Genomic DNA, 69,496 nt, shown 5'->3' with positions numbered 1-69,496 from the left:
TAATATGTCATTAACGAGGACTAAAGTACAGTGTTTTTCAAGTTACTTTTAGGTATCAACACTAGTAAAAGAGAAAGATGCAAACTGACCATACCCCCCGAATGCTTCCCATTGGCTAATCAGCAGGATGTGCAAATTAACTGCCAACCAAGATGGCGGCCGGCAGCCAGGCAGCTGAAGCAAACAGGAGGCTTGCTTGCTCCAGTGACGGAGGAAGCCAACGTTCCTGGCCTGCGGCAGCCCAGCTCTAAGCTCCGGATGCAACAATGTTGCAATTATAGAAGCTAAACAAAGCCCAGATAACCTGCTTTCAGCAGCTGAGGCCTCAAGCTGGAGCTGGCCTCAGAGCTAAAGCCAGCTCTCAGCTCCAGTGACAGCCATAGAAGGTAAATAAATCCCAGAATAAAAAAGAAAAAAAGGAGAGGTTGGGAGCTTCAGTCACCTGCCAGCCTGAAAACGGCCCTCAGCCCCTCATCCAGACTGGCCAGGCACCCCAGTGGGGACACCCACCCTAAAGGGGGTGCGGGCAGCTTAAAAGGAGCCCTGCTCTGTGCGTGACAGGGGGCAGCGCCCCAACCCCCTGATCGGCCCTGCTCTGTGTGTGACGGGGTAGCGCCACAATCTCCCCATCGACCCTGCCTTGAGTGTGACAGGGGGCGTCGCCCCAACCCCCCAATCAGCCCTACCCTGAGTGTGACTGGGGGTGGCATCGCAACCTCCCTATCCACCCTGCTCTGTGCATGACAGGGGGGGCGCCCCAACTCCCCAATCAGCTCTGCTCTGAGCCCGACCAGGGGCTGCACCTAGGGATTGGGCCTGCCCTCTGCCACCTGGGAGCGGGCCTAAGCCAGCAGGTCGTTATCTCCCAAGGGGTCCCAGACTGTGAGAGGGCACAAGTGGGGCTGAGGGACACCCCCCTCCCCACCAGTGCACAAATTTTTGTGCACCAGGCCTCTAGTATAATTATAATTGTAAAAGATTATAATATATATTATAATTACATTGTGTGATATATATACACACACACACACATATATATATCTATACACACACACTAGAATACTACTCAGCCATAAAAAAAGATATGAAAAAGTATTTTGTGTTTATGGATTGGAAGAATTAACACATTTGCAACAACATGGATGGATCTTCAGTGTATTATGCTAAATGAAATAAATCAGAAAAGGACAAAAAACATATTTCACTTATGAAATATAAAATAAAAATATAAAACAAAAGATGAATGAACAAAACAAACAAAAAAAACAATCTCATAAATACACACAAGTTGGTGGTTACCAAAGAGGAAAGTAGGGGGCAGTGAGGGCAAAAAGGGTGTCAAATATACGGTGACAAATAAACGCTAGACTTCTGGTGGTGAGCATACTATAGTGTATACAGACATCGAGTTGTACACCTGAAAGTTATGTTATTAACCAATGTTACCTCAATAATTTTAAAAATGCATTAAGCCACTAAGTTTGTGTAATCTGTTATGGCAGCAATAGAAAACTAATACAATGGCTAAAATTAGGACTACTACATATAACAAAGAAGACAACGATTGTATGAAGTCTCCAAGGAGTCACAGACAATCTTTTTCTACAACAGCTTTCTCTGTAACCATTACCTGACATGCAGAATATTAATTTAATAATTGAACAGAGACAAAAACAGCTTTCAAATTAACCAGAGAGTTTAATTTGATTTTGTGAACAAAAGCTTATAAAGCAATTAGATATGCTGCTTTTCTCTTATGAGTTTGTACAGTGCACATAGTAACAGGGTGAACCTGTAACTATGAAATGCTGTGTAATTCAAGAAGACATCTTTACCACGTGGTTACTGGAAGACAAATCCTTCCCACTGGTCACTAAATACTCACAAAAGTTTCATAACAAAACTGAAATTTGAATCTATAGTTATTAAAATACAAAAGCACTGCGAGGCTGGTCTCTTTTTTTTTCCTCCCCGAAACAAATTACAAAAAGTGATCTCAATTTGAACAGCTGAAAATTTTTTTAATAGCTATGTAATCAAGTGCTTCAAAAATTGAATATATCAGCCTATGAAGTGTTTTTTTTTTTTTCTTTTTCAAAGATGAGCTAAGAAAGAATGAGTGCAGTGTGTTCTTGGGAAAAAAGTTAATAATTAATATCCAATCTTACATTTTCTTATGATTGTCAAGGACATAGCCTAATGGCTGTCAACTTTAAGTTTTATTTTTTGCACTCGAAATTCACTATAGAATAGTTAAGTATACATGATAAAGAATTCAAGCATTCATCCTAAAATATTATTAAATTTACTATGCTTAGAATTTACAGTTCTATTACAATTTTACATTAAATACTCAAAACATTATACAACCATAAATTTGTGAACAGTCTTGAGAAAGCTATATTTCGGTACATTTAAGGCAGCTTCAGCCAACATTTTAAGAAGTTCTGAATATTTGTTGCAACAAAAGACAAATTTGATAATTGAATATTCACTGTTTTCAATAAATTTTAAAAGTCACTTAAAATAAGAATATCATAATTTGTGAAACTGTGGTCTTAAAACATTTTTACTACTATATTCTTACCACATAAGACTTACCTAAAATCAAGATACTCATTCTATCAGTATCAAAGATATCTATAAAAAAAAGGGGGAGGATTTACATTAAATACGAGCATGATAAACCCTGTATTTAAACAAGGGCCTTCAAACAGTTTCTCATACACATCTGTGAGGTAGGTTATTATCCACATTTTATAGATGAGAAAATGAAATGAGGTTATGTGACTTGCTGCTGACACAGCAGCCAGACTAAGATTCCAAATTAGATTATGTTCTTTGCTCTGCATTCTTTCCTTTACAAACTTTTTAAAGGGATGAAATATAAATATTGCTATTCATTGCACTCATTTTAAAAACAAGAGAAGACAGCCAAACTTCTATCAAGGTGACTTAAAAAGTGAAGCAACACAAAAGGAATAGAAGAATAATCTAGTGACCAACTTGTGATGACAACAGGGTGAGGTCTGGCCAAAGGAACCTGAAAACAAACAGGCACACAGCAATGTGACCATTCAAGGAGGCAGATATAAGGAACAGTGAACGGAATTAGAACAAAAGAAAATACAGTTTAAACAAGTTTTTGACTAATTTTTATTCTTTCTATAACAAGGCACAATTAAGGTGTTTTTATTTTTTAGATCAGTGGGTCTGTTTCTTTTTCATTTTAGGAAATGTTATTTTGTCTAGAAAAAATGGCCTTTCTTCATAATGAAGCTAACTTAAAAAGGGATTTTTAGCTGTGAAAAATACATGCATAAATTAGCAGCAAAAATTATGCAATTCTCCTTGGCTATTCCTATTTCTCTTTGAAATTTTAAATCAACACAAAGTAGCAAAACTTGAATAAACAAATAAAAAAACTGTATGAACTTTGTCAAAATTCTATGAATGCTCACAGAAGTTTTCATGCTAGGGTATTCTACAAATACTGTGCTTTCTTTTTCCTGTAAAGAGAGCTCTGCTCTAGAATTTTCTTAATTGCACTTTAAATGTAACTGAAATTTACCTACCCTGCTTGTCCCAATAATCACGAGCTACATCCATAAAATCTCAACTGCTTTAGATATAAATAGTTACCAAAAGTCACATATAGCATTGCGGCTGCAAACTGGCATTGCTATGTGAGGCTGGCAGTAAACATTAACACTGGCTCACAAAATTAATACAGGCCCACAGTCTGAGAACTTCTAGACCAGCCTGATTCTTATCAGGTTGTGGCTGAAAAGGTTTAACTAAAACTCAATCCAGACTGCACTGTGGGTCCTGCTCTCTCCTTTCTATTACTCTTCAGTGCCATGAAATGCATCATATTTACATGTGGAAAAGGATGCCAGCAACTGGTTTAAATAAATTTATATAATTTTTAAAGCTCATCAAACAAAAATTACATTTCAAAGTTGTTTCATAAGGTTTTGGAGAATATCAAGCTGGTAATAATTAGGTATTCATGAATAGAAATATACTCTATGAAAAGTGTTTTATCATCTAATATGCATACAAAATGAAAAATTATCCTTCTGTAAATGAAATTTAGGTATGCCTAAATCAGATAATAGTTTAAAAACTATAATTTAGGATAGGGGCTGGAGCTAATTTTACTTTTTAAAAAGATTGTACGATAAGAACCATGCAAATTAAAGGGAGAAGCATATCCTAAAAAAGTTCCTTCAGTATATTTTAATCACCCCCAATAACTCAGACTTACTTGTAAAAATCTATATGCTCATCTAAATACTTTAGATAATTACTCTAGTTAGTGCAATCAACTGGTTCAAATAATTAAACTAAGAAACAGTTAAGACTATGTCACTCTAAGACTTGAAAGCAAAACACCTGTGTTTATTTTTATTACTCAACTACTCCGATGTTTCAGTGACTGTTCTCTCCACCCTCCCCGGCTTCCACCCTTCCTCCCCACGCCAGGAAGGGGGCATATAAAGGGCAGTGATCATTGCTGATACTTGTACGGCATGGATCTTTATGAAGAGCTTTCTGAGCCTGCTTCCTCACCTGGAAAGTGGGCACCTGGCAAGGTTACAGAAAATGTTAACTAAGTTAATAGATATGGATCTAAAAAACACTATAAAATGTATGGAGCACTTCCATCACCTCAAATCAGCCATGGTTTGCTTCTGTCAAGTGCACATGACATTTTAACATGTTTGGTTTTCTGCCATTTGTATTCCAGAGGATAACTGCATTTGGAAAAAAAATTCCAATATATAACATCAAAAGGCTTCACCAAACATATACAGAACATTTTCACTAGTATAAAAACTCTAAATATATAAAATGTGGACACTAACGCAAATCATATGAGAAGACAGAACTTTAAAGCTCAAAGATACCTCAGGTTATCTTTTGTTATCTTTAGGTTACAAAAATGAATTACAACATAGGATGTGTCTTACCAATAGATTGCACATATCCCTCATCCAGAATTTCTAACAAAATAGAATCTCTGAGAACTATTATTAAAATAAATTATATTCCTTATTTAAAAGGCCACAAAGTAATAGGATAACAGTAAAACCACAAGTAAAGAAACACCAGATTGAAAAGGTAGGGGTCTTCGAAAAAAACAAAAATAGCCAAAACTGTGAACATGTCTAGCATTTAGATATTGAGATTTCACAACCATTGATAGGATTTCAATTATTAACCAGTGAACAGACAAGAGGCAGTGTCTGTGGTAGACACGTTCCAAGCTTTTATATTTTACAAACAGAAGGTGTGGTTCTTACATTAACTCAGTATGCTGCACAATAATAGAGGTTACAGATAATTCCACAGTCAAAAAATCTGTAACAGTTGTCTATGATTATTTCCTCACTTATGTCTCATCAAATACTAAAAATCAATTTCTATTCCCTGAGTACCAACTGGCAAGGGAATAAGAGAAAGCAGCAACATACAGACAGTTCCCTGACATAGAAATGTGATCATTTCTGATTTAATTTAGGCTCCTGGATTCTCTATATAATAGCTAGTATCAAGGAATGCAAATGCTAGAGTTTACAAAACTGTCTCTTAAAAATTTTTTGACTGAGCCCTGGCTGGTAACTCAGTTGTTTAGGGTGTCATCCTGATACACCAAAATTGTCGGTTCGACCCCAGGTGAGGGCACATACAAAAAGTCATAAGTGGAATAAATCAATGTTTCTCTCTCTAAAAACAATTTTTAAAAAAATGTTAAACTGTAGATTGCCTCCCTCCCTCCCTATAAATTCAATTTGAGATGTTCTTTATTCCTACATTAAAGGATAATGGGAATTACATCTAAATATTTAGAAAATGTTCACTCACTATATCCATATTTTGAATGGAAGAATCAATAATACTGGCTCATTATCCATAGAGCCATAGCATTCGTCCCTAGTCTTAGTGCTTTTTTTTACAAGTAATCTGGTTCAAGATTTTTCAGTTACCCATTCAGCACACACAAAAAAGAATACGTTGCTCCCAAATAATACCACGACCTGATTAAGAAAATTAAGGTGCTATAAAAATCAAGGTGCTATTTAGTGCAGCTCAAGGTGACTATGCCCACAGGTTAAAATGAAATTATTCTGATTTTGAACCAGATTCTCTCCAACAATGAATAAAGAAAAAGGGATCTTTATTCTTAACTAAGAGGAGACAATAATTTTCCTAAAATAGTATTTTCCAAATTTGCTTTATCCATGGGTTAGTAAGTTGAAAAATCATGGCTACATTAATTCAGGCAAAGAGGGTAAACAAAGTTAAAGGGTTGCCTTTTTTCCACAGGGCATTAAAGCCTTTAACACTCTCATCTACTGTCATCTTCAAGCAGGAGAGTAGCAGGTAACATTTTCCAAACTTGTTCGAATTGAATCGTTCTGCAGAGCATCTCGCAGGATACTATTTGGGAAATGCTATTCCAGAATCCTATGGAGTCCATTCCTATGACATAGCTAAGCCTTTATCTATAACCTAACAATAGAAGCTCTCTGCTAGAATTTTAACTGGAAACAATTGTTCCTACCACAGATCTGCCTACCACAAACCACATCCACAATTAACCAGTATATAAGACTGAAATGTGGGGATTTAGTACTGATTGTTTCCTTCTCTGTTCATTAGCAACAGAAAGCCTCCTTTGACAATGTTCTAGCCCAGTGGTTCTCAACCTTCCTAATGTTGCAACCCTTTAATACAGTTCCTCATGTTGTGGTGACCCCCAACCATAAAATTATTTTCGTCGCTACTTCATAACTGTAATTTTGCTACTGTTATGAATCGTAATGTAAATATCTGATATTCAGGATGTATTTTCATTGTTACAAATTGAACATAATTAAAGCACAGTGATTAATCACAAAAACACTGTAATCATATATGTGTTTTCTGATGGTCTTAAGCAACCCCTGTGAAAGGGTCGTTCGACCCCCAAAGGGGTCACGACCCACAGGTTGAGAACCACTGTTCTAGCCCGTTATCCTGGACTAAGCCTCATGGAATCTTCTCTCCACAAAACAATTTTAGATTCACAGAATAGCTGTGCTTTAAAAACTTAAACATACAAAACCAAACTGTGACCCTTGGTTCTCCTAAATTCAACAGGTAACTACCAAATTATAGATATTCATGAATACTGGCAAGAATGAGAAAATATTAAATTTTTTTTAACTCTCAAAACATATGATAATCATCCATATAAAGTAGTTTTGATATGAGTAAGTTTCTCATATATGATTTATTAAGACTAACAAAACTAAAATACCACTAAGTTCCTTCCTGTTGTTTCTCCACCTACAAAATTATTAGGGATTTTGTCACTGAGGATAAGGAGTCAGATTAGTTCCTTATTTCTAAGGTCATCCCATTGATAGTTAGGCACAGGTTATGAGGTGGCCTTGCTTTTCCAAAAAGTGGTATTTACACACTTGGAGAGGCCAAAATTATGCCCTATCTACAATGCACATCGGACTAACACAATAGGAATACTGCTTATCCCTATAAAAATAATCAAAAAAAGCACCCTTTTGTGCCACTAGGTGGCAACCTTTCAAGGGCTTACACTTAAAACTTCTTGACTGCAACCCCACCCTCTTTCCCAGCAAGGGTTCCTTTTATTTTGATATTAAGTCAGACTTAAAAAGTTACTTAACAAGATTTTTTAAAAGTTCTACAAAACAATATGATGTAACACTGCACACTTCTGACTCAAAACTGTTTCAAGGTAGACATGCTTGTCTTCCACTGACACGGAAGAAATTTGGTCTAACATTCTCATTTGCTTCTGGTAGGAAGCATTACTTTTGGCAAAGAGACACCTGTCAAGGCTTAGTCACTTTTTGTTTTCAAGAGCTTAATCTTGTCTAGGGTAAATCAGGTGAATGAGATTGTTAATCACAATATGCTGTAGAAAACGAATAAATACAAATTAGGTAAATTATACATAATTTTAAAATTAAATACTTTTACTAAAGCAAAATATAATTAATAAGCTATTATCTATCCTGCTGTATATAAGTGTGTGTGTTTTTTTAAGATTAAAAAAAAAAATAAAAACACAACCTGGACAAAACAAACAAACAAACAAAAACCTGTTTGGGTTTCCTTTAAAAAGCATTGGTGTGTGAATACATACATGTATATATGTAAACAACACATATATTTATACAAGAGATTTTTTTTTTAATGTTTAAGGCTTCCCTGCCCTAAAAAGTTCAACAGTGAGGGTCACAGCCTATCAAGCTCTGGAATTACATAAAAGCCCTTAAGGCCAGAACAGTGTTTTCAAATTGGATGTAAAAGGCTAAACCAATCAGCCACTAAGGATCATACAATAAACAAAGACAATGGTGACCAGGAAAAGTGAGGAAGAGGGTGGCTGCAATGATAAACTTCCCCTGAAGAATTAACATGTGGGATGTAAAACACACACACCCTACCACCACACATAATAAGAGATCAAAGATAAAAGTTCTCTTTTAAGGAACTGATTTTCCTTTGTTTCATGTAACTGTCAGTTTTATCATGCTTAGTAAAGTACAAAAATAAATAAAGCCAAAAAGAATTTGAGAAGGGTAGGTTTTAAAGGCCTGTTTTAAATGATATAAGTTTATGACAAAAGTTGTTGCAATTCCAGATGTTCTAATATGGAGTAGAACCTTGAAGGTTCTTAAAATAAGTATATTATTCATGGAAATCCCATATAATAAAAGCGTAGTATGCAAATTGTCCCCTTGGCCGGGAGGTCATGTGGGAGTTTGACCAGCGGGCGGGGCCGGCCAGGGGAAGAGAGGGAGGCCCCAGCCCGCAGCCACTAGGGACCCTAGCAGTGCACAAAATTCATGCACTGGGCCTCTAGTCTCAAGATAAAACCTCTAGTTGGTTAAGGTTGTTGTTAAACCAGGAAATCATGGTTACTGTTTCAGGACCACAGCCTTTCTGTTAAATACTAGGCAAAAATTCCTAGAACTTAGCTTCTGAAATTTTAATATTTCAACATTTAAATAGTATTTTACTAATGGTGGTTTTATTTTTCAATCATGTGCAAAAAGAATGGTGCAGCCCTGGCTGGTGTGCTCAGTAGTCAGAGCGTCAGTCAACCTGCGCAACAGAGAGTTGGGAACTTGATTCCGGATCAAGGGCAGGTACTTGGGTTCCCAGATTGTTCCCCACCTCTGGTCAGAGCATGTGCAGGAGGCAATCAATCGATGTGTCTCCCTCACATCTATGTTTCTCTCTTTCCCCTTCTCACTTGCACTCTCTCTAAGGCAGTGATGGCGAACCTTTTGAGCTCGGCGTGTCCTAACTTAACTCTGGTGCCGTGTCACATATAGAAATCTTTTGATATTTGCAACCATAGTAAAACAAAGATTTATATTTTTGATATTTATTTTATATATTCAAATGCCATTTAACAAAGAAAAATCAACCAAAAAAATGAGTTCGTGTGTCACCTCTGACACGCGTGTCATAGCTTCGCCATCACTGCTCTAAGGGATCAATGGAAAAAATATCCTCACTCCTTGGATGAGGATTAAAAAAAAGAAAAGAATTGGGAGCATAAACATAGCTTAAAGTTTGCTGAAATTTTTAGGTAGTAACTGGATTTACCTACACCAAAGAGTAAAGCAAGGAGGTGCTGCCAAACCACCCTCTGACTGAGATTGTTCACCAGTGAAGGTGTATTAATCATCTGTAATGAATTCACAATTTTAATTAACGATCTTCATCAGTGTTCATCTACTAATGATACTGCCTATATGAATTTATCATAGTACAATTACAGATTTCTACAGATAAATAAAATGTCAGACTTTTGTTTTCATAATTTCAATGGCATTGAGTGTCCCCTGGCAATATTCATGTCTGTCAATCAGCATTTTAGAGTATGTGTACACATAAGTAAAATAATAATTTAAAGAATACATGTGATTTCACAGTGCAACAACAGAAAGATATAAACTAGGGGAAAATCATCAACGAGCTAAAGTAGTGATCAGACTGGCACACATTTCAAAAAAATCCATGGTGTGGCTGCCCAGGCGAGGTGTAACTGAGGACAGTGTGCTTCCAGTCAAGGAGCCAGTGAGGGAGCCCGACAGTGAATAGCTCTCAGCAGTCACAGAATCAAAACTTGATCTGGGTCTATGTAAGCCAGCAGTAGAAGAGGAACGCTGAGGTGTCGAAGAACCAGACCTCTGCTCCATCACTTCATCTGAAATGGACCAAAGCAGAGCAATTTATCAGAAAGGTATATTTGCCCCAGCCCTTCTTATGAAGATGCTATCATCAGAGAATTAAGTAAGTAAACACATCTGGGCAAAGGCGACTAAATAATAAATGTTATATTTCAGTGTTTTAGGAGCAGGTGACCTCTTCCCTCCCCAACAAACATAACAGACATGACTAATTAATCACAACACTTCCATACAGTCAAAATGTGACCCCCTACATCCTTCTCAGCAAGGATTCGGCATTAACCTTGAAATCAAACTATATACTTGCATGTGAATAAAGCACATCCTGAAGGATTTTCTTGTGGTGTATCAACAAAAAATCACTAAGATAAAAGTAACCATTACATAGTGGTTCTGTGAACCTTTGGTACACAATGAAACTCCTTGGGGTGGGGGGTGAGGAAGATCTTTTTAAAAATGAAGATTATACACCATGACCAAGTAGGATTTATTCCAGGGGTGCAAGGCAGGTATAATATTCGCAAATCAATAAATGTGATACATCACATAAACAAACTGAAAGACAAAAATCACATGATCATAATCAATAGATGCAGAAAAAGCTATTGACAAAATGTAACACCATTTCTGATTTAAAAAAAAAAAAACTCTCATCAAAGTGGGAATAGAGGGATCATAACTCAATAAAGGCCATATATGACAAACCTACAGACAACATCATACTTTATGGGCAAAAACTAAACCCATTTCCCCTAAGAACAGGAACAAGATAGGGATGCCCACTTTCACCACTCTTATTCAACATAGTACTGGAAGTGCTAGCCACAGCGATCAGACAAGAAGAAAACATAAAAGGCATCCAAATTGGAAAGGATGACATGATATTGTACAAAGAAAACCCTAGAGACTCCACCAAAAAACTACTAGGTTTAAAAAAGGAATTCAACAATATAGCAGGATACAAAATTAACACCAGAAATCAATGGCACTTTTATACACCAATAATGAATTCTCAGAAAGAGAATCAAAACAAACAATCCATTTACCATAGCAACAAAAATTAAAATGCTTAGGAATAAACTTAACTAAGGAGGTAAAAAAAAAACTTATACTCGGAAAACTACAGGACGTTAAAAAAAGAGATGGAGGAAGATACAAACAAGTGGAAGAACATACCATGTTCATGGATTGGCAGAATCAACATTAAAAAAAATGTACTATCCAAAGCAATCTACAGATTCAATGTAATCCCTAGTAAATTACCAATGGCATATTTCACAGATCTAAAACAAATACTCCAAAAATTTATATGGAACCAAAAAAGACCCTGAATAGACACAAAAATCTTAAGAAGAACAAAGTTGGAGGGATCACAATACTCAGTATCAAGTTAAATTACAAAGCCACTGTATTCAAAACATCCTGGTACTGGTACAAGAACAGACATATAGATCAATGGAACAAAACAGAGACCCCAAAAATCCACCCAAGCCACTGCACTCAATTAATTTCTGACAAAGGAGGCACGAGCATACAATGGAGTCAAGACAGTCTCTTCAATAAATGGTGCTGGGAAAATTGGACAGATACATGCAAAAAAAAATGAAACTAGATCACCAACTTACACCATACACAAGAATAAACTCAAAATGGATAAAAGACTTAAATATAAGACGTGAAACCATAAAAATCCTAGAAGAAACCATAGGCAGCAAAATCTCAGATATCTCTCATAGCAATATGTTTGCAGATACATCTCCTAGAACCTAGGGCAAAGGAAACTAAGGAGAAAGTAAACAAATGGGACTACATCAAAATAAACAGCTTCTGCACAGCAAAAGAAACCATCAACAAAATGAAAAGGGAGAACATATTTGACATACATTTAATAAAGTGTTAATATCCAAAATATACAAGGAACTCATACAACTTAACAAAAGGAAGACAAACAATCCAATTAAAAAATTGGCAAAAAGGTAGTAGCATAATTTACAATAGCTATTGCAATTTACAAAAATAGACCCTAAGACAGAAGTATCGAACAGACTCAAACCTCAGAAGGAAGGCAGGGGAGGGGGCGGGTAGGAAGAGATCAACCAATGAATCATATCCATATATGCATAATCCACAGACACAGACAATAGGGTGGTGAAGGCCTGGGATGGGGGGTGAGGGCAGAGTGGGAGAGGTCAACGGGGGAAAAGGAGGACATAGGTAATACTTTCAACAATAAAGATTAAAAAAATACTATATTGTTTTCTCAAAGCAGTCATCAATATTATATTTTAAAGTACAGTGCTTCCTAATTTGAAAGACCAAAAATATCCAGTGTTTTATTTCCCATTATTTCATTAGTTTCAATGATGGTAGCATACACACACACACACAAAGGGCAAAGAACCTAAATAGACCTTTCTCCAATGGGAACATAAGGATGGCCAAGAGACATATGAAAAAACACAAACCTCGGTGGACCAAATGTGCCCATTGTCTATTAAAACGACAATGACATATCTCCTCACACCTGTCAGAATGGCTATCATCAACAAATAAACAAATGACAAGTGCTGGCAAAGATGTGGAGAAGAGGGAATGCTAGTACACTGCTGGTATGAATACAGGCTGGTGCAGTCATTATGGAAAAGAGTATGGGGTTTCCTCAAAAAATTAAATATGGAATTGCCATTTGACCCAGTGATCCCACTTCTAGGAATATATCCTAAGAAACTGAAACACCAATCAGAAAGAATGTATGCACCCCCATGTTCATAGCAGCACAATATACAATAACTAAGATTGGGAAATAGCACAAGTGCCCATCAGTAGATAAGTGGATAAAAAAGCTGTAGTACATTTAAACCATGGAATACTATGCAGCAGTAAAAAAGAAGGATCTCTTACCCATTGAGACAATGTGGAGGGACCTTGAGAGTATTATGCTAAGCAAACTAAGCCAGTCACAGAAAGACAGTATCACATAATCTCACTCTTATGTGGAATCTAATGAACAAAATAAACTGTTGAACAAAATAGATCTAGAGACGTAGAAGCATGAAACACACTGTCAAATCTCAGAGGGAGGGTGGGGGGTGGTGGAGGGTTGGGAAGTGATCAACCAAAGAACTTGAATGCATATATGTATAACCCATGGACACGGACAATAGGGTGGTGAAAGCCTGGGATAGAGGGTGGAGGGTGGGCTATAAGGGGTCAATGGGATAAAAAAGGAGACATATGTAATGCTTTCAACAATAAAGATTTTTAAAAATCTTTTTAAAAATGCAGATTCCCACCCTAGTCAGTTTGGCTCAGTGGATAGAGTGTCGGCCCTCAGACTAAAGGATCCTGGGTTCGATTCCAGTCAAGTGTACCTGGGTTGCAGGCTCAATCCCCAGCCCCAGTCAGGGTGTGTGCAGGAAGCAACCAATTGATGTGTCTCTCTCACATGGATGGTTCTCTCTGTCTTTTCCCCTCCCTTCCACTCTCTCTAAAAAATAAAATAAGGAAAAATATCCTTGGGTAAGGATTAACAACAACAACAAAACAGATTCCTAGTCTCCCGTCTCCAGAGATTCTGGATTAGTAGGTCTGGGGGCAGTTCCCAAGAATCTGCATTTTAATAAGAATTCTGGGTAATTTTTATAAAGGTGGTCTAGGGATATATAAACACTGCTATAGATGATGGTATTTCAAAAACAAAATTTAAAAGCTCTGTTTAAATCAACTTCCTGTATCTAAACTCTCCTGTTCCATTCAGTTCCTGACCGTTGGTTTATTCTGTTGTTATTCTACTTTGGCCTATGAATGAAATAAGCACATTTGGTCCACCCAGGCACACAGTGAATATCTGGACAGGACCTCCTTCCCTGGCTCCTTTGGCTCCTGGATGGCCATGGGCACCGAAATCTAACCTAAATCCCAAGAGAGGCCTATTTGGTCATTTTGGCCAATCAGGGTGAGAGAAGCTGATGAAGGGCAAGTTTAGATATTGTAATACTAACAGTAACAAATTATGAATGAGGGAATGAGATAAAGAACCTGACAACATCAGCTAATTTTAGTTAAAAATTGCTTCCCTGGTTTTTGCTCCACAACCAACACGTCAAATGACTTTTTTATGGCAAGGAAGTACTTCTTTTGGAGAGGTGCTGGGTTAGAGATATTCCATGTGTCTTTGATCTTCTTCATTTCACTTACATTTTTAGCTAAATCTAGATTACTTAAAAACCAGTATAAAAGACCTACCCACCATGCCTCTGAGATGATTTTAACATCTTGTCAACTAGTGCCAAGTTTTATCTTCTCAGAACTCATGCCTGCATAGCTTCCTTACCATCAATGCTTTTAAAGTCCAAAAGATAACTTCTATTGTCAACCAGGTAAAGCTGTAAGCTCATTTTCACATAATTGCCAGTCACTGGGTTTTTTCTCCTGACACGAAGGTGGTATGCGTTCACTACCTAAAACAAGAAATCTTTGTGAAGGAAAAATGTTAAAATTAACAAACTATAAAACATGTCCTTATTCTTATTGCAAAGAATATAAAAAAGAATCACTGATAGAAGTGGGATAGAGAAGAAATTCCCGGATGATCCCTTTTTATATTACATGGTAATTCAGTATTTTTAATCCTCACTAACAATACTGTTTACAGCAATTAAAATTAAAAGAAACTCAGAGATTATAGAGTCTAGCCTTCATTCTATATATGCCTCACTTTAAAATGAAAATTTTGGCTGCCCAGCCTCAACTTGAATACTTTTACCTATAAATATGGAATAGAAGAAATAAAGGGAAACTAATGTGTTACAGGTTTGTATCAGGCATTGTTAACAGGTATTGTCACAAAATTTAAATATCACAAAAAATCCTGTGAAAAAGAAATATATTATCTGCCTCTGAAAATAAGAATACTGCAGCTCAGATAAAGAAGATTCAGGGTTTGCAAAAACATCTCTCAAATTAGTTACAAAAATTTTTTGGTAAGGAATTTTAAAGATATTAACATCTCTTTTTTAACTGACTAATGACTACTTCAGAAAAGAGAGGTCTGAGTTTTAAATGGATTTAAGGAAATATTTTATCTATGCCTTTCACATACAAAGAATGAAATGAAAATGACTGATATATTCAAACATGTCAAGTGAATATTTACATGGTATGTTTGAATGTTTTTCTTCTACCTTTAAAAATACATTCACAGTCCTCAAAAAAGGAACAAGCGTTAAAGGAATACCTGGAATAAAAAAAAAAATGCTTTTATTCCCAACAAATAAATAGAATTGAAATGAATTTGAGCACTTACATTTTTAAAAAGTAAAATGTGGGCTGAGAGTAAAAATATATTTTGTAATTAAGGATTGAAAGCACCAGCCAAGGAAGAGAGGTTTTCTCAACTTAGAGAAAAATATTTGTTCACTGAATAAATATATCCTGATGTATACTATGTATTGACCACTAGCTGCTACTGATACTGGCAAAGACAAAACCTGCCTAAAAGGGGAGAGAGAAATGTAAAAACATAGCATCTTTGAAGACATATGACTTTTTACTGCTATAATGCAGTGGTTCTCAACCTTCTGGCCCTTTAAATACAGTTCCTCATGTTGTGACCCAACCATAAAATTATTTTTGTTGCTACTTCATAACTGTAATGTTGCTACTGTTATGAATCGTAATGTAAATATCGGATATGCAGGATGGTCTTAGGCGACCCCTGTGAAAGGGTAGTTCGACCGCCAAAGGGGTCGCGACCCACAGGTTGAGAACCGCTGCATATAATGAATGCTGAAACAGGTGGACTATTTTCTCAGGTGATTTCAAGTTGATTACTTTTTGTTTCTTTGCCAAGAATACTATTTTGTAATTCAAAAATATGTAGGTCCTCAACATCAACATACCTCTTCCTTACAGAGAGTTGTCTTGTTTTGAATGCACATGGTATATTATTGCAAAGAATGGCAGTTATAGTCAGAAGTATCAAGACCACTAAATTTCTATCTAAATAAGAAACAAATCTTTAATTGACCTCAGTACTCAACTCAGCAGTTGAGAGCAGTTTACTATACAAAAAAAAATGGCTTCTACAAATGATCTTAATATACAATTTCCTACCTTCCATTCAAAATCCAGCTGCTTCATAGCTCGGTAAACTTCAGCCATAATGTCATATGGTTTGCTTTGACTTCGGATTCCAAGATGCCATTTGGCTTTCTTTACAGCCAAAGATTTGGGCTTAGTTGTATTCAGTGCATCCAATGGACATCTTGCTTTAGGGCTGTCTGCTATAAGAGGTGGCATCCTTTCTGGATGAGGTTTCAGGCCTGGAGGAATATGCATGGCACTATCATCCATAAAGGAACCTGTTGGGGGACTAGACGCGAGGTAGAACTCACTGGCTTGGTTCATTATTCTCCGATTGTCAATAATAAGATGATAGGCCACTGCAAGCTGGTCTTGAGGGTCACCACTATATAGACTGTTCATTACTTCTGATTCCGTACACTCAAATTTTTCACACACTTCTTTCACAGCCTCATCATCAATGACGTTAGCATCATAGGAGGGGTCTTCAGGAAATAAGTAACTGGGCAAATCTTGTTTAAACCATTCATGCTCTCTAGGAAAAACACCACAATACACTATTGTAAGAACATGCTTTGGCAAGTCCCAAATAATTTAGACATGGGCAACACAATATAACAGAATCAGAAATACCTAGTTACTTACTAGCTATGTAACCCTGGGTGAGTTAAATAACCTTACCCTTGAGAAAACTATGGTTATTCAGACTTGGTATTTGGCTGACATTTTCTCAAAAATAAACAAAATGAACCTGTCACTGTGAAGGAGACAACTGGAAGTATTTGATGTCAATGATAAAATCCAACCTCTCAAGCAAAATTTTAGAATTTTGAGTTTGTATCTGTGTGCACGAGTTTGAAAACTTCCCAATACTTCAAGACTTTTCTGATAACTTTGTAGTGATGATGATAATGATAATCTATATAATAAAAGCCTAAACGACCATTACGGCAGAATGACCAGTCGCTATGATGCGCACTGACCACGAGGGGGCCGATGCTCAACACAGGAGCTGCCCCCTGGTGGTCAGTGTGTCCCCACAGGGGGAGCACCACTCAGCCAGAAGCTGGGCTTACGGCTGGCGAGCCTCTCCCACCTCCGCAGCAGCACTAAGGAGCAGCGAGCTGAGCGATAAGGAACAGCAAGCAGGAGGCAGTAAAGAGCGTGCGGTCCTGGACTGCAGAGGGATGTCCACCAAGTGGTCCTGGACTGAGAAAGGGTGCAGACTGGGATGAGGGACAAACCCCCCCCCCCCAGGTGCACGAATTTCATGCACCAAGCCTCTAGTTTTTATAATATTATATAATGAAATGTCACCATTTGGAAAATCCCTTTAACTCAATAACCCAATATTTTCCAAATGTACAGTGCCCCATATTACAGAACTAGAGGCCCAATGAGTGAAATTCATGCAAGAGTAGACCTTAGCAGCCCCAGCTGCCTCGGCCCTCACAGCCCTGGCAGCTGCCTTGGCCCTCATAGCCCCGGCTTCGTCCGGAAGGTCATCCAGAAGGGCGTGTGGAAGGGCATCCGGATGATCATTCCACTGTTCGGCCATTCAGTCGATTTGCATATTACGCTTTTATTATTATAGACTAGAGGCCCGGTGCACGAAATTCATGCATGGGAAGGGAGGTCCCCTCAGCCCAGCCTGCACCCTCTCCAATCTGGGACCCCTTAGGGGAGGTCCAACTGCCAGTTTAGGCCTGATCCCGGGGATCGGACCTAAACCAGCAGTCGGATATCCCTCTCACAATCCTGGACTGCTGGCTCCTAATCGCTCACCTGTCTGCCTGCCTGGTCACCCCTAACCGCCCCCCCCCTTGCTGGCCTGAACACCCCTCACTGCCTCTACATACTGGCCTGATTGCCCCCAATTTGCCCCCCTCTGCCAGCATGGTCGCCTCTAACTGCTCACCACCTGTTGGCTTGGTCGCCCCCAACTGCCCCCCCCCCCCGCCAGCCTGGTCGCCCCTCACAGCCCCCCCGCCAGCCTGGCCGCTCCACCAGCCTACTTGTTCAGTCATTTGGTCATCCCTCACTAACCCCCCTACTGGCCTGGTCGCCCCACGCAGCCTGCTGTTCAGTCGTTTGGTCATCACTCACTAACCCCCCTGCCGGTCTGGTCGCCCCACACAGCCTGCTTGTTCAGTCATTTGGTCGTCCCTCATTAACACCCCTGCCAGCCTGGTCATAGGCAGCCATCTTGTGAGGGTGTGAGGGCTAATTTGCATATTACCTCTTTATTATATAGGATTATACATGGACACAAATACATTCAAAATAAAACAGTGGATTTCAATATAATTAAGTGCAACAGTTAATTGATATGTTTTCTAACTTGATAATGCAACCAACATGTTAAGCTTTGGTTTCATATCAAAGAAAAATACCTACAATTATCTGAAAGCTATTAAAATGTTCCTCTTTTCCAACCCCTTGTAGGACTGAGGTCAGACATAGTCAGTAGACTTAGACTAATACAACATACTGCAACAGAGTGAATGAAGAAGTAGATATGAGAACCTAGCTGCTGTCTTTGATTAAGTCAAACACTGAGGGTATTTGAAAAATGTAAAATAATGCCACTCCTGTCACCATTTGGGGGGAGGAGGAGATATGGTTATTTTTCATAAAAGATGTTATTAGGTTAACATGTATAGGTCCATTATTATTTAGGTAAATTAAATAATTTTTAAATTTCTCATTTTTCATTTCTAATATGTTAAACATTGACAGACATGCCTGCATTAAAAAAAAACACCAACTCTTTGGAGACTTCAACTTTAAGAGTGTAAAGGGGTGCCCAGCAGGCATGGCTCAGTGGTTGAGCATTGACCTATGAACCAGGAGGTCACAGTTCGATTCCCAGTCAGGGCACATGCCTAGTTTGTGGGCTCAATCCCCAGTGGGGGATGTGCAGGAAGCAGCTGATCAATGATCCTTTCTCATCATTGATGTGTCTATCTCTCTCTCTCCCTCTCCCTTCCTTCCTGAAATCAATAAAAATATATAAAATGTGAGCTTTAAAAAATAAAAAAAGAGTGTAGAGTTACTAAACCCAAAAGTTCAAGAACCAATCTCCTAAATCTTATTTTCTCATACTCCGGGTCTTTGCACATGAGGTCTTATATCCCATTCCCTTTCATCTAGCATGTACTATTCCTTCAAGATTGTGTAAGCATTACTACATGAGGGAATGGAGCAATCCCAAAGCTTAACCTCAGATCAATATATATTTGACTGGATACCTTCTATTAACTGATTAATTCATTTATGAGTATTTACTAAGGACATTGTATGGCAAAAAGATACCTTCCTCCACCTCATAGAGATTATATTCTAGCTGGGTAAGATTAAACAAATACAATAATCTATATATATAAAGGCTAAGTGTCCGTCCTTCCCTCCAACCAGTAGCTATGATGAGCAATGACCACCAGGGCACAGACACTCAACGCAGGAGCTGCCATGACGTGCACTGGCCATTTAAAAATAAATGGACCTGGCACTGACAAACCAACACTCGGCTTCCCCCAAGTGGGACACAGGCCCCACCACCACCCCAGACTGACACTCCATCAAATCACAGTCAACGCTGCCAAGACCCCATGGTGCAAAATGCGGCCCACAGCCCAGCCCAGCTTGGAAACGGTCGCTGAGGGTGCCATGTAACACGTAACAATGCCCAGCTTCCTCTCCCTAGGGACTAGCCTCCTTGGAGTTTCTTCAGCCCAGGAACTCGACTTGCTCTATAGCCAGGTGCAAACATTTTACAGTTCAACCAAATGTTTGTGAAGCCTTTTCCCAAAGGCTTCATTTCATTTGATCCTCACAAAAGTCCTGCAGTAGGTAGATAGGAGACTCGGTAGAATCCTATTTTCTTTTCATTAGCAAGACAATGGAGATTTAGAAAGTTTAGAAACTTGACCTGACTGAAAAGAAGTAATGGTGGACCTTGAAAATGACTTCAGGTTTTCTCACTGTGCAGAATATAGTTAAATATTTTACCCTTTTTTTCCCCTGTGTGATCTACAATAATAATCTGCTTCATGTTGATATTTACTGCTGTGTTGCTGACAATTACCTGAAAGAGAAGTTGGGGTGCTTCACTGGGTTGGAAAAAGTTTAGCTAAATCAGAAAGCAGGTCTAATTAAGCAAGTTTATTCATATATATTAAAGGCTAACTTGACTCAGGCATGCGCAATACATATAAAGCTCTCGCTGGTGACAATTGCATGCGTGTATTTTGATCTGTCATTTTTTTATCGTGAATTTGGTTGACACTTCAATTATAGAGAAAAGGCAAACAGTGATATTAAAATATTTCTTCTAATTAATTTCCTTTCAATGTGCACAAATCCATGCACTGGGACACTAATAAATACATGGTTACAAATATACAAACATGAAAATCCTGTGATAGAGATTCTGAGTGAAAAAACACAAGGTAAAATGAGGGAATATATTTCAGAACAGGAGGCAGGTGATTAGGGAAGCCACTCTGAGGAATATATAGACATAAATCAGAATGATTAGAAGTCACCTAAGCAAAGAGCAGAGGAATAGGTACTCCCAGCAAAAGAAACAGCATGCAAAGACTCTGAGACAAGAAGAGTTTTGCCATGTCCAAGGAACTAAACTAACACCACCATCATGAAAGCATGAGTTATGGGTTGGAGTTGTAAAAGATATCAGAAAGTTATGACAGCTGCAGGATATAAAAAAGGTTTGGGGATTTGAACCTATGGTTAATGAAAATCACTCCAAGCTTTTGCAGAGATGGGTGACAGGATATAATTTGCATTCTGTACATATTACTCTGCTTGTGACATAGAAATTGAATTGAAAAGTTAAAAAAATGGTGATGGTTGTGGTGATAAGAAATAGTGATGTGCCAGGCCCTGAGGGTACAAAGATGTGACCTCTACAGCATCTAGATTCTACTGTAACACTCATACTTTTCTATAGTTGTTGATTTCTTCTTACTCTTCCCGCTAAACTGGGAACTCCTTGAAAAAGGGACCATGTCTTAATTAACTACTAGAGGCCGGGCGCATGAATTCGTGCGCGGGTACGGTCCCTAGGCCTGCCCTGTGATCAGGGCCATCTTCCCCGGCTGCCTGCAGCCGGCCCCGCCCCCTGCCACCACCCACCCCTGGTTCCCTGTTCATCATTAGGAGCCTGCCGGCTGGGAGAGGGACCAAGAAATGGTCAGTGCGCCTCATAGTGACTGGCCATCTGAGGCTTGCCCGCGCCTCGGGCCGGCCCTGGTCAGCTGGGGGGCTGAGGGGACTGGGGGACTCCAGTGGCAGGTGTGCAGAGTGGCCAGGCCCGCTTGGGGGAGGGCCCAGCCTTGCCGCGTACCTGCCACCCTGGTGGGGCTGAGGGGACTGGGCACTACCATCTTGTGGTTGTGGGTGCCACCATCTTTGAGGGCGTGACAGTCAATTAACATATTCCCTCCTTATTGGCTGTGGGAGCCATCTATGAGGGCGGGGCAGTCAATTAGCATTACCCTTTTATTATATACGATACTCCAGTACCCAATACAGAGTAAATGGTCAATAAATGCAGAATAAATAAATGATGAATAGACACTTGAAGTGTGAAGACAAAAATGAATTCATTGTGTTTATTGTTATATCATGATAGTAATAAACATCTAATAAGTGCTTAGTAATAAAAATGATAGCTTTTTTTTTAGAAAGAAATAATAGAAGATAAGAAATTATATTACATATCTAAATTGGGTAACAGTTTTATGGTCTGTAAAATAAGATTAATAATAGCTACCTATTAAGGGTCAATGTAATAAAACATGTCAAGCATTAAGCAAAATATCTGGTATGTAATAACTATTCAACAATTAGTAATTATTTGCCTGTTGAACTTTATTTTATTGAATCAAGAATTTCCAAACAGGCCCTGGCTAGGTAGCTCAGTTAGTTGTAGCGTTCTCCCGATATGTCAAGGTTGTGGGTTCCATCCCCGGTCAGGGCACATACATACAAGAATCAAAAAATGGCCCTGGCTGGTTAGAGTGTCATCTCACTCAATTGGTTAGAGTGTCATCTGTACACCAAAAGGTGGCAGGTTTGACTTCTGGTCGGGTGGGTACATGCCAGGTTGTGGGTTCGATCCCTGGTCAGGGTACATGCATGTGGGGGTGCAACAGATCGATGTTTCTTTCTCACATTGGTTTCTCTCTTTCTTCTCTCTTTCTTTTCTTTCTCTATCATCTCTCTCTCTCTCTCTCTCTCTCTCTCTCTCTCTCTCTCTCTCTCTCTGTCTCTCTCCATCTTTCCCCCTTCCTCTTTCTAAAATCAATAATTTTTAATAAAGGCAAATTTTCAATGTGCTTATTTGTACTTAAAAAAAATCAACCAATAAATGCATAAATAAGTGGAACATATCAATGTTCTCTCTCTCTCTCTCTTTCTCTCCTTCTCTCTCCCTTAAAAAAAAATTCCTGAACATTAAAAAACTGAATTTGAGTAAATAAGAAAATGATGAAAACAACTAATTCAAGTTGTTATATTATTTTAAGTACAGAAATGAATGCCACTATTTTATACCACCTCCATCCAAGTAGATTTTTACTCACATTTTTCTCCTAAAGCCTCTATTTTAAAATAACAGAATCAATACTTTATTCTTCTAAATGTGCTGATACAAACAGATACAAATATATATATATAATTTTCTTTCTAAGGAAAAACCAATTATTTGAACTATATATTCTAAAGAATTATGAACCCAAAAGGGTTTTTCCCCGCTAAGTTTATTTCCATATCTAAATCTGGTCTAATTTACAGTTTTTCATGTTTATGCATGAGGCCTGGAACACTGAGTAAAGGCTGGGAAAGAAAACAATACAGGAATACAAAAGAATCAGTCCTTGCTTTCAAGGAAACAACCACCTGAGCCATCATTTAAATGTTCCAAGAGTCATGGGTCTCTAAACAGTCGTTCCGGCTCATGAAGAGGAAAAAGATTCTGGAAAGATGTCAAAAGAACGTGTTGAGAAATACCTGAAAAAATGTTAGGTGAGAACAAAACACCTCTAAGACACGTGGAATGATAGGTAAAAGTAGGAGGCAATGAGTCATCCTGGCTGGTGTGCACTATTTACCAGTCAAGGTCCCATTTGCAGTAACACCAGCAACCGCACTTTCCAAAGCTTCTCACACAAGAAATCCTTCATAGCAAGCCACTAGCAGCTATTTTTTTAATTCAAAATCTTAGCAAAACTTTTATTCTTTATTTCATCAACCACATGCAAAATACGTGTCTCACCCTGTTTTTCTATTAGAAGTGTATTCAAATACTTTCTTAGCATATATTATATCCCAGGCATTCTATATACAAAGATGAGGAAGACACTCTCTCTACCCTTATTTAGTTACAATTAAGAGAAAGATACACTGAAAAAAAGCTCCATACAAAATGAGAAAGAAATAATAAAAGTATGAACAAAATGAGGAAAGCACAGAAGTGGAAGCAACTCACATTGCCTAGATCAGAAGTGGTTTCAAGGGAGGTCATATGTGAGCAACATTTTAAAGGATGAACAAAACTCTATCAGGTCAAAAAAGGCAGAAAAGGCATCAGAGGCAGAAGGGGTCATATAAACAAAGACATGAAAGCATAAAATATACTTGAGGAACAAGGAGACATTCAATGTGGCTGAAGCACTGGTACAAGGGGCGTAGTAGTGAGTGTAGGAAATGAGACTTTAGAACAGTGGTTCTCAACCTTCTAGCCCTTTAAATACAGTTCCTCATGTTGTGACCCAGCCATAAAATTATTTTTGTTGCTACTTCATAACTGTAATGTTGCTACTGTTATGAATCATAATGTAAATATCTGATATGCAGGAAGGTCTTAGGCGACCCCTGTGAAAGGGTCATTCGACCCGCCAAAGGGGTCGCGACCCACAGGTTGAAAACCGCTGCTTTAGAAGAAGTGAGGAGAGCCTTACTATGAAGGGCCTAGTATGCTTTGCTACCTAAGCTAAAAAGTTTGGGAAACAATCTGAAATATTTAAAAGATGAGTGCCATGATCAGATTTGTGTATTAAGAGAAGTAAAATTTATATAAACTGTTATAGAGCTCAGGATAAAGAAGGCATTCAATTAGTGGTACTACTGTTCTCAATACTAGAATATGTACATAACAATAACAAAAATAGATTCACCTTATGTCTTTGATAGTTGCTCGTTTCAGGGGATCAACCTGCAGCATATGCATCAGGAGAGTGGCGACAGAGCGATTGAGGTATTCTGGGATATAAAAAACACCCCCTCGGATCTTCTTAAATAACGTAGGCACGTGCTCATCATCAAATGGGAGAGTGCCACAGAGAAGAGCATACAGAATAACACCACAGCTCCAGATGTCAACCTCAGGACCTGCATACAATCTAAGAAAAGAGATGACAGCACAAACCTGAAGTACAAGTGTTGCTTTCTCACCTACAGGTACCCTGCCTCTATAGCCCTACACATAGTATGGACTCCGTAAATATTGCTTTCAAGGTCTTTACTGAAGTCCATGGCCACTCTTCAACACTCAACACCAATGAAAAATAATTAATTGGTCTAACCAATTACTATTCAAGTTTCCCAAAAGAAAATAGTATTTTATTTTTTTGGCACAAACTCACTTCACTGAACTTATTAATTGACTCATTAAAAAGTACAAAACTTTCTATGGTTGATTTTTTAATAGAAACAACAAAGCAGATGACCATAAACTTGGTGGGAAAAACCCACAATACTATATAATGTATAAGCTAAATCTTTTTACCATGAATCTATTACAAGAAAGAAAATGTGTATGTAACAGAATTTCATTCCTGGCACACCTATTTTAAAGAATATGTGAAACAGTAAAGTGCCTAACTAGTTCTGCGGCAATGTCTCTGACACGATTTGTCCTGCATCACATTATCTTGAGTACCCAATGACTCTCTTTCTAACCGCTTGCTAGCATATGGGACTAGATTAGCGTTGCTCCAGAAAAACTATGCCTAGAAGGTTTTTTCTCTCACCTGTATACAGTATTAAAATTCCCCTGATAGCACATTACCAAACTCAAACCTGGGTCTGAGGTAACAAAGTACATCTCTACAATTCCAATTTTAAAAAGGATATAATCTGCCCTAGCTAGTTTGGCTCAGTGAATAGAGTGTCGGCCTGCGGAACAAAGGGACCCGGGTTCAATTCTGGTCAAGGGCACGTACCTTAGTTGGCTCCTCCCCGGCCCAGGCCCTAGTTGAGGCACATGCAGGAGGCAACCAATCCGATGTGTTTCTCTCGCACTGATATTTCTCTGTCCTTTTCCTCTCTCTTCCACTCTCTCTAAAAAAATCAATGGGAAAATATCCTTGGGTGAGGATTTTTAAAAAAAAGGATATAATCCGTTTCAATAAAAATTACTATTCATCATTAATATTGTTGGCTGTAGTGCCCAAATTCCTATACCTACTATCTTTGTAATATACCTTTTCTAGTTTTTCTCTCATACAATTCTGTTAACTCTTACATCAGACATTGGTCTCTGTAGAAGACTTAAGTTTACAACTGCAATCTATATAAACATTTTAAAATGTACCAATGAGAAAATTATGTAATTACAAAATCTTCACTTGTGCACTTGAATTCATAAGATGACATACTTCCCACCCAAAACCTCATTCTTCCAAAAATAAAATATAAAATACTCTATATACTTTAAAAAAGGATATGTAAAATATCATTAAAGGATCATATCTAATAAGTAAATAATGACACTAGCTTAAATTTAGCAAATGCTTACTCTATTTGCACTTTTCTAAAATGAAAAAATAAATCAACATTTATTTCAGTCATTTTTAATGGAAAACCTCCTTAAATATAATCATAACAAAATTAAATGTTTAAAATATTGCTTAATATAACTATTTTGTCTTCAACAATGAAAAAATTAAAGGGACAATTTGTTTCTACTGTGTTAAAAATCTAATCTTGTCAAGTGAATGTATAATTAAGCGTTATCAGAATAAACAAAAGATTATAAAAAGCTTACTCTTTGCTGATATATCATTACCTGCCTGAGATTACTTCAGGTGCTGCATAATTTGGAGATCCACAACTAGTTCGCAGAAATTCACCATCTGACATCATATTAGATAATCCTGAAAGTAAGAGTAATGTTTACCTGGTGCTAGATATTTCTAAAAGTAGAGAAAGGTGCATGAGGAAAATGTCAAGTCTTTAATGTTCATACATCATATTTTTCAAGTTATTATAAAAAGGAGTGGAAAGCATTTGTTAGACTAGAAGGAGACCGTTTCAGAGTGCTATTACACTATGACAAAAAAAGCTAAAACATATCACACGTGTGATTGGAATGAAATTCCTTTTGTAAATACTGATTCACTTCACAAATATGAGGTTATTCTAAAACTATATGAACTTTTCCAAACATAAAACTACCATAATATTGTTTACCCACGTCTACAGTTGAAAGAATAAAATAGAGACTATACTTTCAAAAGCCTTTTTAAAAAAATCTCTAGGTAGAAATCAGACAGGCTCCAGTTTAATAAAGATTATGTTCCAAAAATTTTTAATCTGGAAAGCTTTAAATTAAAAATAGAAAATATAATCAATTGAACCAAACATCTAGTTGAACTATAGTACTAAATGAATTCTGTGATTTAGAGAAGGAAGGGAAATAGTGAGACAAGTTTCCTGGTTTTTAGATTAAAGACAAGCTACTAACAAAATTTTTAAAACAAGCAGTGCTGACCTCTGGCACACTGCCATCTCTCTTTCTATAATCTCTTACTTCCTAATCCTTTTCCCAAAACATCCTGCACTTTAGCTTTTCCTTGCTCCTGACAAAAACTCCTCTTGTTTTGTCAAGTGGGAGATGTTACCGAGGCCCACGGGCACCGACCCCTTGATTCACAGGACTATAAAGCTCCAGAACTGCATGCAAACCTCCATGTGCCTCCGGGTAAGTGCATTCATCAAAGTGTCCCTATTTTCAAAGGAGCTGTGATTCCCCCCTACACACACACATACACACACATACACACACACGTACACATACACACACATACATACACACACATACACACATATACACACACATACACACACATACACACACATACACACACACACATAAAAATACTTCAGGTTCCTTAGGAAGAAATGCAGATTGAATGGGTTTATCTTGATCCTACCCCTCTAACATCTCTAAAAGTAGCTGCTGCACACAGACACCAGGGGGGTAGAGGGGGAGGGAATGGGGGGATAAGGACACATAGGTAATACCTTAATCAATAAAGAAAAAAAAATTTTAATAAAATAAATGATTAAAAAATTTAAAAGTATCTGCTGCATTTTTTACATTTATTTATTTATTTTTAGTTATTGAATTTATTGGGGTGACACTGGTTAATAAAATTATATAGGTTTTAGGTATACAATTCTATAAGTCATCGGTATATTGTATTGTGTGTTCACCACTCCAAGTCAAATAGCCTTCTTTCACTATTTCTCCCCACTTTACACTCTTCTGCCTCCCCCACTCCTCTTTCCTTCTGGTAATCACCATATTGTTGTCTGTGTCTATGAGAATGTGGGTTTTTTTCTGCATTTTTTAAAAGCATCTATAATAATAAAAGTGTAATATGCTAATTAGACCAGGCAGCCAAACGACCTTTCAGACATCATTCCAGACCGTCTCTGGACAAAGCCACAGAGGCAGGGGCAGAGGCAGAGGTGGTTAGGGGGCAATCAGGCAGGCAGGAGAGCAGTTAGGGGCAATCAGGCAGGCAGGCAGAGTGGTTAGGGGCAATCAGGCAGGCAGGAAAGCAGTTAGGGTGATCTGGCAGGCAGGTGAGTGGTTAGGGGTGGTCAGGCAGGCAGGCAGGCAAAGTGGTTAGGGGCGATAAGGCAGGCAGAGTGATTAGGGGCAATCAAGCAGGCAGGCAGGCAAGCAGTTAAGGGCAATCAGGCAGACAGGCAGAGTGGTTAGGGGCAATCAGGCAGGAGGTGAGTGGTTAGGGGTGATCAGGCAGGCAGGCAGGCAGGTGAGTGGTTAGGGGTGATCAGGCAGGCAGGCGAGCAGTTAAGGGGGATCAGGCAGGCAGGCGAGCGGTTAGGGGTGATCAGGCAGGCAGGCAGGCAAGCGGTTAGGAGCCAGCGGTCCCACATCCCCCAAGGGGTCCCAGATTGCGAGAGGGTGCAGGTCAGGTTAAGCCCCTGCCCCCTTGCACGAGTTTCGTGCACCGGGCCTCTAGTGTTTAAATAAACAGACCAAGCAAGCTACTGTGGAGGCTGTACAACTAATCCCTTTTCACAGCACAGGGCTTTACAACGTTGAAATTGAAAGCTCCTATTTCTTTAAGAATTGTTACCAACATTTCTGAACAACCCTGGAGTCACATACCAAAATCAGCTATCTTGGCATTCATGTGTGCATCCAACAGCACATTCTCTGGTTTCAGGTCTCGGTGCACAACCATATGCCTATGACAGTAATCCACCGCAGACAGGATCTGCTGAAAGAGCCGTCTGGCTTCCATCTCTTCAACCTATCAATGTTAAAGAAGCTGCACTAAAAATATTCGGGACATCTACATAGCAAGAGTTTCAGTTTCATACTCAGCCTAAATATAACTGAGGTAAGCTCATTAGGTTCTGCTAGAATATTCAACAAATCAGACAAAGAAACCAAAAACTTGCATTTATGCTCAACATGTCAATCAACAGGTTTTTCTTTGCTGCTAGGCAATAATATTTCATTTTCAAGTAATACTACTAAATGTGCACAAGTTCTGGGGAGTCAGCAAGTAAAACAATCTAAAACCGAACTTATGTGAAAGTGCTAAGGAAGAAAATTACTGACGCTTCAACATGACGTATGGAAGAGATTTTTCATTTTGAAAAGCATAGGCATCGTGTTGGCAATTAAATGGTACTTATTTCCTAAAACCAGTATTTCAAAAGGTGTACTTTTTAAGAAAGAAGATTATTTCTAATAGTCTCTATGTTTAGTTGAGCATTATTACAGAAGCAACCCAACTTTAAAAAATATCTTTGTGGTTTCCTATTTCCCACTATTTCCCTCTTTTCTAACTTAGGAATTTATTGTACTGCATAGTGTTACTCACCCGTCCATGTTTACAGATGTAGTCAAATAATTCACCACCAGACACATATTCCATTACCATAAAAAAATCTGTTGGAGTGCTGATGACCTGGTATCTTTTTGTAAATAAAAAAAAAAGTTAAATAAAAATATACTTTAACCAAAATCAACCTGTACATCTATTCTTGCTACAATTTTATATTCCAATGTTTTATAATATTTTAAGATGGCAACAGGTTTATAATGTTATCAAAATAATCAGAGAACTATAAACATAGAGCTTAACAAAATTCAACTAACTTTCAAGGCTTATGGACTTACCTCCAGTCCTCCCTTTCATGTTTACAAAATCTTTAAAATCCTTCAATCTGCAACAGCTGAGTTAAGCATTAATTTTTCCACTTAAACAAAAACGTGTTTACAGTCTATGGAGATCAGGTATCATAAGTAAAAAGTATTCTTGGAAAGGTTAAATGACACCACAGGAATAAAATCAACAAAATCCAGAAAATGGACAAGTGACCCTTTATTCAACATTAAAAGAGAAAGGGAAAGTTATAGATTAAAAATAACTCAAGAGACATATTGACCAATTACACTGTATACACTTCTTTTCATTCTGATTCAAACAAACCAACTTTAAAAGTCATTTATGAAACCATCAATAAAGTCTGAACACTAGCTGGATGGCTGATTTGTAGTTATTATAATAAACTGTATTTAAGTTATAAAAGTAAAAAAAGGCTTTATTTCCCAGAATAAAGAATTTGAAGGTTAAGAACATAATATTTGGGATTTGCTCAAAATAATTTAGGGTGGGAGAAGTGGGGAGAAGCAGATAAAACACTACACTGACAACTGTTGAAGCTGAATAAGAGATACATGAGGCTTTGACACTTTACGTTGTATACATTTAAAATTTTCCATAATAAAAATTTAAATAGCCGAGACCGGTTTGGCTCAGTGGATGGAGCGTCGGCCTGCGGACTGAGGGGTCCCGGGTTCGATTCCGGTCAGGGGCATGTGCCTGGGTTGAGGGCACGTCCCCAGTGGGGGATGTGCAGGAGGCGGCTGATCGATGTTTCTCTCCCATCGATGTTTCTGGCTCTCTATCTCTCTCTCCCTTCCTCTCTGTAAAAAAATCAATAAAATATATTAAAAAAAAAAAAAATTTAAATAGATGTAAGTATTTATGCATGAAATTTTATTATTTATTTATTTATTTATTGGCACTCATAGCTGAGCACATTTAAAAAGATAATAAAAACCTTAGCTCTATTTGACAAAATAAGATTTTTCCTGAAAACTACAACTCCCCCCCACCCCACGCACAATTTTACAAAAGTGAAAACAAGTAAAATATAACTGACGTTTTAACTGACGGTTACATTTAACACCAATAAAGAAATAACTGTTCTGCTTTTTAAAGAGGTTTGCTTTGTTTGTGAAGGATTATCTACAATCTGGTTAATCGTGAGCAACATCTAATTTACACTGAGTTACTATTTAAGGCCACTAAGTATAGATGTACAGTTTTTGCAAGGCTTAAAGGCACCCAGTGGAAAGCACAAGTAGGAGCTGAAAAGAGGCCCAGATGCCACCCTTTAAGCAGGATACCTTGACACGGGATATGGCAGAAGCAGGGGAACCTTCTGGTAATTAGTCCACCCAGATGGAGCACCTTTTATCAAAGTGGTTCTGGTTACTATTCCCTGTTAAGAGGAAGGGGCAATGGCCAGGAAGTTGATGATCTAACTGCATACTACACATTTTAAGAGAGGACACTCGGAAAAAGTAAAATATTAAAGCTATAGTATTAAAAATTACAGGTTTTCACAATAAATCTTTCATCTTTGGGATAAGAAATTACAAAGTACCCCACTTCATATAAAATAAACTAGTATGACTGTGCAATGATGTTGAGACTATTTCAAATGAGCTATGAAAAGGAAATTTTACCGAGAATTCTCAAAGCCATCCTATACCAGTAAAAGCCAACTTATGAGAGGCATCCTAGCAAGCACCAAACTCTAACTGAATAAAACAAATACAGCAGGAGCACCTGCTATGTCACTTTGCTGTAGGCTAATCTGATTTATTAACAGAATTCTCAATCACTGTTCTGCTCTGTACATCTTTGGGGCATAAAAGAAAAGAAGGCATACAACTCTAATAAATTTAACTGCTAATTCTTCCAAGTATATCACAAGATCTTTATTAGCTACTTTTGGATTTTACTACTTCATGAAACTTCTAACTCTACAGCAGCCACTATCCACACCAAAGGCCAATCTAGAGTAACAGAAACCACAGCTATCATTACTGAGCACTTACTGTGTGTGCCAGACTAATGGCCACACTTAATGTTTACTGAGTACCTACCATAGGTTGAATAAAATAAAGACTAAAAGAAGCAGACAGGCAAAAGCATCTCTACTAAATTAGAAAGTATTGATCTTTCGACCAGTTAAAATAAAGTTTCTCTAAGAACTATGGAGGAAAGAAAAACACGGACAAAAATTAATCCAACAAATTCTAGTTCACGGAAAAGTTTGAAGTTTCCTTTCAATCCTGTTTACTCCTCTGAATTTTCTCCAAGTGATTATTCCCCCCACCCCCAAATTGAGTTAATGGAGAAAGCATGGAATAAATATCCTTCATTCTTGGTATTTAGTTTTCAAACTTTCTTCCCAATTCTAGAGGCCCATTCTGTAACAAGGAAACTATTCTTGGCAGCTAGTTCAAAACTCCACAAAACAAACAAAACCAACAGGATCAGGTCTCTCTCCTTGTTTACATCACTAACATTATTAGAGGTTAAGTTAATAACTTGTTCTGTAGCAAGAATACATGAGAGTGCTTTTTTCTTTTTTAATTCAGATCCATAATTAAGAGGCGGTGTAGCTGAATGGATTAATAAGCTCAAGGCAGGAAGCCAGAAGCTTTAAACTTCAAATTCACCTCTGCCAACCCTGATAACATTCTATAACTCCTGCAACAAAACAAAATACCAAACAATTAAATAACTCTAAACCAGAATGAGACAGTCAAACCAATATTAAACACTTACAAATCATTACAGAAACTGAGGTAAGAAAACACTGGTAAATATGACAGCAAAAATAAATCCTAAGGACCACTGCAACTGCTTACTGACAAAATCTGATTTTATCAGCACAGAAACTAGGACTCATACCCTAAAGAGGGCAAAATTTCCTGGGGGTCTTTCAGGGTTGTTGGCATTCTAAGTCACATGGTCAAGAAACAAGACAAATACAGAGATTGCTTTCCCTTCTCCACCCTCACTCTGGCATGTGATACTTTTGGTCTGGCTTCCTAGCTCTTTCCTGTAATAGAAAGTAGCTACTCAGCAAGGAAGAACGAAGAGCTATCAGTAACTAGAATAAAGTCATTATTAACATGGAGTCAAAAGTACATATGAACTATTTCAGTTAGGTGAAAACTACTCAGAATCATGAAAGAGAACTGGAATCAGCTCATAGGTTGCCAACTCCTGCTTTGGGCCAGTGCACATTAAACACTAGGCATTATACCATTTAGTCCTCAAATAACACCATGAGGCATCCCATTTTTAAATTAAGGAAACAAACAGTGGGAGAGGTGAGTCACTGGGCTCACAGGTTGTATTTTAACTCTTAGGATAATCTTTAAAATCCTGTATATACATATTCTGGATCACCTAGAATATAGGTCCCGGAGGATAACCTTATAATCAAGTACTGCCATGCAATTTCAGGGGCCTCATTTCTTGTTTATATTTATGATCGAGTGAACTCCAAGTGAAGATCAAATGACACTGAAGTGGTTGGGAACTTAGTCAACACAAGTTACCCAATGGCACACCAAACCCAAGAAAAGCCTTCTCTGAACAGTCAGCAGCATGCTCATGCTGTTGAGATGCACTGAATGGCCCCCATCATTGAATATAGCTCGTGATAATAAAGACTAAATGCATGTTCCAAATCCCAGCAATAAAAGGGTCAGCCACTGATTTAGGATTTCACGAATGTTACTGGTTAGTTTCCTATTGTTTCCATACTTCAAACTTAGTGGCTGAAAATAACAAAAATGGATTTTCTTATAATTTTGTAGGTTAGAAGCCTGACATATGTCTCACTGGACTAAAATCAAGGTGTCAGGAGAGCTGCATGCATTGCCTTCTGAAGGCTCTAGGGAGAAATCCATTACTTTGTATTTTCCAACTTTTAGAGATCGCCTGCATTCCTTATCTCATGGCCCCTTTCCTCTATCTTCAAAGCCAAAAACAGCCAGTGAGTCCTTCTCACAGCTTATTCCTCTGACCTTATTTCCATCCTAAAATCTCTCTCACTCTTTTGATGCCCTCTCCTACTTTTTTTTAAAATATATTTTTATTGATTTCAGAGAGGAAGGGAGAGGGAGGGAGGGAGGGAGGGAGGGAGGGAGGGATGGAGGGGGGGAAGAGAGAGAGAGAGAGAGAGAGAGAGAGAGAGAGAGAGAGAGAGAGAGAGAGAGAGAGAGAGAGAGAAACATCAATGAGAGAGAATCACTGACCGGCTGCCTCCTGCACACTTCACATTGGGGATCGAGCCCACAACCTGGGCATGTGTCCTGACCAGGAATCAAACTGTGACCTCCTGGTTCATAGGTTAGCTCTCAGTCACTGAGCCACACTGGCCAGGCTCCCTCTTCTACTTTTAAGAACCACTGTGATTACATTGGGCCCATCTAGATAAGCCAGGAAAATCTCCCTATTTTAAGGTCAGCTGACTGGCAACCTTTTATCTATGGACAAGTTGCTGATACTCTTTAGATGTGCAATATCCTTATCTATAAAATGAAGATAGTAATACCTTCCTTATAGGCTTAACTTGAAGATGAAGTGAAATTATATACATAAAATGCTCAATATAAATTATTCTTACTCAATAAGTGTAATACTTATTTTATAAAACTCTAACCAAGCTTTGAGATGAAAAACAAAGACAATTTTCAGTGTTTAACATATCACATTTTCTCAGTAAATATGAAACTACAACTTCAGGTGATTTAAAGGAATATTTAATGTCTAAATTTTTTATGGGTCTAGTTGATTTTCAATTATTTATATTTCAACTTAATTAATTAGCTTATTTATTCATCTCTAATATATGATTATCTTTTAAGTTTGTAACGTGTCTTATCCCCCCAAAATTCACGTGCTTCTCTGAAGAGCTTACTATCAGTAATTAAAATAATATTGTTGTTTTGCAAATAATACACTATGGTAGATAACCTTTAACAGTTACTTTCTACCTTTTCCAAAAAGAAAATACCCAGATACATTCATGAAAATTAACTAGTAAAAATTACAAAATGAATCTAGGAATATCAAAGTCCTAAAAGAATTTCAAAATGAATACTAGAAATGAGTCAGCTTCCAAGGCTACACTCAAACCTTGAAAACAGTACCAATTTTGAAACAATAACTTCTAATTCTAAACCAAAAGTATGCAAAAAAAACAAAGCAAAAAATTAATGGAGCTTAAATAAATACTTGCTCAATATAAATATGAAAAGAAGTGTTTTATGAAAGATTAAAGACAACTATTTATAAATTCATAAATAGTATCTCAAGACAGTTTCTCTTTTGTTTTACTGGGTACAAAAATACTTACAGTTTAAAAAGTACTTACAGTTTGATAATATGAGGATGACGAAAGAGTTTTAGATTTTGAATTTCCCGCTTTATTTTTCCAACAACATCTAAACTGCGAATCTTCTGTCTATTTAGGATTTTAACTGCCACTTTATGACCTGTCAACTGATGTTCTCCAACTACAAATGAAGAAAAAAAACTGCTGATCATACAGTCAAACTTCCACTGCAACCCCAAGTTTTACTCATATATACCACTTTTACATCATGTATGGCATAGAACGGATGTTCTCCCTATTCACTTCCATCCCTTCTACTAGACATGCACTCCTTGAGGACAGAAACTGTACCTGAGTCTCAGCACCTAGCACAGAGATGTTCACCAAGTATCTATGGAAAGGATTACTGAATTCTACCTTCCTACATAAAAGTATAATCACATTTGGAACACCCTGGATAGAATAGAATTCACTATGTTTTGTTAATCACTTGTTTCTCCTCTTCTGGTTGCCAGCCATTGTATTATAGAAGAGTATGTGATTGCTATAAAATGAAATAACTAGCTTCATTACTGTTCCCTCAGAAAATTCACGTGTAGCCCCTTTTTTGGCCTTTTCCATAAAGCCTTTCCCTATTGGAAGAAATCCAACATCCCCCTCCCCCCTTATTTGATGGAAGCTCTACTTCTTTCAAATCCTCATGGTATGTTCATAAATATCATGTGCCCTTTATCATTTTTAGGCTATTATAAATATTTCTGGTCACACACAGCCGATATGCCAGAAACCAAGTAGTCGGGTAACATTCGCTCCTACATATTTCTTGGAGTCAAGTTTCAAATAATTATGACAAATATGTAAATAATGATATGTGACAATGACATTTATTGTTTATTATGTACTAAGTGTTATTTTAAGTGCCCTACTCACTCAATATACTATTATCCTCCATTAAAAGGGTGAGAAACCTGAAACAAAGAGAAGTTAAATAGATAACTTATCCAAGGTGACATAGTAAACACAGTGGTAGCAAACATGTGATCTCAAACTGACTTCAGTTCAGAGGCAGCATGTTTCACCATAACATAATAATGCCCCCATCAGAGCAATCCAAGTATGTAAGGGGTTAACCTAGGAAGGAGGTTAACCTTCTTGTCACACTGGAGATTATTTTGATGTGTACAACTTTTCAAGCAAAAAATTATTGTCTCAAAATCATTAATGAAGACTGAAAGTTATTTTACCTGCATATAAAACAAACAAATTGGGAAAAATCAAGTTCAAGCAACCTAACTTACTAGCATTACAAAATATGTTCCAGGACTCCAGGAAAACATTGTCAATTTCAGGGACTTTCTACTCTACTCAACTAAGATAACCTAAACTAGAGGCCCAGTGCATGGATTCGTGCACCAGTGGAGTCCCTCGGCCTGGCCTGTGGGGATAGGGCCAAAACCGGCTCTTCAACATCCCCTGAGGGGTCCCAGATTGTGAGAGAGCAGTACTTGGGTGATGCACCCCGGAATTGAGCTCCCTCCTCTCTAGTTCCAGGTGCATCACTTGAGAACCGCAGTTGCCAAGTCACTGCATCTCGGCAGCTCCTGTGTTGACCGTCTGCCCCCTGGTGGTCAGTGCATGTCATAGCTGCCGGTCGGAACATCTGCCCCCTGGTGTTCATTGCGCATCATAGCTACCGGTTGAATGGTCAGACGGTCACTTAGGCTTTGATATTCATAGATGGTTTGTTGTTGCCTGGGTTGTTTATTCTTAGCCTTTGGTAACTTTATAATACCCAAACATTTGTCTGGGTGGCTTAACAAGTATGTCTCTTTCCTCAAATCTTTGATAGCATCAGTAAAAGTACAGTGCTGCAATCTCCTCATCTGTACAACAGGGAAGAAGAGTTTAATTATTCCATTCCCATCTGATAATTAAAATTACTATCTATTGAGAATATATGTGGTCTTTCCACATCAAACAAGTAAGACCAAGGACTCTAACAATCAAATGTATAGGTGTTTTGTTTTTTAAGGTCATATGCTTAAACTGAAAAACAAGGAAACCAAAAAGTGAATGACTGCACTCAGAAAATAATAAAGACTTACTTTGTCAACAAATTTGATAAAGTTGCAGGACACAAAGTCAATATTCAAAAATCAGTTGCATTTCTAAATGCTAACAATAAACTATCAGAAGGAGAAATTAAGAAAAAATCCCATTCACCACTGCATCAAAAAAAAAAATACTTAGGAATAAATTTAACCAAGAAGGAGAAAGAGCTATACACTGAAAGCTATAAAATACTGGTAAAAAATGAAAACGACAAATAAATGGAAAGATGTTCCATGTCCATGGATTGAAAAATTAATATTGTGAAAATTTCCATACTATCCAAAGGAACCTGCAGATTTAATGCAATCCATTTTCACAGAAATAGAAAAAAAAACACCTGAAATTCGTATGGAACCACAAAAGTCCTGAATAGTCAAAGCAATATTGAGAAAGAAGAACAAAGTTGGAGGAATTTTACTTCCTGATTTCAAACAATATTACAAATATAGTAATCAAAATAGTATGGTATTGCATAAAAATAGCCACATAAATCAATGAAATAGAAACCCCAGAAGTAAACCCATGCATATACAGTATTTAATTTATGACGAAGGAGTAAAAATTATACTATGGGGAAAGGACAGTCTCTTCAACACACTGTGCTGCAAAAACTGGACAGCTACACACAAAAGAATAAAAGTGGACCCTCATCAAACACATTACACAAAAACCAATTCAAAATGGATTAAAAACTTAAATTTAAGACCCAAAACTTTAAAAGGTCTAGAAGAAAATAGAGGAGTAAACCTCTTGACATTAGTCTTAGCAATGTGTTTTGGGTTTTTTTTTAGTTTGATAACAAAAGCAAAGGCAACGAAAGCAAAAATAAACAAGTGGGACTAAATTAAAGAACCACACAGCAAATCAAACCATTAACACAATAAAAAGGCAACCCACCTAATGAATGTGAAAAAGTATCTGCAAATCACATACTGATAAGGGGCTATGAATTCACACAAGTCAATAGCAAAAAATACAAATTCCATTAAAAACTGGGCAAAGGAACTGAATAAACTTTTTTCCTTACAAGACATACAAATGGTCAACATATACATGGAAAGGTGCTCAACAACACTAACCATTAGGGAAATGCAAATAAAAACCACAGTGATATTACCTCAGACCTGTTGAAATGGCTATCATCAAAAAGACAAGTGTTTAAAGGATGTGACAAAAACGGAATCCTCATACACTATTGGTGGGGGTGTAAACTGGTACAGCCACTGTGAAAAAACAGAATGGAAGTTCCTCAAAATATTAAAAACAGATATAACTAACATATGATCCAACAACCCTACTTCTGGGTGGCTATTGAAAAGAAATGAAAACAGGATATAAAAAAATAATCTCCCATATTCATTGCAGCATTATTCACAATGTCCAAGATATGGGAACTATCCAAGTGTCCTGTCCAGCAGTGAATAAATGAATAAAAATGATGAGGTATGTACATATACAATGGACTATTATTTAGTCATAAGGAAGAAGGAAATCCTGTTTGCAACAATATGGATGGACCTTGAGGGCATTATACTAAGTGAAATAAGCCAGACAGAGAAAGACAAATACCACATGTTATCACTTATATGTGAAATCTAAAGAAAAAAAAAGTCAAACTCATAGAAAGAGTCAAAAAGTGGTTGTCAGGGGCTCTGGGTGGGGAAAATTGGTGAAAAGACAAAAACTTTCAGCTATAAGATAAATAAGATCTGAAGATCTAATGTAAAACATGGTGAATATAGTTGATAACCTGTATTATATAATTAAAATTTGCTAAGAGAGAACTAAAATGTTCTCACAAAAATATATATATAAATATGTGAGGTGATGCATGTGTTAATTAACTAGTTGGAAGGATCCTTTCACGATGTATACATATATCAACTAATCATAATGTACCTTTTAAATATCTTATAATTTTATCAGTTATACTTCAATAAACCTAAAATTTAATTAAATTTAAAAATTTTTAAGGTATTACTTTGTCTATGGCAATTGAGGAAATAAGTGACTCACTTGCCTTTATACCTAAAGAAATTTTTCCCCATGACACAATGTAAAAGAAGTAATATAACCCCCTGAAACAGTTGAAGTACACTGATAAGCTAACTAGATAGCTAATGTCAAATATCAAGTGGATTAAGACTATCACCTCATTTTGCTGAACTATACTCGCCTCTATTGCTTAATAACTTAAGTGAATTAGTACATAGTTATAATTACATCCAAAGAGTTGTCTCATCTCATAATCACATTCCACCTGACACCCAACAAATATTCCTAAAAATCTTGTAATACAGACAGATTTAAAACTAAGACTTTCTTCTATGTGTATTATAGCCACTAACTTTTCTAGGATATTAAATGAAATAAAAAGCTTGCATTTATCAAAGTTTTGTTCCCATTTATTTATTCAATCTAAAAACATTTTACTGAGTACCTGGAATGTGTTGATCAAAGACATGAAAAGAGAGGTTTACTAGGCCTCTACTTGGTGTGTGTGTGTGTGGTGGGGGGAACTTAAGCAATACAGAAGCTAAAATAAGTTTTGTATGGTGTTATATCTGTCTGAAGACTATCAGGGATACCTTATTTGTAAAGGGAGCACACAGATAAGAACAAACATTAAAAAAACACCAAAATGGATCCTTCTTTTTTATAGCTGCACTAGAGGCCCAGTGCACAAAATTCATGCACCCAGAGGTGGGGGCGTTCCTCAGCCCAGCCTACACCCTCTCGCAGTCCGGGAGCCCTTGGAGGATGTCTGACTGCTGTGGAGGCCAGAGAGGTTCCCACCACTGCCACTGCACTTGCCAGCCATAAGCTGGCTTCTGGCTGAGCAGCGCTCCCCCTGTGGGAGCGCACTGACCACCGGATGCTCCTGTGTTGAGCATCCACCCCCTGGTGGTCAGTGCGCATTATAGCGACTCGTCGTTCCACCGTTCAGTCTATTTACATATTAGCTTTTTATTATACAGGATAGTATTCCATGGTGTAAATGTACCACAGCTTTTTTATCCAATCATCTATACTAATGGCCACTTGGGCTGGCTGTTCCCAAAACGTAGCTATTGTAAATAATGAAACTATTTATACTGTAAGTAAAGACTGTATCCTAACATCTCTTGTATGAACATCACGGTGCATATATTCTAACTGGTGGTTCAGGCTTCTTAGGATATACCCTTTGAGATAACATGGAGGGACTGGAGATTATTGTGCTAAACGAAATAAGCCAATCAGAGAAAGACAAATACCATATGATCTCACTTATATGTGGAATCTAATGAACAAAATAACCTGACAAACAAAATCGATCCAGAGGCAGGGAAGCATGCAACAAACTAACAAACCTCAGAGGGAAGGGTGGGGTGGGGGGAGCAGGAAGAGATGAACCAAAAAACTTATAAGCATATATGCATAACCTGTGGACACAGACAATAGTGTGGTGAAGGCCTGGGGAGGAGTGAGGAGAAGGGAGTCAATGGGGGGGGGGGGGCATCTATAATACTTTTAATAACAACAATAATAATTTTTTTTAAAAGATACACCAAGATGGACAACTTTTTCCATAATTTATCATGTATGTAAGTTAATATTCAGATCGATACCTATTCTGACAGGAACACTAAGGAACATTCATCCACAGAACAACTATTGCATGAATGCCTACTATGGTAAGCACTACTAGGCAACTGGGATTAAGTGGTGAACAAAGCAGTTCTGTTACACTGCTAGCTGTCCCAATATCTATCCCACCCTTCTTTTCAGGACACGAGACTCCCAAATCACACCTGAGCACACCACACAGTTATCCAGAGTAAAGACTGTATCCTAGCATCTCTTGTAACTAGATGTGGCCATGTGACTTTGTAAGCAGAAATGACCCTAACAGCTTCTTCTTCATCCCTTCCTCCATTCTGAAGCCTAGAATTCCAGTCACCATCCTATACCTAAAAGACAGGATTAAGAATGTGGGAACAACAGGAGAAAGAAGCCCATGCTTCTGACGCCATCAGGCATGACAACAGTCTGAACGACCTGCTCAGCCTGCTACAAGATCACAAAATACTATTTTGTTTAAGCCAGTTTTATTTAGAAAATTCCTGTCTTTCACAGCTAAATTTAAATACACAATTCACAATACTTTAAATCGCAAAAGGCTTGAACTTACTTCTTAAAATTTCCCATTTTGCTGAACCATCCATGCATTAATGAAAATAAATTATACAATTTCTTGGCTTAAATAATTCTACAAACTTATCACCACTAGTTGTTCATCTTGTTTTTCCTAAATTATAGACAAATTATAAACAAAACTCTAAACCTATGGACTTTTATGGGTGGGGGAAATATCCCTACTTAATCTATGCCTTTTTAGAGTTTTACATTTGATAAGGTAAAGAGCTGTCATATCGAAGAAAGAATGAAACTGATTGATATTGTTCTAGAGCAGGGGTGGGCAAACTTTTTGACTCGAGGGCCACAATGGGTTCTTAAACTGGACCGGAGGGCCAGAACAAAAGCATGGATGGAGTGTTTGTGTGAACTAATATAAATTCAAAGTAAACATCATTACATAAAAGGGTACGGTCTCTTTTTTTAGTTTTATTCATTTCAAATGGCCGGATCCAGCCCATGGGCTGTAGTTTGCCCACAGCTGTTCTAGAGGCAGAACTGGGAACAATAGATACTCAACAGAGTCATCTGCCCAATGAGCCTCTACTCACCTCCTTTTCCACCACTTCAGCCGATACTGAAAATGTCCTTTCTAATGTAACTACTGTACCTTCAGTATAGTTTTTTCACAGGATGTGTAACACCAGTATTTACTTGATTCTCAGTTCATCTCTCAATACTAGGTAGAGGGCTGAAGATCAGGTTCCTTGTAGTCTTTGTCTATTGGCAATAAATAGTAAGCCAGGAAAATGGGACACAGAGAGGTTAAGAACTTGCTCAAATCATTCAGCAAGTTCAAATCATTCATTCCCTATGAAGTGGAAGGGCTGGGATTTAAACCCAGCAGCAAGCACCATCCAATATTTAAACAGAAGCTCAGCCATTTGCCAGGATTACCATAAGATAAATTCCTGTATTAAGTAACAGGTGGGAATAGATCAAGCCTAATTCCCCTTCCAACTCTTAAGATTTTTCTAGTTACATCCCCCAGGATCATTCCACACTGACAGGTATAAGTCTTTTAAGCAACTCTAGCCTCTGGATGATTTTAGTGGCCATTTTTCTGGATGCTTTCCAGCTCTGACACATTATCTTGATGCACAAGAAGCAGTATTTCATATAGCTGCATTATGTAGTTCTACATACATACAGAACACTTCTCTTCCTATACACTATTCCTTATTAATTAACCAAAATACTTCCTCATTCAATTTTAATGTCATATAGTTTAAATCATTATTATCTCTATATATAAAAGTCTAAGCAACCAAACGACCAGTCAACCGGTCACTATGATGCGCAATGACCACCAGGAGACAGACACTCAATGCACAGGATCGGGCTCCCTCCTCTCTGGATCGGGCCTGTGGGGATCAGGCCAAAACTGGCTATCTGACATCCCCAAAGGGGTCCCGGATTGCGAGGGCAAAGGCCAGGCAGAGGGACCCCACTGGTGCACGAGTCCGTGCACCAGCCTCTAGTCTATATATATAAAAGGCTAATATGCTAAGTGTCTGTCCAACCGGTAGCTATGACGCACACTGACCACCAGGGAGCAGATGTTCAACGCAAGAGCTGCTAAGCTGCAGTGTGGCGGCGGCAGTTCTCAGGTGTTGCACCCTGGAACCAGAGAGGAGGGAGCCCAATTCCTCTACAGGTCACGCGATTCCACCTTTAGCCGTGAGTTATGTTTCTGCTTGGGGCACTGTCTGCCCTGAATCTGATTTACTGCACATTTGCATTTGCATTCCACACCCTGTATGAAAGCAACTTTGCAGAGTACCCTCTAGCACTCCAGGACCCTTCTGGGGATGTCAGGGAGTGGGTTTTGGCCCGATCCCCAGGCTGATGGATGGTACCACCCCAGGTGCAGCCGGCTGGGGAGGGACTGCCGGAGGTTGGCTCCAGGACGTGTCCGGCCCGTCTTGCCCAGTCCCACCCCGCTGGCCCCCTTCTAATTAATTTCCTTTCAATGTGCACAAATCTGTGCACTGGGTCACTAGTAGTAAAATAAAGAAAAGGAACAATTAAAAATAAAGTATTGATTACTTTAGGACTGAATTATAATATGTTTATCTTCTAAGTTCAAAGAGTTGTCAAAATGCCCTTCTGCTATCAAAGTTACAGATGTACTGTATAATAATTTGAACTATGTCAGGAAAGAGAAAGCTTTAGTCCACATGCACACACAAAAAAAATCTGCTTATTTTCATATGTTCCACAGGACTAGCAGTTACATGTGGTATTTCTTATGCCTATAGAAAAGTCCTTGACCTAGGTACAAAATGTTTTTGTAAGCAAACTTGTTGGCAGTTGAGGTTATCTCATTGAAATACGGCATTCATAGTGATATTCTACCAGGAAATTATTAGCATATGTAAGTAAAATCAAGTCTATCACCATATTAACAAACATAGCAGAAAGAAGTGTCTTAAAAACTTCAGGGTACATTTGGGATAGTATGACTTAAAATTTAGGTTACAAAAATGTACACTAAATCCCTCAGGAGGCTCTCCAACTGAAAACAGGAGAGACCACAAAGAGATGGGCATCATCCTTCAGTAGTTAAAGATTTATTCTGTAATCCAGATCTTTCTCAGAGGCATGCACACACTTCAGTAACAAGCTCCAGGGTCATTTGTAGTGGGGGTTATTTAAGGATAGTTAATGATTCTCTCCTACAAATCCAGGAAGGACAACCAGCAGGTGTCTGTCTATGTGTACGCACACATGCTAAATATTTTGTATATGTTTTCATTTTAACCCTAAAACAACTCTGAGAGGAAATTTTATAGATGAGGAAACAGGCTTACAGAAATTAAAAATGACTAGTAAAGGATGAAATCAGTATTTAAATCCAAGTCTGTCTGATCTAAAGCCTAGTTTCTTGATGACTAAATGATACAGTATCCTATGATTTTCCAACAAAAGATTTAGCTCGTAACATCTAAAATAACACATGTAAGTACTATGGAATCTAAACACCATATGTAATACTGATCTGGGGTTCGGGGAATGGACTCAGAATTCCGTGTTGAGATGCTAGAAGCACAGCTCTTCTGGTTACAGTGGTATTTTTTTACTACCTCAGTTGAAAGGCTCCTGTTATGATTGGAACGATCTTACATTGAGACCTTAATACTGGTATACAGAGTAGGAGGAGGGGAATGTTAGGAAGCAGAAATGAGTGAAGTGAGGAATGAGCCTGGATAAGTTAGGCCCTGAGGGGAGGCACATTTATCAATCCTCAGCTAACTCCATAATCGCGTTGTGTTCTTCTGGCAGGAGACTGGTGATGGTAGGGTCAGAACAGGTGTGGGTCAGATGACTCACCTGATTCACAAGTGAAGGCTCTTGATCTAAATGAGAAAGGCTGACTAACACCTGACAAGGCCCTGCTTGCTGACACATATAAGTCAAAATAACACAAGGCTCCTTTCTTCTTCGCCCATGATCCAACAAAACTCAGTCTCATTGCTGTTCTCCAAATTTCCTTTTCCTGGAAGTCCTTTCAATTATAAATTTCTCTAAACAGAAAGCAAGACTTTATTCCTTTTGATGAGGTACTGATTAAACAAATACTACCAGAACTCTAGGAGGTAAATATTACACCCTAGTTCACAGATGAGGAAACTAGGAATTATTGAGCAATGACTGGCAAGATGATATATTTGCATCCAAAGCCCAAGCTCAAAAGTCACACACTTTACCTCCCAATAACCAGGCTCTCTTGATTATAACATACTAGAGGCCCGGTGTACAAAATTCAAAATTCATGCGGGGGGGGGTGGGGGCGGGGGGATCTCCTTAGCCCAGCCTGCACCCTCTCCAATCTGGGACCCCTTGGGGGATGTCCGACTGCCGGTTTAGGCCTGATTAGGCCTAAACCGGCAGTCGGACATCCCTCTCACAATCCTGGACTGCTGGCTCCTAATCACTCACCTGACTGCCTGCCTGGTCGCCCCTAACTGCCTCTGCGTGCTGGCCTGATCGCCCCTAACTGCCCCCCTGCCAGCCTGGTTGCCCCTAATTGCCCCCCGCTGCTGGCCAGGTTGCCAACAGCCCCCACCCTGTCGGCCTGGTCACTCCTAACTGCACCCTCTGCCAGCCTAGTCACCCCTTACTACCCCCCTGCTGGACTGGTCACCCCCAACTGCCCCCCCTGCTGGCCTGGTCAGCCCTAACTGCTCCTCCCCACCGTGTCGGCCTGGTCACTCCTCACGGCTCTATTGTCGGCCTGGTCACCCCACGCAGCCTGCTGTTCAGACGTTTGGTCGTACCTCACTAACCCCCCTGCTGACCTGGTCATAGGCAGCCATCTTGTGAGGGTGTGGGGGTTAATTTGCATATTACCTCTTTATTATATAAGATTGGAAATGCATACTTGCATATTTATCCTTGTACCTCTAGCACTTGAGTTGGGAAATTAGGGCATAGTGAAGAGATGGAGTCCACCAGCAATAGGCTAACTTTAAAGAATTTCTTTCAATCTAAGTCAATCAAGAATTCATAGGACAATCAACTTTTTACATAATCATATAAGATAGATCATTTACATGGAGTCAGGAAAAGTTTTCCAGTACAGAAGTCATTACTTAAAACTGCTAGTGAAAGCATTAGCATTGAGGCCAAAGATAAAAGATTTGAAAAAATGTTCACAGATATCCTCACTCCAGATGAAAGCAGAATCTGCCAGAAACACTCCCAAAGCATCTTAAACCATGCCCCTCTGATCTCTTTCCAACTCTGGTCCTTATGTGTCTATTTTCTTTCTGTGTTTATCTTATTCTACATGCTTCGTGTCCATCCTCAAACTTCTTTCTTTTCCTATCTTCAAGCATCTCCCTTTTCATCCCCATTAATTGTCCTTATTAAATATATTTACTGAATATAATTTTATGTTCCTTATAACTTCTCTCTAAAGAACAACTGTGAAATGACTTTAAAACAAAATGAGAAAGTTTCTTATTTAGGCCTTTAGGTTTTCATTTTAGTTACCCTAGAGATTACAACATGCATCCCAGACTTATTAGAATCTAATATAAATTAATATTTTTTATAATTTCCTAGACATTACAAAGATGCTAACACTCTTTAACTCTACTTTTCCTCTCCCACTTTTTCTGTTGTATTTTATTTCTATATATATTTTAAGTACTTTATTATTTGTTGTTGTTGTTAGATAGAAAGGGAGAGAAACATCAAAGTGAGAGAGAAGCATTAATAGGCTGCCTCCCTCATGCACCCTGACCTGGGTGGGAAAGAACTTGCAAACTGGGTATGTGACCTGTCTGGGAGTTGAACCAGCCACCTTTAGTGTACAGAATGATGCCCCAACTAGCTGAGCCTCTCCAGCCAGGGCTACATATATTTTAAATCTCATAAGACTATTATTTTGTATAATTAATATCTTTCTGCCTGAAGAATTCCCTTGGATGTTCCCTTTACTTTAAGTCTGCTGGTGATGGTACGTTCTCTCAATATACTAGTACTAGAGGCCCAGTGCACGAAATTCATGCACTGGTAGGGTCTCTAGTGGCTGCCAACTGCTGGCCGGGTACTCCCCCCCTTCCCCTTCCCCGGCCACCTGCCCCCCCACCCCCACTGCTGCCTCTGGTCGCCGCCTGTGGGGCCCGATCACCTGACCTATCGCCCCGCCACCTCCTGGCTCCCAGGTGCTAAGGGAGCAGGGTGGCTGCCCCGCCACTTGCTGCAGCTGCTGGTCACCCTGCAATCGGATCGGTGGGGCATTGGGCCCCTGCCCAGCTCCCTCAGCACCTGGGAGCCTGGCGGTGGCAGGGCAATCAGCCCCAACCCGGTGGCCAGTGGCTAGCACCTGCCTTGGCCTGGTGCCGCCTACTCGCCTGCTCCACCATCCCACCTCGGTCCTGCTCTCATCAGGGCCTACAGCGTCTTCACTGCTGCCTGCTGCCAGTGCTGCGTGGCCAACGCCTGCTATGTTCTGTGCTGTCCCCTGGTGGTCAGCGCACATCATAGCAAGTGGTCGAACTCCCAGCAGAACTCCCAGAAGAGGGGACAATTTGCATATTAGGCTTTTATTATATAGGATGCTTAACTGAAAATGTATTTGCCTTCATTTTTAAAGTATATTTTTGTTGGGTACTTTAGTTTGGCTCAGTTTGACTCAGTGGATAGAGCATCGGCCTAGTCAGTTTGGCTCAGTGGATAGAGCATCGGCCTGGGGACCAAAAAGTCCCAGGTTCGAACCTGATCAAGGGCACATATCTTGACTGCAGGCTACTCCGGCCCGGGGCCCTGGTCAGAGCTCGTGCAGGAGGCAACCAATTGATGTGTTTCTCTCACATAGATGTTTCTCTCTGTCTTTTCTTATCTCTTCCACTCTCCCTAAAAATCAATGCAAAAATATCCTCAAGTGAGGATTAACAAAAAAATAAAATAAAAATAAAGATAACATTACATTGTTCCCTCACTTTCTGTTCTTGTGCAGAAAGTCAGCTTATTGTTGTTCCTTTGAAGACAATATAATATACATCTTTCATGCTCTGGCTGCCATAAGATTTTCTTTTAACAATTTCTCCCATCCCTGCAGAGACAGATGCAATCCACTCCAGTATCGGAAAGCCTCAAGCAAAAAAACTGGTTTTGAGAAGTTTTCCACTGATGTACCTAGAAATGGGTTTCTTATATTTATTCTTCTTGGAATTCATAGAGTTTCAGAATCTGTGGCTTGATTTGTTTAATTAGTTTTGGAAGATATTCTGCCTTTATCTCTTCAAATATTGCTTCTGTACCATTCAGTCTCTCCTCCCCTTCTGGAACTGTATAGTAACTACTTTGTATGATTATCAATGTCTTGGGTTCAAAATGACATTCACATTCATAGGACACAATAGGCAGTAATCTAACACCAATTTTATTTAGCTTTTTAGAAGGATTTGGGAATGTAAACACAGCATATCAACATGGTAGAAGCAAATACATCTTTGTCAGGAGTCCTTAAAATATCCAGTTGCTGCTTCCTGGACCTTTCATCACACAGGGCAGACCAGGTTGTGGGGACTAAAACCCATATGCATGAATAAAATGTACTCCAGTAACCATTTAACAGCCCATTCATACAACTTCTAAGCCCCTCACCAGGGGTGCACTGAGTTAGGAGAGACATCATCAGGGAAGCTGGAGGTCTCTTTCCCTACAAATTTTATACTGATAAAAAAAAGTAATGGTAATGTAGTCCCTTAAGTATTAATAAGTCTCTTCATAATCCTCCCAGCCCATAATCCTCCCGATCATTTTCACAACACTAGTATTTACTATTGTTTGATAACAGAAGTAAAAACAAAACAAAAAATCAAATCACATTTATCTTGGTAGATGCTGGGAGAAACTGAGTTTAAACTTGAAGTCATCTTTCCACTGGGGTAGGGGGGAATTAAGCCTGCAATTAACTTTTTCTCTACAGGTTCCAATAATATATATGTTAGACTTTTCACTGTATTCCCATATGTCTCTTATACTTTCTTTCCATCAGTTTTGCTATCTATGCCTCAGTCTGGATACTTTCTTATAACCTATCTTCCAGTTCACTTCTCTTCAACATAGTACTAACTCGATTATTTTACTTTTCTGTTACAAAAATCCTTTATTTTTTTATAGATTCCACTTCTGTGCTAAAATTCTCCATCTTGAACATATTATTCAAAGTTATTTTAAACTCCATGTCTGATAACTTTATATGTATCTTATCTACTAGTATGAGTTTGTTTCTATTGTCTTGGCCTTATCTACTGGAATGCTGAATATTGTGTGTGAAAATACTGTAGAGGCACCAGCTGATTTAATTTTCCTCCAGAGAATAAATATGAGGCAGATCATCTTAATAGGATTAATCTGATTCTAGGAAGAGTATGTCTTTAGGGAATTGCAACCAAAACCCAACTGTTTACCAGGGACTCTTCTTGATAAGCTGAAAACCTGTTTTAAGTCCCCAGGACTTAAAGTCTGCTTAGCTTTTCTGCCTTTTAGCCACTGCTCTCTGCTTAGACTCTTACATTTACTATTATTACAAATTAGCAAATAACTCAAAAGTCAAATAAAATGTTAGGCTCATTTTTCTTCTACTGACCACTGAAGTCCTGGCTGCCTTCAAACAGATTTTTAAATTTTCTCCAGATTTTCTAAATGTTCATGATTAAGGTTAATTTCATACAAGTTAGAAGTCATAGCCAGGTATGAAAGTCAATTACACTGGAAAAAAATGTATGCACAATAATGGGAAATTTACTATACTTTTGAAATAGAGTCAATGACTGAGATTCCCTTCAGGATGACACCTAACTTCTTTGGAACCAGTTGTTCAGCAGCGATAAGCCATTCAGAGCATAATTCTTCATCTTATCCACAAAGCTAATATAATACAAGTCTAATTTCTTGCTGAAATCAAGTTCATAGCATATAACCGTTATACTACCTAACTGTGAACTAGTAGAGCACTAAAGGGACCTTTTCAGTGCACCTGAGTAAAAAGGTGGGTTAACCATATAATAATTAACTTAGAATTCAAATGTCAGGCAAGAATAACTTAAGTAAATTCTGTGATGATTAGTTTCCACTGTTTTCAACTAGTAAATCACCTTTTGTAATATCATTTTTAACACTTGTGGAAATGTATGTTTAAAATCCAATATGACTAAACACAGTAAATGCTTAATATATATTCTATTATTTCATTAACTGAGTCTGGGAACTGAAGTCAATTATAGAATACCATACAATATCAAGTTATAATCAAACACATTAAGAAAGAAAATAAAATTAACTAATAAGGTATTTATCAGATAAAGTAGGAAACTATAAAAAGTATATGGTGTATTTAAAATATTTTATTGCACTAATTTCAATTATGATAGCTAGATAACTACCTTATAATTGATTTGTAATTTAGAAATGCAGAGATGTAAAATGAAAACATATTGCTCATGGTACTGCTAATAGTATGGAGAAAAAAGGATTATGAAAAAAAGTATTTCAATAAAATGATACATTGGCATTCAGGATAAGTCAACTTATAGCAAGATCTGATAATTATTTTTAACTATACAAAAGGTTGTTTTAAAACTCTAAGGGCAAATAATTATTACTTTAAAAACAAAGGCATCACCAAAAGAAATACAGTAAAATGTATCAGAGGCAAACACTGTTAAACATAAGACACCACTTAAGCAAAAATACTGTTCCTGTGAAGGGGTGAAGAAGGTTTCTATTATTAGCAGAGATAAGAGCTGCCTGAAATTCTTTCCTGAATAACACCATACTAAAAATAAAGTGGTTCACAACACTTCAAAATAAACACATTGCTTTGCATATGCATTTCTATCACTGATAGGTAAAACTATATTCAATCAGATTCAAGGTGTTTTCTCTTATATTTGCATCGAATAAATATACTAGGGAGATTTGCTCTCACTTTTATAACACATTCAATAATTTTGAGATTTTGTTCCACCCACTTACTCATTAACTCTTGAAGGATTTAAGATTAGATCTTCCGCTAAGTCAAATTAAATGATCTGCTTCCCTTTAAAATATTAACTACTTTCTCTACAAGTATTTTTCTACCAAGAAAACAACAGGAATCTCAGAAAAATGGGACAGTGTTATCATTACAAAGCAGTATTACCAAATGCTTTAAGGAAAGCTAACATGGCTCACATGATAGGTGAATATTTTGGTGTGTTCTAAAAACAAACAAAAAAATAGATAAAGCAGTGCTGTGTTAGCATGGAAAAGGGAGAAAGTCCAAAGAAGTGAGGTAATTACCTCAGTATACGATTAAACTACAACAATCCTTTCTAATTTACATCGATCTCTTAGGACAAAGTTTGTAGGAAGGCATTTTTAGCTCCATCTATATTTTCTGTAGTTTTTAAAAATGAATTTTATTTATTACTAGTGGCCTGGTGCAAGAAATTCATGCATGGGGAGGTGGGGTTTCCCTCAGCCCAGCCAGCACCCTCTCCAATCTGGGACCCCTCAAGCCTAAACCAGCAGTCAGACATCCCTCTTGCAATCTGGGACTGCTGGTTCCTAACCGCTCACCTGTCTGCCTGCCTGATCGCCCCTAACCACTCTGCCTGCTGGCCTGATCACCCCCAACTTCCCTCCCCTGCTGGCCTCATGGCCCCCAACTGCCCTTCCCGGCTGGCCTCATGGCCCCCAACTACCCTCCCCTGCCAGCCACATGGTCCCCAACTAACCTCCCCGGCCGGCCTCATAGCCCCCAACTGCCCTCCCCTGCCAGCCACATGGCCCCCAACAGACCTCCCCGGCTGGCATCATGGCCCCCAACTGCCCTCCCCTGCCAGCCTGATCACCCCTAACTGCCCTCCCCGGCCAGCCTTATGGCCCCCAACTGCGCCCCCCTCCCCCCACCGGCCTGGTAGCCCCTCATGGCCCCCCTGGCTGGCCTGGTGGCCCCACGCAGCCTGCTGTTCAGTCGTTTGGTCGTCCCTCACTAACCCCCCTGCCGGCCTGGTCGCCCCACGCGGCCTGTTCGGTCATCTGTTCGGTTGTTTCAGATGTGACAGTCACTTAGGCTTTTATTATATAGATTTTGGTTCTACTTTAAGGAGATATAGCCTTAAAAATGACCCATGCATGCAAACTGCCAGCTGCTGCTCACACTTTCCTCCCTTGGTGAGTTGTATGACTGCCACCAGGAAATCTGGAATGTGTATGTTAGTGTTGTATACATGCATTGCAAGTGGTGTACAGGAGAGGATGATGAGGAAGCAGCACCTAAAGAATTAGAGTTTTCTGTACATATTTGAATGAAATGTGAAAGAAGACCTGGGAAAAACAAAACAAGAGATGGTAAACTCTTCTTCCCATTAAACTCATCAAACAAATTCTTGGTCTCAGAATCAGATCACAGATTATTCTCATCACTCAGCCAATAATGAGTTTAAGTACACAACAGACCCTAATGTACAAAAAAGTACCTCAGAATTAAGTACTTTTGAGTATTTTTTACATTTTCTCATGTACTTCGGACAACTGTGTAAGGGGACATATGGTATTATTCTCTTTCTTATAGATCAAGTGACTTTGACATAAGGCCACACTGCTGGTTTACAACATAGCTAAAGTTCCACACCAGGTCCTCCAAATCTAGTATTTTCTCTGTACTATATAACATGCTGCCTTTGTGGACTTACTCTAAATCTATTCACATTTATAACATTGTTTCCTTTTGAGAGTCAGTCAACTGATCTCACAAAATGAACAAAGTTCATTCAGAAGTTAGGAACAAATTTACCTATGTTGAAACAATATAAATGATATAACAGCAAAACAAAAAAAAATCTAAATAGCACATCATTTACCTAATTATTTAAGGAATATGACTGAATTGATTTTGAGTCAAAAACTAATCTTCCAGTATTTGAGAAAAAATATGGCTTCATTATTTGAACTATTTCAAAACTAAAATCAGTTCAGCTAATAATTTATATGAACGCTCACCATTATTTCCATTTTATTCTTATTTTATGCATGTTCCATATCTGTGAGAAAACAAATTACATGACTTACCCAAAATGGATACTGCATTTTAAAATAAGCACTAATAATTAAGTATCATACAGCACAAATAAATTAGTCATTTAGAACCAAAAAATAGGGGCAGGTTATTACAGCTCTGTTTCAAAGTTAAAATCAGAAATGAAGGCAGCATTTCTAAACACAGCGAACACTTAACACTTCACAGAGAGTGCGAAATTTATTCACAAGAGCCATTTGTATGGCAATTTATCTTTTTAAAAAGCCATTTTATGTACCTCAACTAATTTAATCCTCATAAAAACTCTAGAAAGTAGGTAGGCCAAGTGTTGTTATGGCCATTTTACAAAAGAAGGAAACAGGCTCCAAGTAATTTAATGGTTCTCCCAAAGCCATACAACTAGTAATGCAATGGAATTAAAATCCAGGGCTAATTAATGTTTTCCAAAATCAATATTTTTTCTAGGATACCAAATCATTTTTACAAGTTCTCTTTAGTATGATGACTAAAGGTTACTGGTAATCTTAGTCAAGGTTACTTTTATAGGTAAAAAACCTGAAATACCTAGTCTTTCTAACAAATTTGGGATAGAATTCAGCATATTCATCACATAAGAAATGGAATGGATTGAGGTATAAGAGTAAAAGTTGGGAATATAAAAATACACATTTTAAGTAGACATATGAAGTTTCAAAAAATCTTTTCATTCTCCCTAAATATGAACTAAAATAAAGACATTTAAATCTATTTTCTCAATCCTTGATAAATATCTAAGAACATGTAAAATTATATCCTTGTAGGTTTGAAACTCACAAGATAACATACTACATATGTATGCATTTTGACTGTGCATTCCATATAGCACAGACTCTGGAGTCAGGGAGCCCTGAATTTAATTGCCCATTCTGCCACTTACTAGCAATGTAACCTTGGGTAACTCACTGTAAGTATCTGACCTTCAATACTTCCTGTGTAAAATGGAGATAATGCCAAACTCAGAATTACTCTATAGTACTTAGAATATAGTAAAAACTAAATCAAGTTGTAACTTTTATCACTAAAGTGTCACAAACGCATTTTCTTTTTCTTTTGTTCTACATTACATGTGTATTTCAGCTCTGGTCTTCAGTAATTCAAATTTCCATTAAACCAGAAGGAAAAAAATTAAACACAGCCATTTTTTAAATTAAATCTTTTTAAAAATCAGTTTAATGATCAAGTTGTAAAGGCCCTGACAGACTGACTGCACGTTACAGTATTCTCTTTTAGGAGAAGAAAACAAAGTCCAAAGAAGTTAAATGTATTGTTCAGTCCTTGGCACTACATGGGAGTCAGAAACAACCCCAGCAAGGGCCCAAAATACCACAGGACAACATTCAGGTCCAACAACTGACCAGGTAGTTGTCTGGAATTCAATTTACATTTGAGACATGTATTCACATTTTTTAAACGGCAACATTGCACCCTGGCTGGTGTGGCTTCGTTGGCTGGGTGTCCTCCCATGCACCAGGAAGCTGCTGGTTTGATTCCTGGTCAGGGCACATGCCTGGATGCATGAAGCAGCAGATGAATGTTGTGCTCTCACATTGATTTTTCTCTACCTCCCTGCCCCTCCCTCTTTCTCTACACATCAATTAACTATTGGTTGGTGTGTTTTTTTAAAGGTAACACTGCTTGTTAAAAAAAAATTTCAATGAAAGTTCCATTTGCTCATCTTTTTAGTTACCTCAAAAACAGGTGGGGAATTAGTAAAACATTTACTTATTCTTGAAAGCCAATTCTGTGGGCCATTCAAGTAATGAGAAAGTAATCCTTGATGTAACTTTGCTGGCTAGAAAGAATCTTAGTGTGCTTGCAAAGTATCCCTTGGTGTCCAATAAAGAGTAATTATTTCAAAAACCAAATCAGTCCTCACTTTGAAAATGCAGGCTTCTTTTAAAATAAACAATATTTTTACACTGCAAATGTATTTTTTTTTCTTCAAGTACTCTTTGTATAACACAAATAACAGATCTATTCTTTTAAAATTTCTATCACCTTTACTAATTTATGTAAGAACTGAAAAGTCTACAAGAGCTCTCAAACAGCAGTTCCACCCTATACTGGGAAGAATAAGAACTGAAATGATCAATATGGAAAACAAATTTAAGTAAAAAGTATTGCTGTTAAACTCTGTCAGCCCACATAATGTTTCCATAAGTAATCTTACAACAGAATAATGAAGTAGAAAATTCAACTAAGAACATTTTAAATAAGGCTTTAGTTATTTATCAACAAATAGAAAAGAATTTCCATGTCTTTTAAAAAATAACTTGAAACTAGTGCTACTAAATAAAAACTTTGCCCATTTCCAAAATCTATAATTAACATGACAATAACGAGAGAAGGCACATAAGATATTCCTCAATTTCCATGTTTCTATAGCCATATAAAACTAAATAATCTATTAATTTTTAGTAGAAATTAACCATACAAATTCTAAATCTATGACAATAAAAAAATGCATGGGTGTTCAACAAAAGGTGCTGGACAATTGGATATACACATTCAAAAAATTGACCTTAGACCCTCATTTTATTCCATATTCAAAAATTAACTCAAATGGGTCATAGATATAAATGTAAGAGCTAAAACAATAAAACGTGTAGACGACAACATAAAAGAAAATCCTTGAGACCTAAAGCAACAATTTGTTAGATATAACACCAAAAGTATGGTCCATAACAGAAAAATAATCGATAAATTATACTTCATGTAAATTCAAAACTTTTATACTTCAAAAGATACCATTAAGAAAATGAATCATCAAACAATAGACTCGGGAAAAATATTTGCAAAACGTATTCAATATGGGACTTGTATCCGAATTTATAAAATATTCTTATAACTCAACTTAAGCGATGGCAAACAATCCAATAAAAAAAAAATAAGTAAACATTGGAGCAGACATCTTATCCAAGAAGACATACAAATGGCTAATAAGTACATGAAAGGTGTTCCAACATCAGTGGTCATTGGGGAAATGTAAATTAAAGCCACAATGAGATACCATTTCACACACATTAGAATGGCTATAAGACAGACAATAACAAATGTGGATGTGGGTGTGGCAAAATGAGAACCCTCATATGCTGTTGAAGGGACTGTAAAATAGTACGACTACTTTGGCAAACAGTTTGCAGTATCTCAAAAAGCTCAACATAAAACTATGATATGACCCAGCAATTCTATTCCTAGTTATCTACCAAAGATACTATGAAAACATATGTCCACACAAAGACCTGCATGTGAATGCTTGCAGTGGCATTATTTGTAATAACCTGAAACTGAAAACAATGTCCATCATCTGGTGAAGGTATAGACAGACTGACACACCTACATTGGAATATTGTTCAGCAATAAAAAGGAACAAACTACTGGCACATGTTATGCCAGGCATGAATCTCAAAAATATTATTAAAGAAGCCAGATATGAGAGACTCTATATTGAATGATCCCATTTATAAGTGTCCAGGGAAAGAAAATTTATAGACAGAAAATGTTCTTGGTTTTCTGGGGCTGAGGGTAGGAATGAGAATCTATAATAATAAAACCATAATATGCTAATTAGACTAGAGGTCCTTCCAGACAAACTTCCGGACCAAACCAGGGCTGCGAGGGAAGCCTGGGTCCTGGGTGTCTGCCAGGAGCCAGAGGGAAATCCGGGTCCCAGGTGCCAGAGGGAAGCCGGTGCTGGCAGCCAGTGGAAGGAAGGCCTACTCTTACACAAATTTCGTGCATCAGGCCTCTAGTTAACTATAAATGGGCATGAGGGATCCTACTGTGGTGATGAAAATCTTCTAAAATTGATTTATGAAAGTTGAGCCACTTGGTAAAGTTACTACAAATCACTGAATTGTACACTTGGAATGAGTGAATTTTATGATATGTAAAATATACCTCAATAAAGTTGTTTTTAACAATGCATGTGCTTTTGTTTCTTGTCCCTTGAATTAAATGAATGACTTTAAATTGTAGCAACTTCTATAATTTTTATTAAACAAACAATTGTACTGCCCTAACCGGTTTGGCTCAGTGGATAGAGCGTCAGCCTGTGGACTGAAAGGTCCCAGGTTTGATTCCGGTCAAGGGCATGTACCTTGGTTGTGGGCACATCCCCAGTAGGAGGTGTGCAGGAGGCAGCTGATCGATGTTTCTCTCTCATGGATGTTTATAACTCTCTATCCCTCTCCCTTCCTCTCTGTAAAAAAATCAATAAAATATATATTTTTTTAAATACTTAAAAAAACAAACAATTGTACCAATTCTAACCTCGGCTGGGAAAACCACAATACAGAGGCTCTAACACAGTATTAGGAACATCACTACGAATGGTTGCTCACTGGCTAGAGGCCCTCTAGGAAGAGGATTTCTCATAAGTCAAAGTACCTTACGTTGGTTTATATTTTAAGAAGCCAGTGCCTGGAAGCAGCTCGAGTACTATATACCAGAGATTTAAGTTGTGCTTTGGCAATGGGCCAATTGATTAGATGGGTAGTTTAGTCTACATTCAGATTACACTTAAAGAATGTTTTAAAATAAACAAAAATTTTAACACAATTTGGAAGAAATAGGGTAAGTTATATACCCTGTACATGTCCAGATATCGAAGGCACCATTTGCTTGAGTAACAACTTCCTAATGTTGAAACACAATAGGCCTCAATGATCTTTAATGACATTTCAAGCATTAATCCAATCCCATGGATCTTCCTACATTCATTCTAAATATATTCTCCTCACTATCCACCCTATTTCTGAGGTCTTTCAAAAATAACCTAGAACTTCACAGCCCTCACGGGACTCTAAAGAATTTTACAAACTTTTTATGTCTTTACACAAATACCGCCTTGTCTGTGAGGCCTTGCCTGACACCTTATTGAAAACTGCCAGCCTCGCAAAACTCCCTGGCCTCCCTTCCCTGGTGCATTTTTCTCTGATACATATAGTGAGTACTGTTTCTCTTCCCCTACTGGGAGTATAAATTCCACAAAAGGGGGGCTTTTTATCTGGTTTTGTTCCTTGCTGTATCTCCATTGCCTACAACAGTGCCTAACATAGTGTAGGTGTTCAGTAAGTGTTTTTAAACAAATGAAAGGGTATCAGATATATGAAATAAAAGCTCGTCCTTGCCACAAATATACAATGAGTTCATTCTATTTAACAAACTTAAGATTAAAATATGAATTTTAAAGAAAATAGAAGCCTCAATAGTCTCCAGGCTGCCTAGCCAACATTTCTATAGCAAAAACAAAAAGAAGGGGGGGAAAAGCCAACGTTTTACTTATAATTCTGGATTTGCAACAATCAAATGGAGAGTATTTTTAATAAGCTGGCTCGAGTTCTGGGGAGAGGGAAAATTAACTAAATCCCATGTGACTTTTGTTAACAACACAAAAAGTAAAGTTTAATACTTAACTAGTAAGAAGTAAAAAATTTCTAAGGCGGCCTGTTTTCCTCCACCCAAAGTGGGATTCCATCACCAACAAAAACAGACCTCAGTAGAATCTGCTTTAGCAGCTCTGGCCTCTGAGGCCCACACCTCATGAGAGGCGACACCAAGGAACCTTTTTTCTCCCTCCATCCCCGTACTCCACCCCCCAGACCATTTCACACACGCCAACCAACCTTCAGACTCCGACCCAAGGCAGCAGCATCCCAGCCTTTCCCACGCCCAGCCCCTGCACATCCCCTCCACAGTCAGCCCACCAGCCAGCCCACCCCACCTCCCAGCCCCTCCACAGTCAGCCCACCAGCCAGCCCTCCCCACCTCCCAGCCCCTGCACATCCCCTCCACAGTCAGCCCACCAGCCAGGCCACCCCACCTCCCAGCCCCTGCACATCCCCTCCACAGTCAGCCCACCAGCCAGCCCTCCCCACCTCCCAGCCCCTGCACATCCCCTCCACAGTCAGCCCACCAGCCAGGCCACCCCACCTCCCAGCCCCTGCACATCCCCTCCACAGTCAGCCCACCAGCCAGCCCTCCCCACCTCCCAGCCCCTGCACATCCCCTCCACAGTCAGCCCACCAGCCAGCCCTCCCCACCTCCCAGCCCCTGCACATCCCCTCCACAGTCAGCCCACCAGCCAGCCCACCCCACCTCCCAGCCCCTCCACAGTCAGCCCACCAGCCAGCCCTCCCCACCTCCCAGCCCCTCCACAGTCAGCCCACCAGCCAGCCCTCCCCACCTCCCAGCCCCTCCACATCCCCTCCACAGTCAGCCCACCAGCCAGCCCTCCCCACCTCCCAGCCCCTGCACATCCCCTCCACAGTCAGCCCACCAGCCAGCCCTCCCCACCTCCCAGCCCCTGCACATCCCCTCCACAGTCAGCCCACCAGCCAGCCCTCCCCACCTCCCAGCCCCTCCACAGTCAGCCCACCAGCCAGCCCTCCCCACCTCCCAGCCCCTCCACAGTCAGCCCACCAGCCAGCCCTCCCCACCGCCCAGCCCCTCCACATCCCCTCCACAGTCAGCCCAGCAGCCAGCCCTCCCCACCTCCCAGCCCCTCCACAGTCAGCCCAGCAGCCCGAGTCGCGCAGCAGGAAAGAATGGGGTGGCAGGGACACCAGCCTGGCCAGAACTGGAGGACATTTTGCACTCCATCCCGGGTCTGCCCCTTTCTGTGTGACCTTGGGCGCGCTCCTCAACCACCAGGGGTCCCCGTTTGGTCACCTGCAGGGCGAGGACAACGCCTGCAGCAGCTGCCCCGGGGATCAATGAAACCGCATGTCAAGCACCCACAGGGACCGGGCACGAAGTGGGACCTCGAGCTCACGCGGAAGGGGTGGCATAGCCAGCCAGCCCCTACGGCCGCAGAGCCCCAGGGCACAGACCCAACAGTGCAGCTCCCGGCTTCGGGGACCGGGGCATAGGTCCGGGGGAAACCGGTCCCGAACCCCGACCGGCGACGGGGCGCTGCCCTGGCCCCACGACGCCGGCCTCCGCCCGCGCCCGCGCCCTCGTCCCCCAGCCCCAGCCCCGCTCCAGCCGCCGCCCTCCCGGGCGCTCCACCTGCCCCAGGCCCGCGCCCGCCAACCGCGGCTCCCCGGCTCCGCGCTCCCCGGCCCCCGCGAGGAGGACCCCGGCGCGGCGCGGAGGGTACTCAACTCTTCACTTTGCCGAAGGTGCCGACGCCCAGCGTGTCGCCCAGCACGTAGTGGCCGATCTTCACCCGCCCGTCGTGCTTCTGCTTCTCAGCCATCTTCGGCGCGCGCCGCCTCGCTCAGCCGCCGCCGCCGCCGCCACCGCGGGCTCCCCGAGCGGCGCCGCCTACCCACAGTGCAGCGGGCGGGGGAGGGGGGGCGCGGAGACACGGGGGACGGGGGGCGCTCGGGGCGGGGCCGGGAGCGCCGGGGTGGGCGTGGCGGGGCAGGTGGCAAAGGCCAGCAGCCGCGGGTGGGGGCGGGGGCGGGGCGGGGGGCGCGGAGCCCGGGCGGGAGGGGAGGGGAGGGGGCCGGGGGCGGGGCCCGAGCGAGGGGCGGGGTGGGTCAGCGGCGGACAGGTGTGCGAGGGCGGGGTGCGGGGTGCGGGAACGGCGCCCCTGTCCCTGGGGGAGGGCCGAGGGCGAGCGCGGGCGGTAGGGACCTATTTGGGGGACCCCGCAGGGGCTGGAAATGTGAGGGTGAGGTCTGGGCCGCATCCGAGGGAGTGGGCAGCGGTGGAAGGAGAACTTGGAGGAGAGAAGCAGGCCCAGTGGGGGAGCCGGTGTGAGCCTGGGGAGGCCGGCAGGAAGCGGAGGGGAGGCTCCTCCAAGGGCAGGCGGAGGGCGCGGGGAGCTTCTCGGTTCTCGATCCGGCTGCGAGTGTTCGACACCGGGCACGGCCCATGGGGAAACGCTTTGCTCTCTTCAGTCGTCCGCCTCTACGGATATGCTAGTCATCAATCACTTTGTCCATAAGACGTCAGAACCCTGTCCCCTCGAGCTCCCAATTCTCATTTACACAAAGGTCTCCGATGAATCACAGCCACCATGTTTGCTAATTGCATTTGCACACATTCTTCTGTGAATACATAGTGTGTAGACATACTTTGGGACAGAACTGCGCAGAGATGGTGACAAAGGAAAAGGGAAACAATATAGTGAACATAGAGAGTCAAATGCATATGGACAAAGAAATGGTGAAGAGCAAGAGTAATCAATATAAGAACACACATTAAAGAATAAATGTGACAGCCCTAACTGGTTTGGCTCAGTGGATAGAACGTTGGCCTGCGGACTGAAAGGTCCCAGGTTCGGTTCCGGTCAGGGGCATGTACCTCGGTTGTGGGCACATCCCCAGTAGGAGGTGTGCAGGAGGCAGCTGATGGATGTTTCTCTCTCATCAATGTTTCTAACTCTCTATCCCTCTCCCTTGCTCTCTGTAAAAAATCAATAAAAAATATTTTTAAAAAAGAATAAATGTGACAAAGATAGAAGTGGGGGTAAAAAGGGGGAGCAGGGGAGACGGACTAGAAGCACGATGCCCAGACACAGCATTAAAGACTGACACGAATTTAGTAATGAAGTGATTAGGTATCCCTTCTTCCTTCCTCCCTCCTTTCCTTCCATCCAGCCTTCCATATTGTCCTATTCTTTTGTTGCCTGTCTTTCAGGACTTAAAAGTTATTTGCTGTTTGATAAGAAATGTTTAAGGATTAGTTGAACATTTTTAATATTATGTATGACAGAATTTCAAGGTCACATTCCTCCAGCAAAAAAAGTCTCTCATCACACTGTTTATATGTAAAGAGAGAAATACATTGTACAAAAAGGATAAGATGTAACAAAAGTTTATTTTCTGAGAAGTAATAAATGATAAAATGACAAACATATATCCATTCTCATTTAGACACCAAAACAATCTGAGAGCTGATCACAGCTTATAAATTATAGATATCACAGCTGTTGAACAGAGGCTATTTTTGTTCATTCTTGAGATCATCTTACTTGCTGACAAGAAGTATCATTTCAGAATCACTCTACCTAGCTGGCAATTTAGGAGAAAATAGCCAGTTATTTTTGATACTGAACTTTCAGTTGGTTAAAGGTCACTCCTTCAGTATTCATTCAAGTGAGTGAGAAAAAAAAATACCTATTCAGCTTTTGAGATGCACATATGTCTGTCTCTTGTTCTAAGATCCCATTAAAAGATGTTAAAAAGTCTGTTAGATTGATTTCTTGATACTATGCAAAGAGAGAATATAAATAAATATTTTAACACATTCTTCACTGCCTTAACTATTCTTAAAATATAAAAGCCTAATATGCAAATTGTCCCTTCTACCAGGAGTTCTGCCAGGAGTTTGACTGCTTACTATAATGTGCGCTGACCACCAGGGGGCGGCACGGGTCATGGCAGGCGTTGGTGACAGGGTGCTGGCAGTGGGCGGCAGTGGAGGTACTGAAGGCCCCAGTGGGCCCCGACAGGCCCCAATGAGAACGGGATGGTGGAGCAGGTGTGTGGGCAGCGCCAGGCCAAGGCTGGTGCAAGCCACTGGTCACCAGGTGGGATCCAATGGCCCTACTGATGCAATCACCCGACTGCCACCCAGCTCCCAGGCGCTGAGGGAGCCAGGCAGGGGCCCAATGCGCTGCCGATCCGATCGCAGGGTTCTCTTCAATCATCCGCCTCTACATATATTATACTCATCAATTAATTCAGCACCTGGGAGCCGGGCGGTGGTGGGGCAATTGGCAGGGCGATCAGGCTCTGCAGGCAGCGACCAGCAGCAGTGGCAGGGGGCAAGCGGCCGTGGGAAGGGAGGGAGTACCTGGCTGGCAGCTGGCAGCCACTAGGGACCCTACCAGTGCACAAAATTTGTGCACTGGGCCTCTAGTTTGTTGATAATTACAACTAAGTTATTATCTATACTAATAAAAGGGTAATATGCTAATTAGACCAGGTCAACAAGCCATCTTCCAGATGTCTGACTTCCTTCCGAACAAAGCCAAGGCAGAGGCAGTTAGGGGCAATCAGGCCAGCAGGGGAGGGCAGTTAGGGGTGATCAGGCAGGCAGAGGCAGTTGGGGACAAGATCAGGTCAACAGGGGAGAGCAGTTGGGGCAAGATCAGGCCAGCAGGGGAGGGCCGTTAAGGGCGATCAGGCAGGCAGGCAGAGCAGCCGTGGGCAAACTACGGCCCGCGGGCCGGATTCGGCCCGTTTGAAATGAATGAAACTAAAAAAAAAAAAAAAGACCGTACCCTTTTATGTAATGATGTTTACTTTGAATTTATATTAGTTCACACAAACACTCCATCCATGCTTTTGTTCCGGCCCTCCGGTCCAGTTTAAGAACCTATTGTGGCCCTCGAGTCAAAAAGTTTGCCCACCCCTGGGTTAGGGGCAATCAGGCAGGCAGGCAGAGAGGTTAGAGGCAATCAGGCAGGCAGGCAGGCAGAGGCAATTAAGGACAATCAGGCAGGCAGGCAGAGGGGTTAGGGGCAATCAGGCAGGCAGGCAGGCAGGTGAGCAGTTAGAAGCCAGCAGTCCCAGATTGTGAGAGGGATGTCGGACATACCCCAAGAGGTCTCCAATAGGAGAGGGTGCAGGCTGGGCTGAGGGAATCCCCTCCCCCCATGCACAAATTTTGTGCACCGGGCCACTAGCATATTTCATAACTGTGATTCTTACCTAGCTGCTATAAACTACCTTGTAGCTTTATTTTTATATCAAACAAGTGTATGATAACTTGTTGATTAAAAAGTTAATTTAAACACAATTATTTCATTTAATTGTCATAAAGGAAACATTATTGTTTCCATTCTATAGATGATAAAACTTAGTTTTTCCTTTTCTGATTTGTGCAAGGCTAATCAGCTAAATGGTAGAGTCAGAACTCATATCTAGTTCGGACGTGTCCTTTATCTTTCTACTGTAACACAGCTACCTGATAAAAACATAAGGTGCTCTATGAAAGCTTAACATTTTCACAATTATAGTTCTACTCTCATATTTTTATTATTTCTAGGATAGGCCAATAATAGCCCTTTAAACTTATATTTTTAGCTCTTTCCTTGACGTTGATTTAGAGGAAAGGTTGAATGTTACCAGGGTGAGAAGGGTGGGAAAGGGCAACTCTGACGGCAGCCTCAGCCTTTCTGTTGCCCTGAACATTTCAGATGTGGTTCCAACGTTGCCTCTCTCTACCTAGCAATACAAACCTCTCAGTCAATCAGACCAAGTCTCCCTAACAGCCATACTCCTTGGGGGTTCACTCCCCAAAGACATTCTGGTAAATACAATATCCCCCATTCTCTTATTTCCCAATGATGTTTCAGTTCTTAATCCTAGTCCAACTGTTATCGCCTTACCCTTCCTTACGGAGTCTTTGGATTATTTCACTTCAAATATTCTAAAGTGGGGCCTGAATAGGTGAATAATGACACACTACACTAGATTCCACTGGGATCACTGGTAACCAGTTTCTTCAAGTCTTTGCTCAATGTTATCTCAGCAAGGCTTGCTTCCTCAAACCAACCCTAATTTTTAACTGCAGTTTTATCTCACCTGCCCTCTATAACTCCCTCAATTTATTGCTAACATACTACTTACTTGTTTATTATGCTTTTTGTTTCACCTGTCTCTCCCAACTAGAGTGTAAGCTTCATAAGAGAGTTCTTTTCTTTATTTGGCTCATTGATGTATACTTAGTTCCCAGAGCAGTGCCTTACAAATTACAAACACCGAAGTAGATTCAGGTCGTGTGACCTTTGAAGTTTATACAATGTGTGGGACTTCTTGATGGGAAAAAAAATTGCAAAATTGGGTATGAAAGTGAATATTTATTTGAAATGAAAAGAACTATCTAGAAACATATGACAACAGAAACATCCCCAAATTCATCTCCTGGTTCATAGGTTGATGCTCAACCACTGAGCCACACCAGCCATGCCCTTCCTCTATCTCGATTGAACAAGTTTTTTATTACATGTTTCTCTTCAGGATTCCCATAGCACTTTTTCATATAGCTAATATAGCATTTATCAATTCTGTTAGTATATGTAGATGTACTTTATATATCATACATTTATATATATTTCATATATATCAATGAATATTTCATATATTTATGTATGAAAATAACATACCCTGTCTGCTATTCTGAGGGCCTAATGCAACCTGATTCATCACTCCAGAAATATTTGTTGAATTAAAATGAAGAAGATGGTTACTAAACTATGGAATCAAAGAGCAAGAATACAGGGAGGAACGCTCTAGAAAGAAGTCAAAGGTATTAGCAGATTCATTTTACTCATATACATATTAAATACAAAGCATAATTTTCCATCTTGGTGTAGTAGTGAGATTGGAGCTAGGCATAGGCCAGACATACTGGACCTCGTGGTTTTATAGGCATGAGCCAGAACATACTGGACCTTAGAAATTTTTGATGAGGTGTTCCTGTGTTGTTCTCCAATTTAAAATATTAAGAAAATTGGATACTCAGTAACTAATGGAGTATGTTGATGACATCATGAGTAATCCAAGCTAAATAATTACTTTTTTCATTTTTATTATGAAAATGTTTAAACATAACACTAAAGTAGTATAAATAACCTACACCCTCAATGATTGTCAACATTTACCAATCTATCTTTGCATTTAAAAAATTTGTTTGTTTCCTGTGGTGTTTTAAAGCAAATAAACATATATTATTTCACTGGTAAGTACTGGTGTATAGCTCTAACAGATAAGAACTTCTTTTTAGCATAACTGTACTACCACTATCACAGCTACCAAAGTTAACATAATTCCTTACTATTATGGAATACCCACTATGTTCAATTTCCCCTGATTGTCTTAAAAATGCAATTTTACTTTTGGTTTATTCTCAACAAGATAAAAATAAGTCTATAGTTATCATTTTGCTAATATAGCTCTGATGTCTCTTTTAATCTAAAATGGTTTCTCTTTTTAAAAAATGTCATTTATTTGTTGAAAAATTGCATCGTTTCATCTGTTGAATATCCCAAACTCCGTTGGATTTAGCTCAAAATTGTTCTTGATCACAAGAGATAGTGTGATGTCATAGACAAAGCACAGTATTTAAAAACAAAACTGCTGAGTTCATTCATGTCCCACCTGATCAGTGTCCTTGAACATCTCATTTCACATCTCACTGGTAAAACTAGGAGTGTTGACCTGGATTATTTTAAAGTTATTTTACTTTGTTAGGAAATTCAACTACCAAATCCAACTCCCCATTTTAAAATGAAACTATCAGAGAAAAAAGACAGGATAGTTACTATCAAGTACTGTAAGCTGTAGTCCAAGGTATCTCACAAATTGATCTTGGTACAGTATTTCCCCTACACACAATTTTTTATTTTCACTTTTTTTTTTTTTTACAGGTGGGACATCACATTTTTTAAATATATATATTTTTTATTGATTTCAGGCAGGCAGGGAGAGGGAGAGAGAGAAATATCAATAATGAGAGAGAATCATTGATCGGTTGCTTACTGCACGCCCCACATTGGGGATTGATCCCACAACCCGGGCATGTGCCCTGACTGGGAATCGAACCATGACCTCCTGGTTCATAGGTTGATGCTCAACCACTGAGCCATGCCAGCTGGGCCCTACACACATTTATTATTATTGGTTTGTAAGGTTGAGAGAATAATACTACCTGGCCTAACCCCTTAAAATAGATAAATAGGTACAATACTTAAAACCCTTTCAAGGAAATGTAATATATAATTTTGAAATAATATGTTTAGCAGGTACCCTAGTAACAAGTATCAAACTTAATGTAACCCATTTCCATTTTGTGACTGAGTACATTTCTAAATTGCTTCAATATGAGTCAACATTGTAATTTTCAGTGTAGCTGAGAAAAAAATAAAACATTTTGGAACAGATTTCCTCCTTAAGCAGATACATTAATTGGAATAACAATGGTTGTTTGCTTTGCTGTATAAACATTATGGATCTGACAGCATTTTTTTAAAATCTGGCTTTTATGTGTGTGTTGACAGCTTGTCTGAGAAAAGCTCAAACACACTTTTAAATCAGTTAAATCAATCCTTTCCCCTGGCATGGATTCAGTGCCTATCTATTCTGAGCACTCTAAACTGGGGAGGTTTGACTGAGGAGATACCAATGTCACCTTGAATTGATTAGCATTTTGTTATGGTTGTGCTTTGGAATTAAAACAACCCTTGACAAAACTATACAGTATACATGTTACTTGAAGTCTTCTCTGATACACTTTTAATGACCTCAAGTGGGTGTTAATATTTTGGCTGTTGGCTCAATCCTGTTAACATTAACAACAAAGCTTTGATGTGATTAATTAGTGCAAACTGACGATCAATTAGGTAATTTCAAAATTTCCAAATGCTTCTTAAATAATAAAATAATTCTCTCTCCAAAAATAAAGAGCTTAAAAAATATCTGAAGAATTCAATTTCTTTTTAAAATTAGAATGTTGGTTTACATTCTGTGCCCTTTAAGAGCACTTAACTCTGTGGTTCTGATTCTATAAAATTAAATGTGTTTAATATATTTTTTATAGTATTGGTTAATAAACTTTTCACCCTTGAATTTTAAAATATTGAAATGTTTTCTAAAAGAGGTATAAAACTAGCTATTCCACCAGTTAAAGATTCCCAGATTATTTTTTTAGTACATTCTAAATATATTCATCCCTTGAACAAAGTATTGACTGCCTGCTGAGTGCTAGGCACTAGTCTAGGCTCTGAGACACACCATGATTAAGATAGTCATGGCAGTTCATGGGTCTTGTTTACCACGATGTTAACATTAATTAAAAAAAAAATTAATCATGACACTTGTTAAAGAAGGTAAGGCATATTTATGTAAGATTTGCAGTAGGTATAGGAACTACTGCAATGGGGTTTTGCAATAGGGGTGAGAGATTGGTTTTAACTCTGAATCAACAAAGAGAAGTGGGGATTTATAGACAAGGAGTAGTGGGGGAGGGTCAGTGGGTAGAAAATGACTAAAGGGATAGGGTAATTCTTTGCTAAACTGACCTGACAGGATCCTGGCTGAAGGCAGGCTGAGATGTTCACAATAAAAAATTTTGCAGGATATTGAGAATGATTATTCTGGCTACACCAACTTAGCAGGGTTCTTGTTAAGACTGGGCTCTTGAGGACATGCCCAAAGATGGGGCTAGTTAGATTAGAGGAGACTGACAGGAATAGGTCAAGTAGAGGGCCTTTGTCAAATTTTAGTGGATAAACCAGACAGTAAACAATCAGACAAATATACAGTAGTGTCCCCTTATCTATGGGGGGGTACATTTCAAAACCCCCAGTAAAAGTCTGAAACTATAGATAGTACCAAACCCTACATATATACATATACTATGTTTCCCTTTATACACACATACCTATAATAAAGTTTAATCTATAATTTATACACAGTAAGAGATTAACAATAATTAATAACAAAATAGAACAATGATAATAATATACTGTAATAAAAGTTATGTAAATGTGGTCACTCTCTCTCAAAATATCTGATAGCCTAGACAGATACTGAGTGACTAATGGATGGGTAGCGTATACAGCTTGGGTACACTGACTAGACAGAAGGATGATTCATGTCACAGGTAAGAGAGAGCAGGAAAACGCACGATTTCATCATGCTACTCAGAATGGTGCACAATTTAAAACATGAATTATTTATTTCTGGAATTTTTAAAAAATATTTTTATTGATTTCCGAGAGGGAGAGAGAGATAGAAACATCAATGATGAGAGAGAATCATTGATTATTGATAGGCTGCCTCCTGCACGCTCCCTACTGGGGATTGACCCCACAACCTGGGCATGTGCCCTTGACTAGAATCGAATCCTAGATCCTTCAGTCCGTAGGCTGACACTCTATCCACTGAGCCAGACCAGGTAGGGCTCTGGAATTTTTTATTTAATATTTTTTAACCATGGTTCACTGACCAGGGTAACTGAAACCACATAAAACAAAACCATGGATAAGGGGGAACTACTCTAAATATAATTTAATGTTAGTGGTAAGTACTGTAAAAAATAAATAAAAGAGCAGAATAAATGGATAGAGAGATAAAAATTGGGGGAGGGGTTGAATAGACATTTTATATAGGTTGTCAAAGAAAGTCTCTCTGAAAATGTAGTACTTGAGGCCTGAAATCATGTGAAAAAAAGAAGCCATGGAAATATCTGGGATAAAAGCACTCCAAAGAGACAGAAGAGCAAGTACAAAGCCTGAGACAGTAGCAATAGCATATGGGGGAATAGCAAGAAAGTCAATGTGAGCAGGGTGGTGAGTACAGGAATGAGAATGGAGGGGTTTGCAATTAGACTACCTAGGGCCAGATCAGACTGGACAGACTATATTAAAAAAACTTTGGGGTTTTTAAAAAGCGTGGTCACATATCTTTAGAGGTGTTTTGAACAGGAGTGATGCGATATGAATTATAAACAAAGAATTTCTCTAGGTGGCTGGGTGGAAAAGAGTCTTCAGGTGACAAGATTGGAAGCCAAGAAACTAATTAGGAGGCTCTTTGAGTGTTGATAGTAT

The 69,496-nt window shown here is 39.3% G+C and overlaps 1 protein-coding gene across 3 annotated transcripts; it reads right to left on the bottom strand.

The window, feature by feature from the left end:
- Positions 1-9,737: 9,737 nt before the first annotated feature.
- Positions 9,738-60,273, bottom strand: PRKAA2 (protein kinase AMP-activated catalytic subunit alpha 2). 3 transcript variants are annotated; one of them, XM_036351951.1, is made up of 9 exons: positions 60,094-60,273; positions 35,154-35,295; positions 29,501-29,594; positions 28,777-28,921; positions 26,419-26,506; positions 24,527-24,751; positions 16,356-16,860; positions 14,575-14,701; positions 9,738-10,258 (listed from the first exon to the last, which is right to left on the bottom strand). In XM_036351951.1, the coding sequence occupies exons 1-9, from the start codon at positions 60,185-60,187 to the stop codon at positions 10,020-10,022; spliced, it is 1,659 nt and encodes a 552-aa protein (XP_036207844.1). In that variant the 5' UTR covers positions 60,188-60,273; the 3' UTR covers positions 9,738-10,019. The 3 variants fall into 3 exon arrangements, with proteins under 3 accessions (XP_036207844.1, XP_036207845.1, XP_036207846.1); XM_036351952.1 differs by lacking the exon at positions 60,094-60,273 and adding an exon at positions 29,800-30,002 and having other exon boundaries at positions 35,154-35,291; XM_036351953.1 differs by lacking the exon at positions 9,738-10,258 and having other exon boundaries at positions 14,591-14,715.
- Between the last annotated feature and the right edge of the window lie 9,223 nt (positions 60,274-69,496).

Source organism: Myotis myotis, unplaced genomic scaffold, assembly GCF_014108235.1.
Source record: "Myotis myotis isolate mMyoMyo1 unplaced genomic scaffold, mMyoMyo1.p scaffold_m19_p_2, whole genome shotgun sequence".
NCBI lineage: Eukaryota > Metazoa > Chordata > Mammalia > Chiroptera > Vespertilionidae > Myotis > Myotis myotis.
The sequence above is the reverse complement of the archived record's forward strand: the minus strand, read 5'-3'. Positions and strand labels throughout refer to the sequence as shown.

Bases quoted from the DNA above. Each gene is read 5' to 3' on its own strand.
- PRKAA2 (XM_036351951.1), bottom strand. From the start codon at position 60,187: ATGGCTGAGAAGCAGAAGCACGACGGGCGGGTGAAGATCGGCCACTAC. The intron at 28,922-29,500 runs GTGAGTAACACT...TAACATTGATAG, and splicing joins ACATCTGTAAACATGGACGG to GTTGAAGAGATGGAAGCCAG. The intron at 16,861-24,526 runs GTGAATCTATTT...TGTTTTTCCTAG, and splicing joins GCAACTATCAAAGACATAAG to AGAGCATGAATGGTTTAAAC.